Source organism: Dama dama, chromosome 2, assembly GCF_033118175.1.
Source record: "Dama dama isolate Ldn47 chromosome 2, ASM3311817v1, whole genome shotgun sequence".
In the NCBI taxonomy this organism is placed as follows: domain Eukaryota; kingdom Metazoa; phylum Chordata; class Mammalia; order Artiodactyla; family Cervidae; genus Dama; species Dama dama.
Window position 1 is genome coordinate 34,276,996 of NC_083682.1, and position 72,089 is coordinate 34,349,084.

Genomic DNA, 72,089 nt, shown 5'->3' on the forward strand with positions numbered 1-72,089 from the left:
CTTCAGAAGAGCATGTCCAAACTCAGCCAGTAGAAGTGCAAACAAGTCTTGCTCTCTGAATTTTCATCCATTCATTTAGCCAATGTTTATGGAGCGTCTACTGTGTTTCAAGCACTGGGCTGGATTCTGAGAGATACAGGCATGAATAAACCAGACAACAGTCCTCGCCCTGATGAAGCAGACATTATAGTATTGGGCCGGCCGTGTCATCCCGAGTGCCTGCCAAGCCCCAGTGTTCTCTTATTGCTTTTGGAAAAAATTTCTGGATGAGCTTTTCATTTTTACAGTGGGACGGTTGCCTCAGTTTCCGAATTAGCGCTAGTTCCTGGAAGGAGCTGGAAACAGCCTTGGAAAATAACTTTGGCCATGACCTTGACCTTGCCCCATGGGATTATCTCCTGAAGAATCTGGTGACTTGCTGCCCCTTGAAACTTAAGAGCCATGGGGAGTTTGACCTTGAACCAAATGTTAACCAGAACAACCACTCCGTTAGCTGTTCATCCTAATAAATAATAATAATAAATAATCACTCACTCACCATGTACCAGAAATGTGCCAAGATTTTCCTTTCATCAGCTCAGTTTACAGCCACAATGCCTGTGAGGTTTCTGCTTTCAGTATAGCCAAGTAAACTCCTACCAGATCCCACCCTTCTATAGATAACATCTATAAACTGTGAGCTAAAAACAAAGATGGAAATCAAAACAATGATGTGCAGGCACTAGAAAGTGAAAAAATAGCAGGCAGATTCTGGGGGAAATAAAGCATGTAGCCTTGGAAGAAGCGTGTAGCCTGTGGTTGCAGAGTGGGTAAACTATAATACAAAACCCCTAGTCTTCCCAGCGAAGAGCAAAGTAACAGAGTTCAAGGTGACCACAGTCCCTGAAAAGTGAGAGAGGAATCTTGGAAGAGAGACAGAGCCAAAGTGTGTTTATAAACCCTGCACAAATCCCCCTCTTATTCCTACATGTGTGGAGCAAGTTGAAAGTAGCTTGTACTTAAGGCTTAAAGAATGCACATCTACTACAAGCGTGCAGCTTTGCAGTGTGAGCCTAACCAACTGTGATGGTTGGTCTAATGCATCAGCTAGGCAGTCTGCAGTTACAGACGGCAGTTTGCAGTTACTGTGTTGTTGTTATTCAGTCGCAAAGTCGTGTCTGACTCTTTGCCACCCCATGAACTGCAGCACACCAGGCTCCCCTGTCCTTCACTGTCTCCTGGAATATGCTCAGATCATGTCCATTGAGTCAGTGATGCCATCTAACCATCTCATCCATCCACCTTCTCCTTTTGCCTTCAGTCTTTCCCAGCATCAGGGTCTTTTCCAAGGAGTCAGCTCTTCGCATCAGGTGGCCAAAGTACTGGAGTTTCAGCTTCAACATCAGTCCTTCCAATGCTATTCAGGGTTGATTTCTTTTAGGATTGACTGGTTTGATCTCCTTGAGGTCCAGTTACTCAATCTAATACTAATCTAGGTATTGTAGTCAAGGTTTGCTGACATGGTTAATATCTACAATAGGTGAGCATTAGCTAAAGGGGATTACCCTTGACAGTGCAGGTGGGCCTCATCCAGTGCGCTGAAGGCCTTCAGAGCAAAAACCAGGGTTTTCTGGAGACGTATTCTGTCTCAAGACTGCACATCAAATCCCACCTGAGTTTCTAGCCTGACAGATTCCAGGTTTGCCAGCTCCATAATTTTGTGACCTAATTCCCTGAAAAACACCCCTTTTATCATAATCATACGTATTGGTTCTGTTTCTTGGGAGAATCCTGACTCAGACACCACATTAATTGCCATAACAAAAAGATCAACACTCTTCAGAACCGTAACTGAATCTAGAGGTTCCACAACATGATCACAATGATCAGGATAAAATCCAAAATAACTTAATGTACCAAGAACCATAAAATTGTAACCCTGTTGCAAGAAGAAAGACAACATGCTAAAATTGACTCTAAAATGACCGAAGGGTTGAAATTAGCAGACATGGGTCTTAAAGAAGCCGTTTTAGCTATGGTCAGTGAAGTGAAGGCAGATATGTTTGTGGTGCATGAAAAAACACACAATCTCAACAAAGAAGGAAATAAATCTAATAATCAAATGGAAATGATCAAACTGTAAAATAGAATATGGTGAAATAAAAATTCTCTGGGTGGACATAATAGGATGGAAATGATGAGGGAAAGAGTCTAGATATTAATCTAAACTGAGAGTAGTAAGAAAAAAAAGTAATAAAAATGAAAGGAGACTCAAAGGAGCTAGGGCAGGAACAAAAGGTTTCCTTCTGAATATCCAGAAGGAGGAGAAAGAAAGAGTGGGGCAGAAAAATTACTTCAAGATACAGTGTTTGTTGGGATGGTTAGTACTATGTGTCAACTAGACTGAGTCAACAGATCACTGTAAAACAGGGGTCCCCGAACTCCAAGATCTAATACTTGATGATCTGAGATGGAACTGATATAAAAATATTAGAAATAAAGTGTACAATAAATAAAATGTGCTTGAATCATCCCCAAACCATCCCTCCCATCTTCCAGTCCATGGAAAAATTGTTTTCCTTGAACCCAGCACCTGGTGTCAAAATATTATTTCTGGATGTGTCTGTATATCGATGTGAGAGTTGGACTATAAAGAAAGCTGAGTGCCGAAGAATTGATGCTTTTGAACTGTGGTGTTGGAGAAGACTCTTGAGAGTCCCTTGGACTGCAAGGAGATCCAACCAGTCCATCCTAAAGGAGATCAGTCCTGGGTGTTCATTGGAAGGACTGATGCTGAAGCTGAAGCTCCAATACTTTGGCCACCTGATGTGAAGAGCTGACTCATTTGACCCTGATGCTGGGAGGGATTGAGGGCAGGGGAGAAGGGGATGACAGAGGATGAGATGGTTGGATGGTGTCACCAACTCAATGGACATGAGTTTGAGCACACTCTGGGAGTTGGTGATGGACAGGGAGGCCTGGTGTGCTGCAGTCCATGGGGTCACAAAGAGTCGGACATGACTGAACAGCTGAACTGAACTGAACTGATGTGTCTGTGAAAGCATTTTCAGAAGTAATTAGCATCTGAATGAGTGATCACAGAAAGAAGATCACCCTCCACAATGTGGGTGGGTATCATTCAATCCTATGAGAACTTGAATCAAAATGAACAGTGTAGGAAGGGTGAATGTGCATGCTTCCCTCAGCTGAGACATCCCTCTTTTCTTGCCCTTAGCCATCCTGATACATGAGAATCAAGTACCATCATTCAGGACTGGATCCTCATGTACTGAATTATACCACCGGATTTCCTGGTTCTCTTACTTACAGATGACATATCATGGGACTTCTCAGTCTCTGTAAGGATATGAGCCAATTCCTATAATAAATCTTTTTTTTAATACCTCTTTTTATGTATTCTATTGGTTCTGTTATTCTGGAGAACTCTAAGACAGCTGAAAATTTCCAAACTTTGGGAAAGACATAAATGTACACATTTAAGAATTCAGAGAACTCTAAGGATGATAGACATAAAGAAAACCACAGCCAGGAAAATCAAAGTCAAATTGCTGAAAACCAAAGATGAAGAGAAGCCTTTAAAGCACCCTAAGGAAAATGACACATTAAATAAAGGGCAATAACCATTAAGAATCTTGCTGACTTTTCATCAGTAACCACGGAGTCCAGAACCAGGTGAAAGTATCTTTGAAGTGCTAAAAGAAAAACGACCCAGAATAAGAATGTCCATTAATATTTTCCTTCAAGAATAAAGCTGAAATAAAGATTTTTTAAAAAAAAATAAAAGTAAATGGAAAAAAAAGACAGTATCAAAAAACAAACAAACAAACAAAAAAACTAAGAGAACTTTTTGTCTGAAGATCTGTGCTACATGAAATAATAAAAGGAGGTGCTTCAGGCGGAAGAGAAGTTATACCAGATGGAGACTTGAATCTTTGGGAGGGATGAAAATGTGCTGGAAATTGCAAATAACTGGGTAAATGTAATAGACTAGCTTTTTTCTTTTTTTCTGTGAAAGCTCTTGTTTAAAATATACAGGACTTGTTAAAGCAAAACCTGTAACATTGTCTTGAGGGGATTATAATGTATGTTGTTGTAATAATAGGGCAATTATAACCCAAAGGAAGATGAGAAGAGATAAATAGACCTACAGGGTTGTAAGAGTTCTACATTTTATGACAAGTGTTGCAAGATTAACTGTAAGTAGAGAGAAAATATAAGAATGTATATTGTAATCAATAGAGTGGTCACTTTTAAAATGCAAAGAGATATACTAAAAAGTCAAGAGAGAAAGTAAAAATTGAACCCTAAAAACATTCCAAAGCATGCTGTAAAGAAGAAAGAAGAAAAACAGAGGACACAAACTTAAAAAAAAAAAAAATTAATAAACTAGTAGAACTAAAACCAACCGTATCAATAGTTACAGTACAATACATGTGTATGAAGTAAACACTCCAATTAAAAATCAGAAACTTGAAAGAATTAAAAAAAGAGAAGCACCGCCTACAGATGCTACCTAAAAGAAATGTATTTTAAATACAAAAATGCAGTTTGGTCACAATTAAGTGTACAGAAGAAGATAAATCATGCAAACCGTAAGTATAAAGTGACTTGACTTGCTTGATCTCATAGCAAACAAATTGCACCTTTTGCCAGTAAACAATTTTTTTGTTTCTTATCGCCAATCCATCCTCCTTGGCCTGCTTTGTGTTGTTAGAGGTGGACCCTGCAAACATTTCACCTTTGCCGGCTCTCTTACGTTTTGCCAGTAGAGGGCGCTGTAGGGTCACTGCAGGAGGTAAAGGCTTCTCTCCCACATGGCTGTGTTCTCACCTTCTCCCCGGGGCCCGTGGTGGGTCCACAGTGGGTGCAGGACCTCCATGGTGCTCACTTCGCAAGGACTCCCAGTGGCATCCCTGTGGGTGGCTTCTCAGCAAGTTGACACCAGCATCCGAGCTGGTAATCCAAGGTCCCCTGCAGGTGCCTCATAGGTACCTTCGCAGTGAGTTTCAGAAGCACGCTATCGGGTATCCTCCTGGACAGTTTATTTGGTGTCTCAGAAAGTAGCTTTCAGCGAGTCTCAGTGACGCCTCATTAGGTAGCTTCCTAGTGCATTTCATCAACTTGCTGGTATGTTCTTTCCTACATGAGAGCTCTGGTCTCTGGCACCTCGCTGACCTCTGTCACCAATGTGCCAAATCGCACATTTTCCAACAAGATCTGAGTCCCAAGCGTAGGTTTCTCTTACTTGTGTACTATTCCTCTGCCCCAGAGGTAGTGGCTTCTCCCTGTATCAGCTATTATTGTGCTCTGTAGAGGTCTCTTTTTCCCTTAGTAGTTAATCCTCTATTATTAGTTAAAAATTCTTTACATTAAACTTGCTGCTCAAATGCTGTGTGATCTCTAGACCCTGCCTGATACAGACTTCAAGACAAAGAGCTTTGGCAAGGACAGAACGACCTTTTGTAATGATAAAAGGACACTGGACAGAATTAAAGAGATACACAGTGATCGTAGTCATAGATGGAGACTTTAATACCCTTCCCTCAGGAACTAGGGGAAAAAAAAGATAAATTTTCTGAACAGCACTGTCAACCATCTTAACCTAATTGATATCTATAGAACATTATACAATGATATAATGCTATTTTTTCGAGTGTATGTGACCATTAAGAAAGGCCATAATTGAAAAGGATTGAAATCACCTAGAACATGTTCTCTGACCTCACTGTAACTAAACTGAGGTCTGTAACAATACAATATCTAGGAATATCTAAAAGATTTGATAATCAATATACTTCTAAATAAAATATGCACCAAAGAAGAAATTGGGAGGGAAATCAAAATATATTTTGATCTGAATGCTAACAAAGACACATAAAAAAATTTAGGATGGGACTAAAGCAGTGTTTAGAGGGAACTGGTGATTTAACGCTTGTGTTTTAAAAAAAAGAAAACTTATAAAAACAATGACCTCTTATTTCACCTTGAAAAGTGAAAGTGAGTCATTCAGTCTTGTCCGACTCTTGTGACCCCATGGGGTGCAGCCCATCAGGCTCCTCTGTCCGTGGGATTCTCCAGGCAAGAATACTGGAGTGGGTTGCCATTTCCTTCTCCAGGGGATATTCCCAACCCAGGAATCAAACCCAGGTCTCCCACATTGCAGGCAGACTCTTTACTGAGTGAGACACCAGGGAAATCACACTGTAAGAAACTTTATTTCACCTTAAGAAACCACAAATAGAATAGCAAAGTAAATGCAAAAATAGACAAAAAATACAAAAGAAGTGTAGCAATCAAGGAAATACAAAATTGGTAAGCAATAAACAAAGTTAACAAAATCAAAAGTCCATTCCTTGAAAGTCTGAGAAACTTAGTAAAACTCTAGCAAGATGGATCAAGAATAAAGGAGAAAACAGAAATTACCAATATTAGATATAAACAAGGGATAGTTATTACAGATGCTACAGACATTTAAAGGACATTTGAAGGATATTATGAATAACTTACCACAAATTGAATAATTTAAGAATTCAATATATTTCTTGAAAAATACAACTTTTTAAAACTGACTTGAGAAGAAACAGGACATTTGAATAGTCTCATATCTAATAAATTTGAATCATCAAACACACCCACAGAAAAAAAATTCTAGACTTTGAAGTTTTGATTGGTGAATCCTATCAAACACCAAAGGAAGAAATAATATCCTATCAGAAATTAAAGAAAGAAGATAAACCAATTTTACATAAATTCAGAAAATAGAGAGGAAAAATTTTCCACTTGTTTTATGAAGCCAGCATAACCACAATACCAAACCTTGACAAAATATTTCTAAAAATTAGACTAACCATGCTTGCACATAGATGCAAAAATACTTAAAGGGAGATTAGCAAATTGAATCATGGAAGGCTGCTTTACCATTTAAAAATCAATTAATATTGTTTCCCACATTAACACAGTACAGGAGATAAAACACAATCACTTTAATAGGCGTAGAAAAAGAAATTTACCAATTTCAAGACTCACTCATTATAAAGAAAAACTCTTAAAAAACTAGGAATAGTTGAGAACTTCTGTAACCTGATGGAGAACTCCTATAGAAATCCTATAGCAAACTTCACACCTAACAGAATAATAGAGAAATATTGGTAAGGAACAAGTCAAAAAAAAAAAAAAAAGGAAGGAAGGAAAGAAGGAAGACTGATTGCAGTAGAGTACAACTGATTATACAACTGATTCTATTTTCATGCAATACAATCATTTACATAGAAAATTCAAAGGAAACTCTACTACATATATCAGCCCTAATAAATGTATTTAATAAGATAGTAGGGTACAATATTAATATGCCTAAATTACTTGTAATTATATATTCTCATATTTAATATGTAAAGTATTTCATTTAAAAGTGTTTATAAAGCATAAAACATTTTGGACTACATTTAATAAAACATGTAGAAAATCTCTATGCTGAAAATGATAAAACAGTGCTGAGAGAAATTAAAGTAAATCTAAATAAATGGAGGAATGTGCCCTATTCAGTTATGCAAGATGTAAACTCATCCTAAGCTGGTCTATAGACTCAGCACAATCCCAGTCATAGTCCCAAAGAGGATTTATTCATTTATTTATTTTGCGGGGAGGGGGGGAAGACGGTCACAAGCTGATTCTAAAATTTATATGGAAATGCTAAGATATGCAAGGCAGTTTTGAAGGAACAAAGTTGGAGAGCTAGCTAGCATCACCTCATTTTAAAACTTACTATAAAGCTACAGTATTTAGGATAATATGGTCTTGATATAAAGATCAAGGAATAGATCAATAGAACAGCATAGAGAGATGGAAATAGGCTCCTATTTATACTGCCATTTTATTTTTTCAACAAAGATGTCAACTCAGTTCGATAGGGAAAAGACTTTTCCCCAAGTTTTAAAAATCTATGGTAAAATACATAAAACATTTACTATCTGAAGCATTTTAAAGTGACAGTTCAGTGGCATTAAGGACATTCATGTTGTTCTGCAACCATCACTGCTGTTCATTTCCAGAACTCTTTTCATCTTGCAAAATTTAAACTCAGTACTCATTAAACGCTAACTTCTCTCTTCCTCCCAGCACTTGGCAACCACCATTCTACTTTCTGTTTCTCTGAATTTGACCACTCTAAGTACCTCATTGAAAGGACTGATGTTGAAGCTGAAACTCCAATACTTTGGCCACCTGATGCCAAGAATTGACTCACTTGAAAAGACCCTGATGCTGGGAAAGAATGAAGGTGGGAGGAGAAGGGGCAACAGAAGATGAGATGGTTGGATTGCATCACCCACTCAGTGCCCATGAGTTTGAATAAACTCTGGGAGTTGGTGATGAACAGGGAGGCCTGGCATGCTGCAGTCCATGGGGTCGCAAAGAGTCGGACACGACTGAGCGACTGAACTGAACTGAACTGAAGTACCTCATATAAATGGAATCATAGTGTATTTTTTTATGCATGTGCCTTATTATATCACTTAGCATAATGCCCTCAAGGTTCATCCATGTTGTAGCATGTGTCACAACGCCCTTTCTTTTGGAGGCTGAATAATGTTCCACTGCATATATATACCACATTTTGCTTATCCATCTGTCAATGAAAGCTTGGGCTACTTCCACATTCTGGACATTGTGAATTATGCTGCTATAAACACAGGTATACATATATCCCTTTAAGATGCTACTCTCAATTCTCTTGAGCATATATCAAGAGGTAAAATTGCTGGATTATATGGTAAACCGATTTTTAACTTTTTGAAGAATAACCATACCATTTCCCACAGCGCACGAATTTACATTCCCACCAACAGTGCGTCATCAAGGGTTCTCATCTCTCCACATCCTCACCAGTTAGTCATCAGAAAGATACATGCTTATTTTTATTTTCTGGTTGTACCCATGGCTAAGAGGTAATAGTGACATAGTAAAGGATACGCAGCTACACTGTAAGGGAAAAGGCAGGCGGGGTCTGGAGGAAGCCACGTGTGTTTCCCCGTGTTCTCTCCCTTCCATAAGGGACACACAGAACACACCTCCCCCAGCACTAAAAATGCAGAAGCTTACGTGCAACATTTTTGCCTATAAAAGCCCATTAGAGACGCGGCACCCAAGATTTTTTTTTTGGCCGGGGGGAACTGGTCACATAGGCACCAGCAGTGAAACATTTTTAACAAATGTGCTAGAAAAACTAGAGGCCTGTAACAAAACAAAAAACCCACTGTGACCCTCCATCCCTACCTCTCATAATATACAAAATGGTTTCAAATGAATCATTTAACTCTCTTGAGTAGCCACATGCTTCCCCAGGAGGAAAGCAGGGGATCAGAGCAATGAAACCAACTAAGACAACAAAAGTAAATGAGAGTCAGGCTTTGAAGGCAGAGCTCTCTGTCTTCCACACCTGTGCAGTTCATTGATCTTTAAGCTCCATCCTAGAGTTCTGCCTAATCATCTTTTTCTTCATGGAGCTCCCAGGGCCCAGGGGCATCTGGTTGCCAGTAGACACCTTGTAAATATTTGTCGAAGAGGTGACTGACTGATCTCTAGAACACCCTGCTGCCCACCCGAGCACAACCCTTCCCACAATCTGCAGCCCACGCCGAGTAGCCAAGATCTTCCCTGGCTACCTCCTCTGGAAGGAGCTTGGTTTTCAAGCTTCACGTTTACTGACTGCAGCCAAATTATGAGAGAGCAATCGCTAAAGGTCTATATGCCAGAACAAAAAGTAGTTTTTACACAGAGAGTGAGTGACATGTGAATCTAAAGTAAAATATATTAAAAAGATTTGAGCTCAAAAATCAACATCATTTTCCCTCTGATTCCATTTAGAGACAGTTTCAAATACTCAGAAGTCCCTGGTGCTGGGAAAGATAGGGGGCAGGAGGAGAAGGGGAAGGCAGAGGATGAAATGGTTGGATGGCATCACTGACTCAGTGGGCATGAGTTTGAGCAAAATCTGGGAGATGGTGATGGACAGGGAAGCCTGGCGTGCTGCAGTCCGTGGGGTCGCAAAGAGTCTGACACGACTGAGCCAAGGAACAACAAAAACTAGGAGAGAGAGAAGTCACTCCGTCGTGTCCGACTCTTTGCGACCCCATGGACTGCAGCTGACCAGGCTCCTCTGTCCATGGGATTTTCCAGACAAGAATACTGGAGTAGGTTGCCATTTCCTTCTCCAAAAAAAACTAAGAGGGGACCATCAAATTCTATCTAGGGTGTATTTGAATTAATAGAGAGAGAAGGCTTTTAGGAGGATGGCTGAGACTGGAAGACAAAATAGAGAAAACATGGAAGGGTGAGTAGGGGGAGGGGTCAGTGAGGGGATGCTCTGCTCATTAAACAAAGGAGGGAATCGGGCTCAGTTCTAAAGCATCTAAATGGCCAGGACTATGTCCTGCTGAGTTTTGCCTGCCCTGTGGGTCCTGATTCCCGATGTTCTCGGGGGTGACCCTGGGTTCCCACAAGTATATTCTGCTTTTGAAAGCTAGCCTCAGGGTAGAGAAAAGCCTGTGTGTACTTGTGTAGTGGAGCACAGGACATCTCTCAAATTAACATGACCAGCCCTCCTGGAAAACTCGAAGCAAAAGAAGATGGAAAATATAGGCACCAGAGCCACCGTCCCTGCCACTGCAGGAGCGAAGTCCAGGGACTCGGGCCTGGCTTCCTGCCTTCTCCGCTCCAGGCCTGCCTCTCCTGGGACCACCTCTTCACCTCTTGCCCCTCTGCGCTGTCTGCAAGAGTCTGCTGTGTCACTCTCCCAAGCAAGACCTCCAAACCCCTTTTGTTCCTTCCCTTGGATAACATGTACCCCAGTTTCCTTTTGCTGTCATCAAGAAAACGATGCTTCCGGAGTCCCCAGCCACCGTGCTGATGGCATATGGACTTTCCAGGCTCTTGCTGAGAAGCCGCATTTTATGATTTGATTGGGGCTCCCGTGTAACTGAGCTGGACCCCATGGGGCCTTCTCTGGACAGGCCTTCCCCCATATCCTCTGCTTTAGCTGCGCTTTGAAGCACCTAGATGATAGTATTTGATGCATATTTCCTGAGTTGTTTTGCAGATGTAAAAAACCTCACCCTCTCCAACAAAAGGAAGATGTTAGTTACGTGATGACCGAGAGCACAGAAGGCCTTCCCAGGTGTCTCAGTGGCAGAGTCCACCTGCCCATGCAGGAGGAGCAGGAGATACGTGTGACCCCGCGGTCAGGAAGACCCCCTGGAGAAGGCAATGGCAACCCACTCCAGTATTCTTGCCTGGGAAATCCTATAAAGAGAGGATCCTGGTGGCTCTAGTCCACGAGGTCACTCACAAAAGAGTCGGACACGACTTAGTGACTAAACAACAACTGTCTCGCTGTCTGTGAGCACGTGGCCACAGGCCTCCTGGAGCCCAGGGACTGATGCTGTTAGTCCCCGTGAAGCCATCCTGCTGCCTCACCATCAGCCAATCAGAGAACTGTGCACAGACTAATCACAGACTCTGCAACCTGCTCCCTCCCCTCAACCTGGCTTTATAAAAAAGTTATTTATTTTTAATTGATCAATAATTGTTTCACAATATTGTGTTGGTTTCTGCCTTATATCACCATGAATCAGCTGTAGGTATACCTATGTGCCTCCCTTTTGAAACTCCCTACACTGGCTTTTAAAAGTGCTTTGCTGAAACCCTTGGAGGAGTGTGGGGGCTTTGTAGGGCATGAACCACCAGCCTCCGCGCATGGACCTGCAATGAACGTTTCCCTGCTCCAAATTCCAGTGCTTCAGTTTGTTTGGTCTCGCTGTGTGTCGCGCACACAAACTTGTGTTAACACTTAGCCATTCATACAATTTATCAGTCAAATCTGGACACTTCTTTGAACACAACAGAGAGAGCCCTGTTAATAATTACATGGGGACAAGAGCCACATTTGTGTGGTTTGGGGCTGGGTGTATGGGCATCCTACCCAATCCGTCCTATTACAGTTTATAACACAAATCCTCACCCAAACAACAGCGAGTTGGTTTTCTTCCAGAGAGAAAGATAAACAGAGGGAGATAGTCATGCACCTAAAACTATACAGGAGGGTGAATGGAAAAGAGAGGAGGAGAAAGATCAGAAGAGAGACAATGTGGTTAATATCCTCTGTAAATACTGCAGTGAATGCTCACAGCTTAGGTCTTTTTCCATGTTTTTATAGGAGATACTTGTCCTTTGAAATGTTAAATGCTCGGATTCTTTCACGTGAGAGGGAATTCTTATCATATCTTAAGACGTCTTTTCATTTCTTAAAGATTTTGAAATCTGAATGTGTATTACAAGGAATGCCAGAAAGAACTTCCTCCCTGCTCCCAGGGAGAGAAATAATTTGTGACAGAGTTTTTATTGCCTGTATATGTATGGACTTGGCCATGTGTAGAAGACAGATCTACTCAGACTGACTTCTCAGGTGAGGTATTTGCAGTAGTAGCCCCCTCTTTTGAATTTTACATTGAATTTTGATATACATAAATTGCTCCAAATGTCCCCAGAAAGCTTGTACTAGGATGTCATACTACAGCAAGAAGTTACAGCTTCTGGAGAATGACCTGTACTTTCCAGGCAGTGCAATGAAAGGCAGTGGAAATCACCTAATCTCTTCGAGGGATTCATATAATTTTCAAGTCTAATAGAGGTAGATGTTGACAAGTCATGTTTCAAGAAGACCTAACACTTAGGTGCCTGTGCTCTATCTGTCAAAGGCTAAGGCTGACTTTTAAGAGAAATCTCTAGAGATAATTTGCTTAAGCAAAAAGGTGGGGGGAAGCTATGAATTTAACCATACAGCTGATGTAGATCAAACAGTGGTCTCCCTCCATGTGTCATTAAATTACACTTAAAAAATTAATTTACTTATTTTAATTGGAGGCTAATTACTTTACCATATTGCAGTGGTTTTTGCCATACATTGACATGAATCAGCCATGGGTGTACATGTGTCCCCCATCCTGAAACCCCCTCCCACCTCCCTCCCCATCCCATCACTCAGGGTCATCCCAGTGCACCAGCCCTGAGCACCCTGTCTCATGCATCGAGCCTGGAGTGGAGATCTATTTAACATATGATAATATACATGTTTCAATGCTAAATTACACTGTCTTTTGCAGAGGTGTCAAAAAGGATGAAGACTAAGCTTACCCCATAATGCAACGCAGGACTGCAGGAAGCCAAAAGATTCCAAGTGCTAAGCAGGTTCAGACTCAAATTTTCACGACACTTAAAATAAGTGGTGTGCATGTGGGTTGATATATTGGTGCTGATGATTATGTTTTCTAAAGTTAATTTGCACATAAATAAGTGTGCTTTCCATGTATATCAATAACTACCCCCAAACACTATACCTGAATTAATGGTCCATTTCCTCGTTGACTCTTCCTCTCAAAGTTAAAAAAAATAAAGTATGATACTTGCCACCTCCACACCTGCCTTGATCCTGGTCTCCAGAGAATCCGTAATCAAATGGCTAAACCCAAGTTGCCTACTCCGGCAGGAGTCATTGAAGACGCAAGAGTAATAATTAGAACTCTATGTCTTCCAGAGCTGAGAGAAATATATCTCTGAAGTGAAAAATTTGTATTGCTGATACTGATAAATATTTTAGAGATAGATGCCCAAACTGCCAAACTAAGAAAAATACAGTAAGTATGTGACAGCAACACCACTGCAGAATATTATAGGATAATTTAACTTTGATAGCATTCATTTCACATCAGTACATAAAATAGTAGCCCCATTGAGTGGCTACTGGAACATTCAGCATTAAAGGTAAATGCCAGATATGAAAGGAATTATTGGTCCTTAATCCCAAACTAGTAAACTTGAGCCTTAAAATGAAACAAGATATTCACTGATGGTGCTTCTTAGATTATTTCTTTCAGATTTTGAGTCTTGTGTGCAGAGTTAGGATCTAGCAGAGCACTGAGAAGCCTGAGGAAAAAGGCCTAAAATCACCATCAAAAAGGGTAATTATCCTTGTTGTACTAACACTATTATCTATCTATTGTTTCATAGAATATTTACAGAAATATTTTTGTTGAGTTTCTGGTAAGTCATTCTATCCAATTTGCCCTAGAAGTAAAAACTGACTCCAAATGAGGTTAATGTACTATTTCCCTGTTACATAAATAATTACACTAAGACATGCGATGCTCTGTCACATATTAATGTTAGCAACTGAACTGGATTAAACAGCATTGTAGAGATGAAAATAATTCCCTCTAGGTGTGCTGAGGGACATACCAGAAAAATTCCTTGCAATTTACTTCCAGGGGCATTTTGGGATTTGAAGATGCACGTGATATATTTTTCAAATGTAATTGAAATTTGGATTTTGTTTTCTTATGATGTTAAAAAATGAAAAAAATTTCAAGTCCATCAATGTTTTCCACAATGTACCAACCATCCAAGGGTGATTTCGTTGTACTGGATGGGAAAATAGAAATGAAATTGGCTTAGAACCAAAAGTAAAAATACAAAGGTATTTGTGATGTGTGGTGATGGGAAGATGGGAATGGAGGAAGAAATGGAGAAATATGTGATCAGGTTGGTAGAAGGAATACAATCACTCCACTTTTTGAGCCCAAAATTAAAATGCAAGATCTAAGACTCCAAATATATCAGTGGGATAAAGGAGAGAAAATTACTGCTGCCCCAGAAAAATTCAAATATCATTGCTTTAGTAGTGCATGAAGAGGTAGTGAAACACTGACAAAGTGTTAATACGAGGAAAGAAAACTACAAAAAGAAACCAATTATTGTAAAGTGAATTAGATTCTTCAAATATGCTTCTGTTTTCCCCAAATTATTGCTAGTAGCACAGGCAAAATGTGTGGGTACGAAAAAAATGTGTTATGTTAACTGTGTCTTCTGAGTACACTTATTATTCCCAATTTATGCATCAAGGAATATTTTGCGCTGAAAGCAGGAAACAGCTTAGTCTCCAGAATGAACTTTTCTTTATAGAAACAAGACAAGCTTCTTATCACACACCTCTAGGTGCCTCCCAGTAAACAAAACTCCAAATCAGACTCCCTCAAAAAAACAAAACAAAACACTAGAACAATATCCCAGTCCATCACTCAAAAACTATAAAACACACTGAAGAAGAGACCAAAACAGACAACATGTCTGGAAATACATTCCTACTCTTCCATGGGAATACAGCTAATGTGAAGGTCAGAACTCTTTTCAAGACATTGCAAATGATCTCATTTTAATATCTCCCCTTTGATTTTTCTCAATCTGGGGCAAACACTGTATCTTGTCATCAATATTTCAACAACATCTCAAAACCAAAGTAGTTATGACAGCAACGTTTCATTGGTGAACAGAAGGTACACTTCCAGAGTGAACTGATGATCACTTGTTAAAGGAGGAAAAAAAAGGAGTGATGATTAATTTTTCAGCTATATTTGTCATATTTTAACAGGACTCCTTTAAACATAAATTTCTCTAGAGGATGTGAATTTTATATTTGCTTCACAAATATTTGGTTTATACACAACTCTTCAGCAATGCACTGGTGACCTAAAGAAAGTTGACCTCTGAAGGTATGCTGAATACCTATGCGCCTAGCAGAATATCCAAGCTACCAGACTGGGAGGTTCGAGACTCATGAATACAATAGGACTCAAGAATAAAAAGCACCATTCAAATCAAGCCCCGACCACAACTCTGCTCACGACCAAAGTGACAAATGAGAAGTAAACAACCAAATAACTTACCAGTATCACCGTTATCTGGGTAGAAGTTCCCCGTGACAAATCCAAGCTCAATCAACGGCTGTTCTGTAAAGAGAATGAGGAAGAGTGTTATCACTTCTGTAGAAGTGGAGGCATCTGTGAGCAAGGAATTCAGCTGACAACAATTTGATGGAACCATACTGCAAGGCAGACTTGGGTACGTGGCGGGAAGGAAAGGAAGACCGAGTATTAGAATAAATGCCTTGTTTCTACTTCTTTAGCATAAACCCCATATGTCTCCTGTGCAGATAGAAGCCAGTTCCAGCCCTCAGCAAGAAGTAACTAGCCAGGTTTTGATGAATACCTTTTAATATACCATTAATTGCCCTTTCATTGGGCTTTCAAAAATGCAGATACCATCAAGGTACTTCTCTGCTTAAAAGAGCTTCCCACTTTGAAGGTCAAGACAAACTCCTTACCAGGATTGATGGGGTCTTGCAGGACCTGATTTTAGCCTCCTTGCCTTTCCAACTTCCTATCTCCTTCACAGCCTCACTAACTCATATGTATCTTTAGAAAACCAAGCAATCACCCTCATCCATCCATGAGTATGAGGACCCTTCTGCCTTGAAGAACATGCCTCCCTAGTACTCATAAGCCCTCTTCCAGCCTGATCTCATTCATGCTCAGAACCTACTCAGTTATCATCTCTAGAAAGCCTCTCCTGACCACCCAAGGCTGATTCAAGGGCATGCATATCACATTCCTACAGCACCTTATTTCTAATTCTGCCTTAGTGTTTAACAGCCTATATTGTGATAATTTATCAAAGGATCTGGTCTTTATATATTGTTTTGTTTTGTTATGTATCTTATTTATTGTCATATGGTCAGTACCTAGCCAAGTTCCAGGCATACAATAAATGCTTAATGCATGTCTGATGCATAATTTACATAGACAGTGAATAAGCATGTGACAGAATAAGCAAATCATTTAGTTACTATTTATTAAGCACTTATATACTGGGTACTGTGCTAAATTCATTACATGTATTCACTCTCTGTTCTTGCCTAGATTCTGTCATCAAATGGTATAAATGATTTGTCTTGATTCTCTAAACCTATTCTATTCTCAAGACGATTCATTATTCAGTTTTCTAGCTGGAGGTTCCTGGCTTAATTTCCACATCTGGAGTTTGTCTGAGGAGACCTATCTTAGTGGACTTTCTTGAACTTGACCTGATTTGTGTGACCACAGGAGTCTGCCAGAACTGTTCTCAGTTTTTTTTTTTAATTAATTAATTTATTTTAATTGGAGGCTAATTACTTTACAATATTGTAGTAGTTTTTGCCATACATTGACATGAAGCTCTTAGCTTTAAATGGAGCTTTTGGGTTTTTTCTTATGATAAGAGCTTTGAAGCTATTAAAGGCCAATAGGCTATTTGGTTTAGTTAGGCCATTTGGTTTAACTTAAGAGGTTGACAAACTCTAGCCCATGGGTAAATCCAGCTCATTGCCTCTTTCAATAAATAAGGTTTTATTGGCTCATAGCCATACCCATTTGTTTACAGATGGTCCATGGTGGCATTTCCACTACAACAGCAGAGGTGGGTAACTGTAGAAGAGACTCTTTGACTTGGAAAGTCTAAAATATTTACTATCTGACCATTGACATGAAAAGTCTGTCAACTCGTGATCTAGATCATCTTCTCTTCTAAAGATGGCACCTTCCTCAGCCTTTTCACTGAAGAGAAGTTTTTAACTTGCTAATTTATTGGAAGAGCTGACACAGAAAGACCACTTTGATGTTAAATTGAATCTATATACTACAAAGGAAAAGAACAAGAAGGAAAATCCAGAATGTTAACTTTCTTTGGTTACTTGTATATTTGAATTATAGATTAAAAAAGAAAAACCTTACTTCTTTAGATTTTTTTAATGGTTTTCTTTAGTGAATCAACACTGCTTCTATAAGTGGAAAAACAATGAAACATATAAACTCTTCTACCCATTTGTCCTAGATGTATCTACTTATTTGAGCTCATTATGGTGGCAATAGACTCATTAATTTCTCTGTAAAGGCAGATGATAAACACAATACGAGGATGAAAAGAAACTGTGGTAATACAAATAAAATTATGGGGGAAACAGATAGCTTCTGGCTTGTGTTAGTGGGTTTAGTAGGTCTAGAATAAGAAGGCAATGGTTTAGATGATCTCATTTGCAAAGCAGAAAAAGAGATGCAGATGTAGAGAATAAACTTATGGATAACAAGGGGGAAAGGAGGGGTGGGAAGAATTGAGAGATTGGGATCGACATATATACACCATTGACACTACCTATAAACTAGGCAACTAATGAGAACCTACCATATGGCACAGGGAGCTCTACTTAATGCACTGTGGTGACCTGGATGGGGGGAAGGCCCAAAGAGAGGGGACGTATGTATATGTATGGCTCATTCATTTTGCTGTAAAGTAGAAACTAGCTCAACATTGTAAAGCAACCGTACTCCTATAAAAAATAATTTTAAAAAAGGCCATTGAGAGTTACCCTATGGAAAGAGTCATGTGAGTTCTTCTCCTTGGACTTCCTGCCTTCGCTCTGCTTTTCCAAGAGTTCTGGAGACCACCAAGCCTCACAGCTACAAGCTGAAATTTCTTTCGTCCCTCCTTGATCTCCCCTGTCCAGTCCTTTAGATTTGTCTCCATCTCCATCTCTGCAGGCTCTTAACCACTCATCTCTAATGATGGGGCACTTGCTTTCTCCAGAGGCAACACATTCTGCTCTTGAGTTATAAAAGCATTCTTTGATCTTTCTTGTTAAGATTGATCTGGCATCTTCCATTCACTGGTCCTAATTCTTTCCATGTGACCTTACACCCCAGTCTATTCCCTTTTTCATGGCGACTCTGAAGTGCAGATCCCTGAGCTTCTTCCTCTTCCACCTGGACATCCCCAGTTCTTCCAGATTTTCCTCATGGGACACTCTTTCTGGTTCCCTCACCATCCTTTGGGCCTTCTCTGATACTCCAATTGGTTCCTGTTTCAAGTGTGATTTACCCCCAGACAGAGTGGTCCCACTCCTTCTACTTTCAAATACTGTGTTTTACTAAAGCACAGGAGTCAAATGTTACATTATGCCTGATGTCATGCCCTTGCTCACAACCATGCAATGTATGGTTATGTATAAACTCCAGGTTTCTACATGGTTCCAACATCAACATTTTAGATCACTTTACTTCATCCTCTTTGGGAAAGACCATGAATTTCTGTGGTCAGTTTTCTGGTATCAGATATTTAGGTTATCTCTATAATTTCTCCTATTATAAACAACTCCACAATAAGATGACTTTTCCCCAAAAACACTTTTTCTAATTCTTAGAACTATCTTAAAGATTTTCTTCCCAGATAATTATTTTCATCAATAAATAATTTTTTGTTGAAAAACTGTAAGACAATAGAATATAAGCACATTTTCGAGATCACTGAGTCCAATTTCTCATTATAGGTAAAGTTGCTTGAATGAGAACAAATAGCAACTTTGCAAGAGAGCTCAGGCACCAGACTCATGTCTTGATGACTTTCCTTTTCTCACCCCCATCCCATCCTAGAACTACTATCTCTTTTCCACTTAACTAGGTACATAAAGTCCAGGTGAGTATAACACCTTCCAAATAAACACAGTTATTAACACACATAACAGAAAATAAAACAAATTAAGAACTTCTATGATATATTAGATATATAGATATATATTATATAATATCTATATTATATTATATTTAATATATATTTAATTATATCTATATTATAGATATATAATATCTATATATCTATATATTATATATATTATCTATATATATAATATCTATGTATCTATAATATATATAGATGTATATCTACCCCAAGTAGATATATTTTGAAAATATTTCCATTTCAAAGATTCAGGCAATTAGAGGAAACAAAAGGGTGTAGATTTCTGGAATATGTAGATTTCTATATAGAGAAGAGTCTTTAATCATTTAAAACTCATGAAATTGCTCACCCTTTCAAGCTTGTCTATATGAAAAAGGCTCTTCCATTGCAAACACATATATTTTAAAATACATACAACTTCTTGGATTATACGCAGGACTGGCCTCAAAATCCTTAAAAAGATGTCTCCAAGCACTAGCAGCACTTACACGATCCTAGACACTGAAAACACATATAGAATCCTCACTTGGAGCAGGACAAATGCTATGGGCCAATATGGCAGAGAATACCCTCCGGTGCTACATATGCTAACTTGGGAAATAACTTCCCTCATCTCCTTTCCTTCATTTGTTACTCTTCTTTTAGCAGCAGGTAGGGGGTAATGAATAATACCTTCCCCTTGAGTTTTATGAATGATTTGATTAGCAGACCTCCCATTTTTGTTGAGTGCCAGGCACCAGGTTGGACAGTAAGAACAAAGCTATGAACAGATGGGTGTGGCTCCTGCCTGTGTGGTAGTTCCTGCCAACTTCTCTTAGAAGCAAACAATCACTGTGATCTTTAAGGCTCCGATTCTGGCTTCCTCTCCCTCGTTGTCAGCAGACTTCTGAGAAAAAGAATAATTTAATAAGGGGAAAATGCCAGACATTTCAGGATCTGGCCAGGTTACAGTTCTCTCTTTTTAAGCCCACCTCCACACCCACTCACTTTCATAAAGTAGACCTGAAGCAGTCACTCTGAACAAAAATAAAACCTTCCTGGCCACTACTGCTTGCACCAAGTGCTATCATCTTGCTACTCAGAGTTCTTTCTCCAGCTGCTTGAAAGTTTGTTGCTGTTGTGGTTCACTTGCTCAGTCTTATCCGACTCTTTGCAACCCCAGGGACTGCAGCACGCCAGGCTTCCCTGTCCATCACCGTCTCCCGCAGTTTACTCAAACTCATGTCCATTGAGTTGGTGATGCCATCCAACCGTCTCATCCTCTGTTGTCCCCTTCTCCTCCTGCCTTCAATCTTTCCCAGCATCAGGTCTTTTCCAATGGGTTGGCTCTTTACATCGGGTGGCCAAAGTATTGGAACTTCAGCATAAATCCTTCCAATGAATAGTCAGGGTTGATTTCCTTTAGGATTGACTGGTTTGATCTCCAGTTTGAAAGTTGGACCCAGAGAATTAGATTTTTTTAGGTGGCTGGATTGAAATATACACATTTGGAAACTCAAAATGACTATGTCTTTTTCACCTGTAAAAAAGAGACCAAAGAAAGCCAGTCCTTGAGGGAGAAGAATAAGGTGACCGTGCAGACAGAGGCAGAGATGAGTGATGGAGGAAGTCAGACAGCATTGTGAGCTTTGCCTCTAATCCTGACCTTGTTTACTTTTCTTTTCTTTTCTTTTTTTAACTGATTGATTGATTTTAAGCTGTGCTGGATCTTTGTTGCTGTGTGTTGGCTTTCTCTAGTTGCATGAGCAGGGGCTACTCTCTAGCTGTGGTGCCTGGGTCTCCCATTGTGGTGGCCTCTTTTGTTGTGGACCATGGGCTCTAGGGACGCTTGTTCAGTAGCTGAGTCTCACAGGCTCTAGAGCACGGGTTCAGTAGTTGTGGTTCAGTTCAGTTCAGTTCAGTTCAGTCGCTCAATCATGTCCTACTCTTTGCGACCCCATGAATTGCAGCATGCTGGGCCTCCCTGTCCATCACAAGCTCCCGGAGTTTACTCAAACTCATGCTCATCGAGTCGGTGATGCCATCCAGCCATCTCATCCTCTGTCGTCCCCTTCTCCTCCTGCCCCCAATCCCTCCGAGCATCAGGGTCTTTTCCAATGAGTCAACTCTTCGCATGAGGTGGCCAAAGTATTGGAGTTTCAGCTTCCACATCAGTCCTTCCAATGAATACCCAGGACTGATTTCCTTTAGGATGGACTGGTTGGATCTCCTTGCAGTGCAGGGGACTCTCAAGAGTCTTCTCCAACACCACAGTTCAAAAGTATCAATTTTTCGGCGCTCAGCTTTCTTCACAGTCCAACTCTCACATCCATACATGACCACTGGAAAAACCATAGCCTTGACCAGACGGACCTTTGTTGGCAAAGTAATGTCTCTGCTTTTTGCATGGGCTTAATTCTTTCATGGCATGTGGGATCTTCCTGGACCAGGAATCGAACCCGTGTTCCCTAGTTGACAGGTGGATTTTTAACCACTGGACCACCAGCGAAGTCCCTGAGCTTTTTCATGAGAGAAATTCTTTTTTCTTATAATGAATCCCACTTTTTGCTTAAGCTACCACAGGCTGATTTCTGTAATCCAAAACCAAGTGACCTAACTAATATGCTGGGGTGGGGATGGAGACTAGGGTTGCTTCCTCAACAAACCCCAATATAATGGTCTCACAGCAAGGGTGACTCAAGTGACTGTGGGAGACCCTTCTGGGCAGTAGTTACAAGATGAATGGGGAGTCATGTGCCAAAACACGATGTAAGTGAAAAGGAAACATCAAAATGAGAGATGATCAAAACTCAGCGCTGCCAGAATTTGAGAGCTGACACAAAGAGCCTTCTTAACCAGAGAGAAAAAGAGCCTTGGAGATGTAAATTTAAACAATAAAACAGAGGTGAGTTTTAAGTATAGTTATTCAAAAAACCAGGTTGAACCCTGGTCTTGCATTTAAAGTAATGAGATTGATTGTTTTAACAGAAAGACCAGAATTTAAGCATAAAAATCAACCCTGACTCCTTTAAGTGGTCACCTAAAAAGGTGGAATTCTTATTCCCATAAAGCTGTGAAAGCCAATTCCAGAATGCAGGTTGTTTAGGTCCCGTGGTACACAGCAAGAGAGTGCTTTAGATGGACCCCAGCTGGCTTCACAATTACCAGCTGTGTGACATCAGGGAAGGCACAGAATCTCTATGGGCCTTAAGTTCTCTCATCTGAAAAATAGGGCAATGTATATGCAATGTAGAGGCTATAGCTGAGAATAAATGACGTACAGTAAGCAGCATAAGGCCTGGTGTAATATCTGTCACTTAGTAAGTTTGCTCTCTTTCTTTTCAGCTCTTGATGTTGCACTTCTGTTTTTGGTCAAGCCAGAAGACATTTGGAAGAAAGACTAGTAAATAGAGACAAGGTGAGAAATGGTGTTGGAAACGAGGTGAGATTGTCTCACAGTTATTTATTTAATATCTACTGTTTGCTGGACCCACTGCCAAACTATCAAGCAATGAAGCATATTAACTTCTCTCATATTAACTTTACTGAACATAAATTTTGATTTTCTTAGTCTTAACTGACATTCCAAATGAGGACAAATCTTTCAGTAGAACACAATTGCTTCACAAAAATGGAGGCCCATGACTTTCTCTGTCTGTGTTGCACGTCCTGAAACAGCTAAACAAATGAATAAACCCACAGTTCCTCACCCAGCACACAGTGTCATTATGGTCTGGCTACTTGCTGGAAGGCCTGGATGCACTATAAGCTTACTGATGTTTTCTGCCTGATTAAATTCCCAATTCTGAGAGAACTGCCTGATCCACAATAGGTAGTGTAGGAAGGAAGGGAAAAATAGAAGGAGGGAATGAGGGAGGAAAAGAAAGAAGAAAGCAAGGAATATATATATATATATATATAAAATATCTCAAATATAATAAATATATATATATATATCTCAAATAAAATAAAAGGGCATGAGCTTGGATAATCTTCAGAGGCTTTCTACCATGACTACTTTATGATTTTGCAAGTCTATTTCTGGAAGATACACAGTAGCAGAGGACTGCTTAGACTTCTACCCTGATACCCCTACCAGGAAAATAACACAGAGAGCCTTGGGCTTTTTATAACTCATCAAGAAAGAGTCAAAACATTCTCCCAGGGAGCAAAATTCACATAGAAGCCCTAGTTGTGAGTTGGAGCAGAAAGGACAAGGGATCATCTGCAGAGGCCCAGCTCTACTGACTGAAACATAGAGATACAATCCCTGGATAGGAATAAACTTCTGGGAGGGAAAAGGCCATGGGCTGCACAGTGCTCAGGGCAAAGGCACCATCCAACCACCCCCAAATGTGAGCAAGCACACTCACTTCTTGGGCAGATCTAAGTCTGCAGTGAATAGGAGAGAGATGAGTGACAGACGTTCTAGGATTCTACTTTGCCACTGAGTCTTTGGGAGACAGTCTGATTCATTTACATATGTATATTCAATTACTTATTCAGATAATGTTTACTGATCAGGAAAGCCAAGTTATATGAAAGTACTTGGGAGAAACCACCAACCTAGCCTTAGAATTTAGGGAGGTAATGCTAAATGTTAGGAGGTAGCATTTCAGATGAGAGGATGAATGAGTATAAGCTGGCTAGCTGAAGAGTTGTTGGTATCCAGTTGCCCAGTCATGTCTGACTCTTTGTGACCCCATGAGCTGAAGCACACCAGGCTTTCTTGTCCTTTACTATCTCCTGGAGTTTTCTCAAACTCATGTCCACTGAATTGATGATGCCATCCAATCATCTCATTCTCTGTTGCCCCCTTCTCCTCCTGCCCTCAATATTTCCCAGCATCAGGGTCTCTTCCAAAGAGTTGACTCTGCATCAGGCGGCCGAAGTATTGGAACTTCAGCTTTAGCATCAGTCCTTCCAATGAATATTCAGGGTTGATTTCCTTTAGGATTGACTGGTTTGATCTTCTTGCAGTCCAAGGGACTCTCAAGAGTCCTCTCCAGCACCATAGTTCAAAAGCATCAGTTCTTCAGCATTCAGCCTTCTTGATGGTCCAACTTTCACATCCATACATGACCACTGGGAAAACCATAGCTTTGACTAGACGGACCTTTGTTGACAAAGTTATGTCTCTGCTTTTTAATACACTGGCTAGGTTTGTCATGACTTTTCCTTCAAGGAGCAAGCATCTTTTAATTTCATGGCTGCAGTCACCACAGTCATCCACAATGATTTTGTAGCCCAAGAAAATAAAATCTGTCACTGTTTCCATTTTTCCCCCATCTATTTGCCATGAAGTGATGAGACTGGATGTCATGATCTCAGTTTTTTTGATGTTGAGTTTTAAGTCAGTTTTTTCACTCTCCTCTCTCACACTCATCAAGAGGCTCTTTAGTTCCTCTTCACTTTCTGCAATTAGAGTGGTATTTCTGCATATCTGAGGTTATTGATGTTAAGAGATAATTAGGAGGTAAGAATGTTATGTCTGTCTTTGGTTTACAGATGGTTCAGCTCATGTTTCCTCTGTGGCTTGCATCCCTCATTACAGGCCTGGGTGTAGACTAACGCTTCACAAAGCAGTCATCATCACGACATCAGTGCTGACATACGGTCACTGATTTTCAGTGTTGGCCAGGATCAGGCCTTTAGCTATGCTGTGATGTTTACTAGATACCACATGCAGCCTGGGGCATATTTTTTATTCTTTAGCTTGTCAACACCCAAGGTCAGGGACTCTATCTGCTTCACTTCCTTGAAGCTATAAAACCACAGCACAACTAATGTGACACAGTAGAGCAAAGAGTGACCTCAATTTTCCCACTGGTCTGAAGGCCCTGAGGTCAGCTCTTCTCAGGGATCAGGCTTTAACGGAGCAAGGGACCTCTGCACTTTGGCATCACCCCTGCCACATGCATGCCACAGTTAAATGTGCAATTTTAAGAGAAATGAAATTGAGTTCAGAAAGTGGTTGCTGAGGCTGTGGGTATTTGATCCTGTTACTTGGGCATCCGTGGGTGGTAGAGGTGCGCAGTCTTAGACTCCAGGGCAGTCAAGGTGATCTTGCAGCATCAGGGCTTTTCATGACTGCCCTTGTCCGAGTTCTTCAAGGTAAAAAGTATGTACACTAATTGTTCTGCCTACAGAGGAGAATGTAAGCTCCATGTGGGGAGGAGTTTTTTTTTTTAATCTGTTTTCATACTGTATCCTCAGGGGTTGAACAGTACCTGGCACAGAGTTGGTGCTCAATTAGTAGTAGTTGGATAATCAAATTAGCTGAATGAGCTTGGGGAAGATTATTTGAAATCCAGCTTCAGGTTGATTCATATTTCAAATGGGACTAAAAATATATATCTTATACCTCTTTCAGGGCTCTTTTAAAGGTATAATGAAAATGGAAAAACCCTTAGTTGAATGTTCAGTTGCCATCCTTTGTATTTTACGAAGTTTACGGTATTGTAGCTGACTATCTACCCATCCATTCATCCATCATTTTAGTTTAGGACCTACTATGCGCCTTTGTAGAGCATCGACTGTGATTCCAAACCAAGGATTGTTCTAGACGTGATGGTTAACTATCTGGAATGTTTGCATCAGGACTGCAGTACGATGACCTATATCTTCTTTTTGTAAATGAGGAAGTTGAGGCTCAGCAAGTTCACATGTGTGGAAAGTGCCAGAGCAGAGACCCACACTCCATGTCTGTCAAACTGGCTTGTGACTCCTGATTCTTCTATTTCCTCTCTTTGAGTTTTCTCTTCTGCCTGCTTCGCAGGACACTGTGTATGTGCCTGGCATAGACACAGAAAATGATATAAAGCACTTACATGGCACCCCACCAACTGCTGCACTTCCAGGGATTCCCCCGGGGCTCCCCTAATGATGATCCTCATGGCAAATCACGTTCCGCGTTCTTTTTTGATTACCCTCCCATCAGTCATCATTTAAGGCCATTCCAGCAGGAAAACTGCATGATGTTGCAGACTCCTGCAGATCGCTGGTGTGTGTTGGCACCTAGGTGTCCTCTGAGCTTCAGAGACTCCTCCTCAGCTCCATATCCCCTCCAGTCCTGGGTGAACTCTCACTCCTGAATTCAGATGCAGGCTGTCTCTGGGGAAAACTCCAGATGTTTCCTTATGGCCTCTCATCCAGCCCTTCCTATTTTAATTCCCTGAAAGAGCCTTCTCTTCAAGAATCCATTCAGTAAACAAAACAACATTTGATAAGAATACTAAAAGTAGTGTCCTGCGTATTGTGTTATAGAAAGCTTAGAAAGCAGTATTAAACACAACAAAGAATACGGGGATTTCATCGGCCCCTATTAAATGTGGCATTTGGGGGTAGCTTCATACAGTATCAGGTATGAACCTTGTTTGTTAGGTAGAAAGGCCTTTTGGTAAACACAGGCCCCAATCCAACTCAGCTCTTGGGAAGAAATTACCCAGCTGTGGGACTGTGCCTTGGACACAGAGTCATGGCCCCCTGGAAACTGGTTTTTCTCTTGTTTGGTTTCTGTTTCACCATGGCAAGGAGGAGAAGACTGCTATCTGAACATCGCAGCAGCTGGTTCCACACTCACATCCCAGGGGAGCAGAGGGTTGAGAAATCAGTTCCTGGATACCTACAGCGAGCCAAAGAAAGGAAAAGGTGCTTCATCTGTATCACACATGATTCATTTTTCATGGCTCTGCGAGACACATGATCCCCTTTTGTAGGCGTGTCACCTGAAGCTCAGAGACCTAACATCATTTGTCCCCATCACACAGGATGACAACAGGAAACTGAACCCAAGTCTCTCTGATGCTAAAAGTGGCACTCTTTCCACCCCATCCACCCCCATACTTAGAACTGCTCGTTTTCACTTCAGGGCCTTATATTATTTGTGTGTATGGCTTTTAGCCTCCTTTGACAGTGAAGAGTATCTTCCTTTTTCTCTTTATTTTACTCTTGTCCTCTATCTCCTAGTGTATTACAAATGCTTAATACATCCTGCTTTTAAAACATATATGGACACGCTTTGCTTTCATTATTTACTATTAACTCAATGCCCCAGACATGAGAATCAGACTTATTCATCTTACATCTTTTCTGTTGGCTTTATTTGTGGCCATCCATGCTTAGAACTGTCTGGGAGATTTTGCCCTTGAAAAAAAGTGGAGCTTTTTATTCTTTTAGTTATGAGGGTACAATAACAATCACCAAACTAATAATGTTTTGATTTTTTTTTCATAGTTGCCTTTTTTTAACTTCTATTACTTATATAAAAATGGCAAACTGCCTTCTTTATTGCTTCAAATTACTTTTGTGAAAATATTTCTCCGCTGCCAAGTTTCAACCTGAAACCAATGTTTGTATCCAAGTCACAAATAGGAATGAAGGATATGTTTGGGTACCTTTCCCTGGCTTTCATTTTTAGCACTTCAATCCGAAGTTTCCACTGTGGTAAAACTATATGTCTGTTAACATTTAAAGACACTGAGATAAGAGTACTTCTTTCCAATGATTACATTTGAAAGAGCTTGATCCTGCCTCCTTTGGTTGAATTCCAGTGGAAGCTAAAGAAAAAGAGAAGCAAGACTGTGCTATACTCATTAGGAACAAGAGGTCTGTTGACATCCAGGGCTCTGAGGAGATCAATGGTGTTGCTCACAATGCAATGCTCTGGTCACTCAAAGCTCCCTCCTCAAGACAGAACTCATCCTCAAGAAACAGAAATATGCATTAGAGACAAAATGGTGACCTCAAAGAGATAACTGAGCTATCATATTTGCCAGCAGAAATAAAACAATTCTTAGCTTATAATGGTTCCTTCTTTCTATTTCTATGCTGGGAGGGTACATGTCTGAGGGGGAACCAATTTCTTGGCGCATGCTACCCGCTTCCAACTTTGGGAAGCAACAGGGAATCATGCTGGGATCCAAAGAAGGAAACTAGAGCATTTGGTTCTGCTTCTAGGTTGAATATTGAAGAAGCATTCATGCTTAGTCGTTCGGTTGTGTTCAACATTTTGTGACCCCCATGGACTACAGCCCACTTGGCTCCTCTGTCCATGGAACTATCCAGGCAAGAATACTGGAGTGAGTTGCCATTTCCTCCTCCAGAGGATCTTCCCAACCCAGAGTTCAAATCCATGTCTCCTGTTTCTCTCCTGCATTGGCAGGCAGGTTCTCTACCACTGAGCCAGCTGGGAAGCCCAAACAAGCTTTAGATTTCCTATCATTCCCTCCTTCAGAAGATCTTACCAAGATGGCATGTGGGATAGAGCCTGGGGCAAAGATCTCAGGGGAAGATGTACTTTCTTCAGGCGTATTCAGAAACCAAGCATGGCCGCAGACAGCGGCTAGATGGGAATGCTATCTCAGCTACCTCTCCTTTGGACCCCACAGTAACAACTTGATTTCTTTGACCCTCATTTCTCCATCTATAACAAAGGGGTACGTGTTTCCTGATAAATGAATTGGGACAGATGACAGCTGTGAAGTTGCTTTGATAAGGCTGCACCGATCTGGAGTCAAACTGCTGGGGTTTGAATCCTACCTCCACTGTTTACTCGCTTCACCACTTACCAGCGTGGCCTTGGGAAACTTACTCAACCACTCTGTGCTCTGCTTTCCTCGCTTGTCAAGGGGATATGGAGTTCTTGTGAGAATTAGATGAGCTCATAAATATAAAGCACTCAGACGTCTGTGTGGCATGCAGTAAACATCCATTATTGCTAGCTCCATCCTTGTATAAGTCCAGGGTAGTTCAATAGCATATCCTAAGCTAGCACTGTCTGTGACCCAGGGATATGCAAGACTTAAATGGGACAATAATGTGTTTTCTATTCTTATTAGAAACATGAATTATGGATTGATGTACTCTATCAACAAACATTTTTATAAGCATCAACTATGCCAGGCATTGAGTTGAATACAGAGACATCCGGGGCACATGTCCTCTGCCCACAAGAAATTCTGAGTCCAGAGGGAGAGACCAATGGACAAACCAGAATCATGATAGCCTGGGAGTTCCTGGCTATAGGAAAATAGTGGAGAAAGCACTGAACTCAGCCTGTTCAGTCTGGAAAGATTTCAGAGAAGGCACAATGTTTGTTGAATAGTGGCCTGGAGCTCCTGGAAAACAGCACTGCAGGCAAGAAGGAGAGCAGGTACAGAGGCCTAGAAGTGGAATAAAGCATGGTGTATGTGTGCATGTGCGTGTGTGTGTGTGTGTGTGTGTGTGTGTGTGTGTGTGTGTGTGACAGAGAGAGCACGTGAATGAGAACGGGGAAGACAAGGAAAAGGAGATAGGATGGGAAAAGGACCCCTGTGGTCACTCCATCCCCAGACAGGTTCTCTTTGGGGATCCCAGGCTCCCCAAGCTCCGGGAAGGTGGGGTGGGGAAAAGAGGTGATTCTCTGCCTCGTCCCCCACCTTCCTTAAGACACACCTCTGATCCTCACTTTCCATCTCTTCCCGTCCTCCTCTGTATTATCCACACTGAGCTTCATCCAGTCTCTGGGGCATCGTGGAGCTACCTGGCCCAAGGTCTTTATACCCTGTCTGTACTACTCTCTGTTTTCTATCTTTTCAGCTAGTTTGTTTCCACTCATCCCTCAGATGTCTCTTGGATATCGTGTCCTTTTAGGAGCAGGAACCCTTCCTCTGGGCTTCCATGGCCCCCTCCCTTACCTGTCCTAGCCTGTGTCTTTGAGCTTTCCTGCTCTATTCTTAGCCTCCAGCAGGTGGCTTGCCACATAATACGTAACTTAGTGAATATCTGTTCAATGACTACAATGAAGGAGCAAGGGGTTCTCCTTATAGACCTCCTCTACTATTTCTCCTTCTTTCCTGGCCAAATGCAATTGATCACCAAGCTTTGTTCTTCTGGATGTTGCCTCCCCTGTCTCCCCACTTGTCTTCTCTTGCCTGGATCACTGCTAGAATCTCCTCATGTCTCAGGAGGGATCCCTGCTACTTGAGCCTATAATTCCCCACTTAGAATCCATCTGTGGCTCCTACTGCTCTATATTTAACATTCAGCATCCTTGGTTAGCAGTTGAAGCCTTTCTAGTTACATTACACAGGTCTCCAGATTTGTCTAAAATAGCCTCTGAGGTCTTCAAGGGCTTGTCCTAGATCTCCTGATAGCCAATGCTCAGCAGAGTATCTGTAACACAATTTAAGTTCAGTAAAAATTTGTCTAAAGAGTAAGTCAGACTCATGTGAATCTAGTGTGGGAAAAGATGATTTTGTATTAGGCTAAAAAGCTCTTCAGCAGGGCACTTCGTTTCAAGGGAAATGTCCCAACCAGGAAATGAGAGTTAAATTCAGCACAGCTGACTGCTTAACAATGCCATTCGAGGACATAAATGAAATTAACTTCTCTCGTCACATTTACTAACAGGGCTGGTGAGCAGGTGCTCGGGAGGCCGTCTGCCATGGTTACAGAGAAAGAGCCCACAATGGAAACCACCCACAGTAAACCCAAGGTATGCGGAACTCCTAAGTTTTATTCATTGCCAATTAGCTGGCGTTAATGACTTTTTCTTTGGGAGTGCAAATTTTCTCTCCTTTACCTTTCTTCTATCCCTTTTTCCCGCACTACCTCCCCCTCAGTCCTTTTGCAGAAGATGTGGTCTGCGACTTAACACAATCCGTTACTTCTTTTGAAAATCACCCCCTTCCTCAGATTTTTCTTGTAACAAGTAGCCATGCCATTGTTATCAGTGGTGGTGGTAGTGAGACTATGAGCAGCTAACATCTATCTGTTGCATAACTCCATGCCAAGCGCTGGGCTGAGTACTTCTGCTGAGAATTTTTAGAGATCCCCACTCAAATGAAAGAAGCAACCCCAAGCCCCTTAATTCTTAGCATGGTGCTTAGCACAGAATAAATTCTCAAGAAATGTTAGTCATTGCTATAAAGTTATCATATAATCTTAACAGCTAATTTCTGAGGTCAGTATAACTTTTATATTTTCTACTGTGATTTAATAGATGAGCGGTCTGAGGCTTTCAGAAGGCAGTAATATTTAAGCGTGAACTTGGGATCCACACCCAAGATGACTGTCTCCAAAGGCCATGCAACATCACAGATGTCAAGCACTCTGTGAGACACAGGACTGTGTACACACTAGCTGCTATCATACAACAAGGAGGTTAAGTAGGTAAGAGGTCAGCGTCCATAAAGAGGCAGGGGAAATAAATGGGGACACAGGTATCATAGCTCAGAGGAATTGTGTGTGTGTGTGCGGATGCGTGCACACAAGTCTAGAGAATTTTTTGAAGATTATTTAAGGACCCAAAAGGCTCCTTTTTTTTTTAAATTTTTATTTATTTATTTATTTAGGCTCCTTTCTTTAGGATAGGTAGCTTCTGAAATGATTGACTAAGTTTTCAGGCTTCCATCTGGGCTCATGAGGCTACTCCAGAGAAACGGTGTGGGAGAGAGACAAGCAAGGCAGGTTTCCTCTAGCATCTCCATCCAACTTGAGCATCCCATGAGGCTCAGGAAGCAGGAATTCTCCTCATTTTACAAATGCACAGACTGATAGGCAAGAGAGTATGAGACCCACCCGAGGCCTTCCTGTTTACACATCAGAGTTTCTGGCCCAGAGTTTAATAGCTTCAAGAACCATACCCTTTCTTGAATAAAGCACTGAAACACTGGAACTGTCAACCAGTTAAACATTAAGTCCATTACACCTGGCTCCTCACTCTAGTATCTGGGGGCGTCAGGGCACAGAAGAGGTTCTTGGGAAACCCAGGTCTCGGCTCTGGCGTGCCGTCACCTTCTCCATGACCTCAGTCAACCCCCTCTCTGGTTCTGTTTCCTCATTTGTGCAATGGGCCAGGTGGCTTAGAGGACTATAGTTTCCAGCTTGAAAAGAATGGAATTCTTCTGAATTCAAAGCATGCTGTTAGACACATGTCATTACCTGTATTTTAACTTATAAAGAGTAGAATTTAGAAATCAAGATTGGGGAATAAAAGGACACTAGGCTCACCCTCTGCCCCCATGGACACATCAAAATTACAACTATGGGGCTTCCCTGGCAGTCCAGTGGTTAAGAATATGCCTTTAAATGCAGGGGATGAGGGTTCGGTCCCTGGTCAGGGAAATAAGATGCCACATGCTGCGTGGCCACTAAGCTTGTGTGCTGCTACTACTGACCCTGCATGCTGTAACCAGACAGAAGACCACACACTGCAACAAGAGCCTGCACTCCACAGCCAAAGATCCCACATGCCGTAACTAAGACCCAAGGCAGACAAAAATAAATAAATGCATTTATTAAAAACATCCAAAACTACAACTCCACATAGAACAACTCTCCCTGGAATTACCTGACGACTAGCAGAACAGCTCTTCTACAGCCAGTGCTATAAAGAAAGATCCACACGGAATCTGGTAGAACGGGAAGAGAAGCAATCTGATGAGGACCCGTACCTCTAGTGAGGGATACAGAAGAGGAGGAGGATGTCACAGGCCCAGGGCTCCTCCCTGGGGAGTGATGGGCGGAAGGTCCATATTGGGCACTCCAGCTCTGAGGTGTGATACTGGAAGAGGAGTCCCTTTAGCTGGTTTGAAAACCAGCAGGGCTTTCCAGAGGGCTGTAAGAAGCCAAGACTCTGCTCTCAGAGGGCCAGTCACAGACTTGCTTACTCCCAGTCGCAATGCAGGAGGCAGCGGATTGCAAACTGCCTGGGGCTCCGGCTGCCCTGCCAGGACCACCCCAGTGCACGCCCCAGCCCTCGCCTGGGTTCCCGCTCCAGCCCCTCTTACTCCAGCGCTCCTCCTAGGTGGAGGCGGCTGTTGCCAACAGGAGCATGTGCACTTGGAAGGCATGGAGCTGGCTCCGAGCCTGGCCTGGTGCCTGACCAGGGCAGAGGTTGCCGTTGCCAGCCCACACTGTGGTACACACGCTCAGCAGGGAGTGGGGCTAGCTCCAAGATGGAGACTGCAACTTTCAGAGCAAGTATCACGGCGCACGCTTGGGAGGAGGGGGGCCAGCTCAGTGATGTAGCCTCTAGTCAAAGTGCACCTACCGGGGAAAAAATGACCTGGCACAGAAACGCAGCCCCAAGCCCTGAGGCCACACCCACATCCTAAAGCAATGCAGAAACTGCCATAACACCCGGGAGGAACCCAGCTCCCCTGGGCACCTGCTCCAGACTGTTGGGTCTTGTTCTATGATAACGTAATGATGGCCACAGATCACAGGCTTGCACCCAGCAACAGGAGAAACAGGCTTGCACCCAGCTGTGGCTCTAGCCCCTTCAATTCCAGCCCCCCACCACCAAGGTGGCAGCTGCCAGCACACACCCGGGGAGACACAGCCTGTGTTCACTTCACATCCAGCTCTCCCATCAAAGCCACTGTGTACATGCAGACCACATAGGAATGCTTCCTTTTGCACAGCAAAGGAAACCATCCACAAATGAAAAGACAACCTACTGAATGGGAAAAAATTATGTCAAACACGTCTGATAAGGGGTAGTTTCTAAAGTATATAAAGAACTCATAAGAGTCAATTTAATTAAAAAAAAAAACTGATCTAAAAGTAGGCAGAAAACCGGAATAGACATTTTTCCAAAGAATATATGAAAAGATGTTTAGCATCACTAATCAGCAGGGAAATGAAATCTAAATCACAATGAGATATCACCTCACATCTGTCAGAACAGCTGTCATCAAAAAGACAACAAATAATAAGTGTTGGCAGGGATGTGGAGAAAAGTGACACTGTTGTTGGGAATGTAAATTGGTGCAGCTACTATAAAAAACAGTATGGAGGTTTTACGAAAAACTAAAAATATAGCTACCATATGATCTAGCAATTCTACTCCTGGATATATATCCAAAGAGAACAAAACCAAGAATTCAAAAACGTACATGCACCCCAATGAAACTGCATTATTTATAATAGTTGAGATATAGAAACACCCTAATTGTCCATCAGGGGCTTTCCAGGTGGCTCAGGGGTAAAGAATCCTCCTTTAATGCAGGAGATGTGGATTCAATCCCTGTGTCAGGAATATTGCCTGGAGAAGGAAAAGGCAACCCAGTCTAATATTCTTGCTTGGGAAATCCCACAGACACAGGAGCCTGAAGTGCTACAGTCCATGGGATCTCAAAAGAGTCAGATGTGATTGAGTGATTAACCAAAAACAACACGTCCACCAACAGATGAATGGATAAAGAAGATGTGGCATTGTGGTATATATATATATATACATATACATATATATATGTATATATATATATATATACACAATGGAATATTACTCAGCCATAACTGAGAAGGAAAATTTGTCATTTGAAACAACATGGATGACCTGGAGGATAATATATTTAGGGAAATAAATCAGACAGAAAAGGACAAATACTGCAAGCTTTCACTCACTGAAATCTAAAACATAAAACAAACTAATGAATACAGCAAACCAGAAACAGATTTATAGATACATAGAACAAACTAGTGGTTATCAGTGAGAGAGGGATTGGAGGAAGGGCAAGATAGGGGAAGGGGATTAAAAGGTACAAACTAATAGGTATGTAAAAAACAAGATACAGAAATGTCATGTGGAGCACAGGAAACATAACCATAGTTTTATCATATCTTTAGTGAAAGTGAAAGTTGCTCAGTTGTGTCCGACTCTTGGTGACCCCATGGACTATACAGTTCCTGGAATTCTCCAGGCCAGAATATTGGAGTGGGTAGCCTTTCCCTTCTCCAGGGGATCTTCCCAATCCAGGGATCAAACCCAGATCTCCCTCATTGCAGGTAGATTCTTTACCAGCTGAGCCACAAGGGAAGCCCAAGAATACTGGAGTGGGTAGCCTATCCCTTCTCCAGTGGATCTTCCTGACCCAGGAATTGAACCTGGGTCTCCTGCATTACAGGCAGATTCTTTACCAGCTGAGCTACCAGGAAAGCCCCATCATATCTTTAAGTGAAGTATCATCTGTAAAAATATTGAATTGCTATGTGCATACCTGAAACTGATATAACACTGTGAATCTACTACAGTTCAAAGAACAAGAAATAAATAAATTCATATATATATATGTATATATAGTGAATAAAAACAAAGAGTTCAAATAAATAATTTTTTGTTGTTGCTGCTCAGCGCTGCTGCTGCTTCCCTTTTTTCTCCTTCTCCTCCTCCTTTTAAAATAAGTCACATTCCTCTATAGTCATCTCTCTTCCAAACGGTGTTTGGGTGTTGCTCCATCCTACAATCTGCCCTTGGAGGGCTCCTGATGGCTGGCTACCTGGTTAGCTGACGGGCTTCTTGGCAGGGAACTCCCTGCTCTGTTCTGGAGCTGCGGGAAGGGGCGGGCGGGCAGGCAGGGGTGTGAGGGAGGAAAGGGGTGCTCTTCAGGCCCCCCACTAATGTTGGAGTGCTACAAGTGCTTGGCGACCCTCCGTCTTGCTCCCTTCACTCAGCGACTCGCTCAACAGGCTCATCACTTTTATAGGGTCCACTGCAAGCTTTTCCTACCAGACTGAAGAGATACTCAGAAGCTTGAACAACAGTTCAAAGCAGCACTTACCACATAGTGGATCAAGCCCAGTGGATGCCTTTGGCCCCTGTGACGCCGGACTGTGGTTTCCACATGGTTTGTTGCTTGCTGCTTCCTCCAGGCTAGGGCACAAGAGTTCATGATGGTGGCCTCTGCAGGCTTGAAAACATATACTCAGAGGGCCTTTCCTACTTTCTGCTCTGCCTTCCTGGACTGGTAAAACTAGTCTGGAAAATGGACCAGACATTTCTGGTCTTTGAGTGTTGCCTTTTAAGTTTCTCTGAATCGATGGAAGGAGTCTTAGTGGCAACAGCAGATGTAACTGGCCCAGAGAGAGAGGCAACAGAGGGAATCCTCAGAATTTCTCCTTCTTTTAATTTGTGCCACTGGATCTTCATCATGCCATTCTCCTTTCCCCAGTCCCTGGTAACTACCATTCTAGTATCCTTTTCTATGAGATCAACTTTTTCTTTTCTTTTTATCCCTCATATACGTGATACCATCCAATACTGGTTTTTCACTTTCTGGCTTATTTCACTTAGCATAGTGCTCTCCAGATTCATCCATGTTGTCTCCAACGGCAGGGCTTCCTTCTTTCCTGTGGCTGAGTAATATTCTTTCGTGTGTATATATGTTTTATTTGCCCAATTATTCACTGAATGGCGTTTCAGTTGTTTCCGTATCTTGGCTATCGTGAATAGTACTAAATGGAGCTACAGGGTACATGAGTGTACCAGTACCTCTTCATATACTGACGTAATTCTCCTGTGTACACACCCAGGAGAGGGATCGCTTGCTCAAACAATAGTTAAATTTTTAATTTTTTGAGAAACCATCATACTATTTTCCATAATGGTGGCATCGTTTTATAATCCCACCAATAATATAAGGATCCCCTTTTCTCCACATCCTTGCCCACGTTTGTTTTCTCTTGTCTTTTGATAATAGCCATCTGTAGTCCATGGGTCACAAAGAGTTGGATATGACTTAGTGACTGACCAACATCAGTCCTAACAGGGGTGAGATGATATCTCACTGTGGTTTTGACTTGTATGTCCTTGATGGCTAGTGATGTTTAGCCCCTTTTCATTAGAATTTATGTCTTTTTTTGGGAATATCTATTGGCCACTTGTACATGTTTTTTGTAAAAGTATGTTTTAACTTCCAGTTTTAAAAAATGAACCACTCCCTCTACTTTTTTACAGATTGTCCTATGCCTACTTTATTACTGATTTCCCAGACTTCATAAAAGCAATGTGTATCCTTTATTTTAGAAGCTCCATACCAGGAAGCAAGGGGCTATGATTTTGAGACCCATCCTTGCCATTTCCTGGCTGCATCATCTTGGTAATAATAATGCTGATAACAACCGCTTCCTTTTACTGAGCACTTACTATGTGCAAGAAATTGTATATACATTATTTTTAATACCTACCTGTTAGTTTTCAACCAGGGATAATTTTGCCATGCAAGGAATTTGGGACAATGTCTGGAGATATTTGGTTTTCACAGTTTGGGGCTACTGGTATCTAGTGAGTAGAGACCACAGATGTTGCTAAACATCCTACAATGCCCGGGACAGCTGCCACAACAAAGAATTATCTGGACCCAGAAGTCTACAGTGCTGGTGTTGAGTAGCCCTGCAATAATTGTCAGGTAGACACTAGCCTCATTTTACAGAGGGGAACCTAGATGTTCAAAGAGGTGCAGTGACCTTCCCTGCATGTACAGCGAGGAAGTAGTAAGCCAAGATTTAATCGTAGATCAGTCTTGGCTCCAAAGTCCATGCTGGGAGAGATGCAGATACAGTAGAGATTTGCAGAATACCTCCAAGTATCTGAACTCCTTCTGTAGTCATGCAGAACCCAGGCTGGGATCTTGAGAGTCAGAGTTCAGTGCAGGGGTGATCTGGATGTCTTTGTAGGACAGAAAGTCTGAATGTAAGTTCAGGGTCTTACTAAAGTTCAGACTAAACAAACAGCTCTGCTGAAGGGCCAGTCCAAGTAGAAATATCTGGACATAAACTGGAGTCTCAGAAAGGTTTAGAATAGAACACACCAGACCCCACAGAGGGAATCTGTATGACCCTAGGAGTGGAACCATGGGGGTGTTTGATAGTAGGTGTGAGGTTCTGTGCTGCAAGGGGAAGGAATTATGTACCAGAGGACAAGATGGATAAGACCTAGAACAAGTCACTTACTGTCATTAAAATTCAGTTTCTTTTTCTGTGCAATCAGGAAAATCCCTACCTATGTTGTGAGGCTCTAGAGAGAGGATGAATGTGAAAGAGATCTGAAAATGACCACTGTAACTTAGATCACAAGTATTCTGTTAATAACTGTGATGTTCACAGGCTCTTCGTGTCCTCCTTCCCAAATTGTACCACATACTTGGCTCCCTGTTCTTCAGTTGGTGCTTGCTCTGCGTATAATGAAAACAACCTGAATTTGTTCAGGTTTTCCCAATACACTGTCCCTGGCGCTCTGCAATTTGTCTATTTACCTCCATCACCATCTTTGTTCTACAATATCTCTGTGCTGTTAACATTATTTGTCAATAAATCATTGCCTTTTCCTGTGTTTGAGTGCCCAGAGGCCTTTGAATTTGGGTTCATCTTGCAAATCCAAATAACGTAAGTAAAAAGCATAAATAATACATCAGCTGCTTATTCCCTGAGGATCTCTGCAGGTCTGTTCACAAGCGCAGTTTCTCTAGTCTCTGTCTAGCTCAATTTGAAGGTCTGTAGGAGCAGTGTATAGACCTGAATAAGAAAACATTAGTGGGGTAGATTCTGCTCCCTATCAATGATCTTCTAAGCTAGATGTGCAGAACAGTAAGTGTGAAGATACATGTGATCTGAAATAGACAGAATTTAGCAAATATCAGAATTCTAGCTTTTTTTCCCTCTCACATTTTCAAGATGAGAGGAGGAAGATGAGATGATAACCTTTGTGAAATTGCCACTATACTTCAAAATAATAAAATAATAAAAAATCTTCATTAAAAAAGGAACAATTATCCCACTGTGAATTTAATACATCATAGCCTCAGGCCTATTTCTACTAATTTGCTTTCTTTTTTTTTTTCTTTTCATACTCTTTCATGCAAAAGCAAGGCGATCAGTGAAGGCACTTAACACAGTTCTTTCCTCCTCACTGTATACAAGGGAAGTTTAACATGTGCAAGTTCTTATTCCCTAGATTTGCACAGAAAGCTTAGAATCTGCCATATATATCCATTGTGACCCTAACCTCTCCCCCTTTAAAACTGTCTTCCTCGTAATTATCCAGGGTCATTTCTTAAAATAGAACATTTTCTGAAAAGTGTTCAGTTGCTCTCCATTGCCTGTATTAAAAAGTTAAAGGATGAAATGTAAACCCCTCATCTAGTAAATATTAAGTTAACCTTAAAAATGCATTCTGATATACAGTAGGCGCAGACAAATACTGTTTGATTCCACTTATACAAGGTACCTAGAATCCTAGTCAAATGTGTAGAGTTAAAAAGTACACTGGTAGATGCTGTGGGGCTGGGGAAGGAGGAGTGAAGATGGGGACTTAGTGTTTAACGGGGATAGAATTTCACTTTAGGAAGACAAAAAATTCAGGAGATGCATGACAGTGAAAATTGCACAACAGTGTAAATATTCTTAGTGCCATTGAACTATATGTTTAAATATGGTTAAAATGGTATGTTTTATTTTACGTGACTTTTACCACTATATATATATATATTTTTTAAGACTATCAAATTAAAATCTGTGGATTCTGACCAAACTGGATTAACTGAGACCAGATATAACATTTTTCTTAAAATAACTTAAAAATAAAAAACAAAAACTGGAGGAAATATGTGAAACAATAGTTTCAGACACTGAACCTAATGTAGTGCAGAAGAGTAACCCCTGATAGACAGAAACCCAAAAAAGGACGCTTACAATCACCCGACTTGGTCTGGAGGGCAGTTCTAGGCTACAGAGCAGGGAGAGGACTTAAGCAAAGGACCAAGAACACACTGAATTGGTAGAGAGTTTATAGGGCAGGATATCAGAATAAAACTTCTCAGAGAGAAAATACCAGATCTTTATAGAAGGTCCTTGAATCTTTAACTGTGTACTGACCAGGACATGCGTGTGGGAAAACTCCCAAGCACAGCGGAAGTACTACCCCAGAAACAGCAATATTATAGGAAATAATCACTTTAGCTCACATAGGTCTGGGAAGAGCTCTGTTTCCCATTAGCTAAAATAAAAATTCCTAATAATTGGTAAAATAGCAGGTAGAGTATTAGGAAGAATTTTGCCTTGGTAGTAAGATAAAATTAACATTAAACTAAAACCTCCTCTGGTCCTTCTTGTTAGGCAAACTAGAAAGAAACATACTGTTCTCAAGTAATCTAACTTTATTCTACATCCCAGAATAAAGTTTAGGAATATTTATTGGAATACTAAACGTTTAGGACCAAACCAGATAAAAATTCACACTAACTGGTAGCAACTAACAAAAATTAACATGCATGTGAAGAAGCAGAAAAATAGGACTGATGATAAAAGTCAATGAAAACTAGCACGCATGACAGGAGAATTACAGAAACTTCAGAAATAACACTACAGAATTAGTAGAGAAGATGTTAAAATCGTATACTGATATTCTGTAAGTTCAAAAAGGTAGAATAAAGCATAAGAATATTAATAAGAGAAGCAGATGATATTAAAAAGCTCAAGTTTAATTTTTAGACACAAAACAATGTCTGAGATTTTAAACACACACACACTCTGAATGGGAATAACAGAAAAATTGGCAGTTTCAGAAAAAAAGAAAATTAGTAAACTCGGAAACACAGCAATAGAAACTGTCTGAAGTGAAATACAAAAAGAAAGAGATACTGAAATTAATATAAACAAAGTATCAGTGCTGTGAAACCGTTTCAAGTGGCCTGATATATGTATAACTGTAATCCTTGAAAGGGAGCAGGGCAGAAAGTAAAGAAATGATGCCCCCACATTTTCCAACTTTGATGAAAACTATAGACCATTGATCCAAGAATTTCAATGATCCCCAAACCAATTAACTAGAAGAAAACTATACCAAAATATAGCCCAATTAATTTGCTGGAAATAAAAGATAAAGAGAGAATCTTAAAAGGAGTTGGGTTGAGGACCATTAAGTATAGATGAACACTGACATGAATGATCTCAGAGGAAAGTAGAACATCTTTATATTACTGAAAGGAAACAATCTGAAATTCTATACCCAGTCAAAATACTTTTCTAAAATGAAGGCAAATTTTTCTCCTATGTAAGGAAGGTGAAATAATTTGCTATCAACTTAACTATAAGAAATGCTAAACTTTTGCAGACAAAAGGAAAAAAAAACTAAGCAATGAAGAACACTGGAAAAGGTGCTCTGCTCTTTTTTCTCTTTTTAAAAAAATTTTTTAAAAATAATTGAAAGCATAAAATAAATAATAAATACATAAATAAATTGTGTATAATATACTACATAGGTAAATCAGTATATTACTTCAAGAAAGATTGTGATAACGTGATGATGTATACTATAAAACCCAAAGCAATCACTAAAATAACAGAAGAGAGTTATGGTTAAGTGAACAAATAAAATAGAATAACAAAATATTCAAGTAATCTAAAAGAAGGCAGAAAAATGGAGTAAGAACAGATTAGACAAATATCAACAGCAAGTTACTAGATTTAAGCCTAGCCAGGTCAATAATCATATTAAATGTCAATTAAATGGCAGAGATTATCAAGCTGGATAAAAAAGGGAGGACTGACTGCATTTTCCTTATAAGAAATACACTTTAAATTTAGAAACACAAATAAGTTACAAGTTAAGGCGTAGAAAAAATACAATGCTAACAATAATATAGCATCAAAAAGATGTTGTAGTGAAAGTATAGTATATACTAATATCAGAAGAAGTAGATTACTTGAGATAGACTGAGATTTTTTATGATAAAGGGGCTGTTTCATCAAGACAACATAAGAATCTTATTTATGCACCTAAGAAACAAAACTTTAAAATATTTGAGGGAAAAAACTACTAGAACTTCAAGGAGAAATAAACAGATCTGAAATTATTGTCAGCTATTCTAACACTCACCTACTAAGTACAAGACCCCCTTCTAAGTACAGGGCTAATACGTTGCAGAATCAGGACTTAACTTCAGATCTGCATGGTTTCCAAACCTATTCTCTTAGCCATCTTGTTTTGTTGCCATTTGTATATGCCCTGATTCTCTGTAAACTTTCACTTACAACTCCAGGGGCCCGGTACAATGTTGGGAACGTAGGTAGGACACAGGAATTGAGGAAGAAAATTTCATAATTCATTAAATGATTAAATGATGCTACGATTGCCTTTTACATATATCATCCCTTTATTTTTCAACAGGCCCATGTGAACTTGATATATTATCTGCATTCCAGCTTCCAGATAAAGTTGATTATTTCCTCTTTTCTACATCTTCCCCACTAGCACTGTGGCCCAGGACACCATTATTTCTTGTCCAAATCACTATATAGTTTCCTAATTGGTTTCTCAAATTCCATTTTTACCACTTCAAAATCTGTTTTCCACAAAGAAGCAATAATACTTTAAAAATAATATTAAAAAATTATACATCAGACCATGTATTTCATGTACTATTCCACTACTGGGGTTACCCTGAGAAAATAATAACTCAAAAAGACACATGAACACCAATGTTCATTGCAGCACTATTTACAATTGCCAGAGCAAGGAAGCAACCTAGATGTACTTTGACAGATGAATAGATAAAGAAGATGTGGGCTGAGGAACCCAGATCTGAAAGAGACACGTGCACCCCAATGTTCATCGCAGCACTGTTTATAATAGCCAGGACATGGAAGCAAGCTAGATGCCCATCAGCAGACGAATGGATAAGGAAGCTGTGGTACATATACACCATGGAATATTACTCAGCCATTAAAAAAGAATTCATTTGAATCAGTTCTAATGACATGGATGAAAGTGGAGCCCATTATACAAAGTGAAGTAAGCCAGAAAGATAAAGATCAATACAATATACTAATGCATATATATGGAATTTAGAAAGATGGTAACGATAACCCTATATGCAAAACATAAAGAGAGACACAGATATACAGAACAGAATTTTGGACTCTGTGGGAGAAGGCAAGGGTGGGATGTTTCAAGAGAAGAGCATCGAAACATACATGTTATCTAGGATGAAACAGATCACCAGCCCAGGTTGGATGCATGAGACAAGTGCTTGGGCCTGGTGCACTGGGAAAACCCAGAGGGATCGGGTAGAGAGGGAGGTGGGAGGGGATCGGGATGGTGAATACATGTAACTCCATGGCTGATTCATGTCAATGTATGAAAAAAAAACACTACAATATTGTAAAGTAATTAGCCTCCAACTAATAAAAATAAATGGAAAAAAAAAAGAAGATGTGGTACATATATACAATGGAATATTACTCAGCCATAAAAAGGATTGGAATTGCATCATTTGTGGTAATGCGGATGAACCTGGAGCCTGTCATACAGAGTGAAGTAAGTCAGAAAGAGAAAAATATTGTATATTAATGCAAATATATGGATTCTAGAAATACAGTACTGATGAACCCATTTGCAGAGCAGGAACACAGACGTAGAGAATGGACCTGTGGCCATAGGAAGGGAAGGAGACAGTAAGATGAATTGAGGATATAGCACTGGTGTACATACACGTACTACCATGTGCAAAATAGCTCTCTAGGGGGAAGCTGTGGTATAGCCCAGGGGGCTCAGCTTGGCGGTCCGTGATGACCTGGGGTGTGGGGTGGGGCTGGGAGGGAGGCTCAAGAGGGAGGGGGTGTATTTATGCATATAGGTGTTTCAGGTTGCTATGCAGCAAAAACTTAAGCAACTTTATAAAGCAAATATACCCCTTCCCCCCCAAATCAAGTGCATTTAGATGAAAGACAAACTCTTTAAGATGGCAAAGAAGGATTGACATGATCTGGTTCTTTTTCTTCCTCTCAATCTCATCTCTTTCTACTTTGCTTCCAGCTGCAAATAGCCTGGCCATACTGGGCTTTTAGTTTTGGAATATACCCATCCCTTTCCCATTTCACGCTTTCACACGTGCTTTTCCTCGTACCTGTGTATGCTCTTGGATAATTCTATTCATGCTTCATATCCCACTTCGTATATTACTTCCTATAATTTTCTGACCCTCTTCCAATATCAATTTGCCTCAATAATGCCTCTCATAGAGTGCTGTTCTTGTCCTCTGTTGCCCTTATCACAATGCCAGATCATGTTTTTATTTATGGCACTGAGATTCAGCAGAGATCTAAATCTTACACAGTCAAGAGTCAATCCTCTCACTCTCTTTTGCAGCAGCATTTTCCTCCCATGGTTGCCCTTTTGCTGTTTTAGAAAAAAATTTCTTCTTTGGCTCCCGTGATACCACACTCCTGTTTTTTTATCCTCCTCCATAGGCCCTGCCTCTCATCTTTTTTTGGTAGAGCCCCTTTCTCTTCCAGAATCTAAATGTTGGCAGGCCTTGGGCTCAGTTGTAGATAATGTTCTTTTCTCTGTCTTATCTTTCTCTCATATCTCATCTTTATACATGGCTTAAAATCCCAATCATTCACTGATTACCACTTGCTGACTTGATAGCTTCACCTGGATGTCAAACAGGCATCTCAGATAACATGAGTGAAGCAGATTCTTCACACCCCCAAACACAAAAAACAGATTCTCTCAAGCATTCTCTATCTGAGCAAATTGCTACACATCATCCATTAAATTGCTCAGAAGAAAACATTTAGAATTTACTTATGACTGCACTTTTTTCAGACTTAATTACTATGTGCATGCTCAGTTACTCAGTTGCATCTGACTCTCTGTGACCCTATGGACTGTACCCGACCCCCCCGCCCCCCCCCCCCCCCCCCGCCCCAGGCTCTTCTGTCCATGGAATTTCCCAGGCAAGAATACTGGAACGGGTTGCCATTTTCTCCTCTAGGACCCTATTATTCAGTTCAGTTCAGTTCAGTTCAGTCGCTCAATTGTGTCCAACTCTGCAACCCCATGAATCACAGCACGCCAGGCTTCCCTGTCCATCACCAACTCCCGGAATTGACTCAAACTCATGTCCATCGAGTCGGTGATGCCATCCAGCCATGTCATCCTCTATCGTTCCCTTCTCCTCCTGTCCCCAATCCCTCCCAGCATCAGGGTCTTTCCCAATGAGTCAGCTCTTTGCATCAGGTGGCCAAAGTATTGGAGTTTCAGCTTCCGCATCAGTCCTTCCAAAGAACACCCAGGACTGATCTCCTTTAGGATGGACTGATTGGATCTCCTTGCAGTCCGAGGGACTCTCAAGAGTCTTCTCCAACACCACAGTTCAAAAGCATCAATTTTTCGGTGCTCAGCTTTCTTCACAGTCCAACTCTCACATCCATACATGACCACTGGAAAAACCATAGCCTTGACCAGACGGACCTTTGTTGGCAAAGTAATGTCTCTGCTTTTTATGAACTATCCGTAAATCCTGTTGACTCAAACTCAAAAAACACAGCTGAAATGTTATCTTTCTCACCATCTCCACTGCCACAGTCCTGGTCTAAGAGTCACCTCCTTGCCTCAACTGGACACTGGCATTAGCCATATAACTGGTCTCTCTCTTTCCCTGTGCTCTTGAAGCTCCTCCTCCCATCTATTTTCCAGTAGTCAGAGGGAGAGGACATACGACAGTTTAAAGCAGATCAGACCACTTTCTTAAAAGCCTCTAATACAGGCGTTCCCAACCTCCAGATTCTAATGCCTGATGATCTGAGGTGGAGCTGGTGTATTAATAATAGAAATAAAGTACACAATATATGCAATGCACTTGAATCACCCCGAAACCATCCCCCTACCCTAGTTCATGGAAAAATTATCTTCCCTGAAGCTGGTCCTTGGTGCCAAAAGGGTTGGGGACCACTGCTCTACTATTTTCAGTTTCACCCAGAATGAAATCTGGACTGCGATGGTCTACTGAGTCCTGCATGTGTGGACCTGCCTATCTCCTAACTCACACCCTCACTCTTATACTTTTCACTGTGTTCCTGTCATAGTGGCTTTTCTGTTCCAAGAGACTGCCAACTTCATCCCTATTTCAGCACCTGTAATATTATATCTTCCACTTGGAGTATTTTCCTCCAAGATCGTGCCATAACTGAATACTCATTATAAAGGTTTCAAATATCATCTCTTCAGACAAGCCTTTCCTCTGTCCTCTAGTTAATCAGTTAGCTTCTCCACCATTATCCTACAGTAGCGCTTCCATCACAGCATGTCTCAGAATCTAATATTATAGCGTTCTTCATTTACCTATAAATTTATTGCCTGTCTCAACCAAAATGGAAGTTTCTTGAAAATGTGGACTGCCTCTGTTACTCTGTAGCTTTGAAGCTTAGTGGAAAACTTGGTTTGTAATAATCAAATACTCGTTGACTAAATGCCTAAATTTTCTTTGATAAAATTATTTGGGAACACCTCAATAATCTTCTAATCGGATGCCAAAGATTTGAAAGTATTTTTCATGCAAATATACATGCTTTTTCAAAGTTGACTTGAGCAACTAAACCCCAATTAACACAAAGGGTACTCCAAGAGGGAAGAAATGTAATTTGGGTGCAATTTTGTTTCACCTAATATATAGATTAGCCTTTTCCTAACCTGGGAGCCCCCCCTCTTAAATCTTAAAGTCCTCTCAGTGAAACTAAAGGATAATCTAGAGAGGGGAAGAGCCGACATATTGGAAAAGACTCTGATGCTGGGAAAGACTGAAGGCAGGATGGAAAGGAGGCGGCAGAGGATGAGATGGTTGGACGACATCACTGACTCAATGGACGTGAGTTTGAGCAAGCTCTGGGAAATAGAGGAGGACAGGGAAGGCTGGCATTCAGGCTTCCAGTTCACGGGGTCGCAAAGTGTTGGACACGACTTAGTGACTGAACAACAACAACAGAGAAAGGAAGAGGGATCCATTTTGGATCAGGAAGCTAGGATCAGCTTAGGTTGGCATCAGTTAGTTTTATTCAATCTCCAATGCTTTCCAAAATTTAAACATGGCTGCAACACCTTTGCAATGGAGTTGAGGAGTTGAAACTCACTGGAAATTTGACAGTGAGCTTGAATTTGCATACTGACTATGTCCCGTGGTTTGTACAAGCCTCTGGGAATACAAAGAGAGAAAGACGGGGGAAGAGATGGATATATTACAGGTGATCCCAGTGCAGCATCATCAGCAGTACAGTGGGAGTAGAGAAGAATGGGTGTCTACACATGGAGTCAGTAAGGTAGATCCCCACTGAATTACAGAAGGACTGCAGAAGGAGATGCTGGAAGATCAAGCAAACATTCACCTGGCAGATGAGATAGGAAGGGCATTCTACACAAGGCTTAGTGAAGAGAGCCCAAGTCTGGTTCAAGAAAATGCAAATCAGGAAGAGCTGGGTGGCTGCATGTTTAGGCGAGTGTGGCAGAACATGAGGCAGGTGAAGTCACCTCCCAGAAGGCCTTGAGTAGGCTAAGCGGTATGGATTTGATCTTGAAAAATAGTAAGCTGGGTCAGGATGATTCTGAAGCTAAGACAGAGGGAAGGTGATGATGGCCTTCAGGAGATTCAAGGTTGGACTTGCTCGGTTTAGAGGTAGGGTGGGGGCTCCTTCATTCTTTTTTTCACCCTAAAAATGTTCAGGGAGATGCAATAAAATAATGTTCAGGCCCATTCTCAATGTAGGTAGGGACAATTCTGAAGTAGAAAAGGCCAGTACTTGTTGTAGGTATGGAATGTGAGAAGGAGGAGGTTTTAATTACTCTGTGTACATACACACAGATGTGCACACAGGCAGGCAGGCATACACATACACACTCACACACTTACATACATGGTCACTTTCTTTTTAACGTGAATGTTCATGGAAACTCTATTTGAAATAGTCCCCAAATGGAAGCAACCCAGATGCCCACCAATATGGGAATGGATAAACAAACCCTGGCACAAATCTGTACAATGGAATACCATTCCCACCAAAAAGCAATGATGGTTGATAATGTACAGATAAGAATAAATCTCAGAACAACCAGGTTGAGAGAAAGAAGCCAGATTGATAAAAGGACACATTCTACGTGAGTCCATCTATAAACATCTTTAAAATGTAAACTATTTTTTAGTGAAAGAAAGTGTACCTGTACCTATCTGGGGTATGTCTCTGTTTTGAACCTTACAAGAACCTTACAAGAACTGCTTGGACTATCATACTAAGTGACGTAAGTCAGACAAAGAAAAATGTATCGCTTATATGTGGAATCAAAAATATGATATAAATGGACTTATTTGCAAAACAGACTCACAGACTTAGAAAACAAACTTATGGTTCCCAAAGGGGAAAGAGAAGACAGAGGAATAAATTCGGAGTCTTGGTTAACATATACATACTACTATATATAAAATATTTTAACAATAAGGGACTACTGTATAGCAAAGGGAACTCTATTCTTTATCTCTTAATAACCTATAACGGAAAAAGATCTGGAAAAGAATATTTATATGTGTGTGTGTGTGTGTACAGCAAACTGAGTCACTTTGCTACACATCTGAAACTAACACAACACCGTAAATCAAGTATGCTTTAATTAAAATAAATGAATAAAGTAAAATAATAAAGTAAAATCTGAACAAAAAAACTGTATGGGATAGGTCCTATTATTTCCATTATATAAATAAAGAGACAAGTCTGCAGTGGTACATTGATTTTCTGGTAGTCTTTCTCTGATGCCAGACTTTAATATTGTTTTTACCCTTAATAAGCTGTTAGTATTCTAATGACATCATTATAATTTTTACTCTTAACTACAATAACAGTTAGGCTTCCATTTTGTGTGTGTGTGGTTTATGTCTGTAAATAAACCAATCCGGAAGCATATAAATACTACCTGGAGAACTAATAGAAACAGATATTCTTATTTCTTATCCTAGACAAGTAGTTTTCAAATGTTAGAGGGTATTAGAAATGCCTGGAACACTTGATAAAAATATAAAGGTAGGGTCTTTGTTTTCTTATTTTTATTAAAATAGCTCTTCAGGTGATTCTGATTACTACTGATTTTGATAAGTACTCTCCAAATAAATTAGTATGTCCTGGGTTGTGGCTTGATATTTTTAAAAAGGTCTATCAGATGGTTCTGCAACCAACCCCAAGGAGAAATTCTGGCTGCAGGATAAAATGTAAATTCATTGTCATCTTGTAAAGAATCTTTCAAAATCTGGCCCCAAACCGCTTCCAGTTTGGGGCTATTTCAAATAAAGTTTTCATGAACATTCATGTAAAAAAAGAAAATGATCATAAGTGTGTGCATGTGTCCAGGCAAACAGCATTCTTTCCTGCCAGCCTGGACACTCACAGGTCCTTCCAGTGTCATCCAAGGCAACATCCACCATGCAGAAGGCATTGTTCTTTCACAACTTCAGCTCTTCCCACATCTTTTCTCAAAATGCTCATCCCTTTTTCTCATTTTACAGACTCATTTACCAGGTAAAATTCTTAAACACCTTCCGCTCATCAAAGTTTTCTCTGGTACCCCAGGCTCCCTCTTCTATGATTTCCTGGCATTTCGGGATGATCATTTATTACTTGGACTTGTATATTCTCTATTTACACTCTATTTACAATCTCTGCTTATGGATTTTATTTATTGTCTGCATCTGAAGTCAGGAAATCCAATGAAAATAGCACACAGAAGTTTGATTCCTACAGATTTATATAGATTCCCAGCTCTGACACTCAGAAACTGTGTGAACTTGGTCAAATTATTGAGCTTCTCTATACCCTAGCTTCCTTCTATGAAATTAAGGTAATGAGTAGATCTCTTTCCTAGAGCTTTTCTGAGGATTGAAGAGGGAAAAATTAGAAGGCACCTCCTAGAGTAAGTGGCAAATGGTAAGCCCTCAATGTATGGTAGTCATCAATGTTACAGTGGAGTTATAGGATAATGTATTGGTCTTATTTACCTTCCTAATTCTAGTACATGGGAGGCACCAACAGGTCGGCTGCCTGAACTTATCTTTCATATAACCTGACTACACAGAAAACCTCTGTCCTAGGAAAGACTACTGGAGATAACTTTTGCTGAACTACAAATCCCTTCCTGGCACAGAAAGGTCCTGATGCAACGCAGTATCTACACCACCCAAGACAGATATACTAACTCTGGGCCTTGTTCAAGGCTTGCCATATAGGCCCAATTGCAACGCTCATGCTCACGAAGTTTGGAACTCAAACATGACTTGTATGCCTTATGTAGATTACCACTTTTTCCAGAAATGTCCTGAAAGAAGCCATTCTTGGCTTTGGAAGTTTGTGGCCATGGAAACAACTCTCACACTCCCACACTTTATTCCAGGGAAACGAGCTGGGGAGACTTCCATGAACACAGACACAGAAGTTGGGTTGAAAGAGACAGCACACAATCTGGTGGGGTGTTTTAACAATGAAGCCAAGGCTAATTACCAGGAATCTCCAGCAGTCTTTACAGGGAAAAGAGCAAGTGTTGTAGAAGAGGCAGAGGAGAAAATGGGCAAGAGTGTTATTCACTGATTTCTGGGGTCTGGATTCTATTTATCTTTGGGGACTGCCAAAGTAGCAATGAAAAAAAAAAAACCAAACAAACAAACAAAGAAACAAAATGCAGCAATTATCTCTCCAGGCATTTTGATGACTTTTGAAGTTTTACTGCCAAATGCTTGACACTCCGAATTTCTGCACAGATGACTCAGATATAGTAAGAGAAAGAAGGAGGTAAAGTAACAGAGTCCTAATTAAAGCCCTCTGGTCATTAATTTTGCCCCTGCTTCACTCCATCCTCCACAAAGTCACTAGCAAAGGACTTCTAAAATTCTAATCCAGTGACTCCACTCTTGACCAAAGACCTTCAAGAGCAGCCCATTGTTTACAGGATAAAACACAAATTCTCTAACAGAGAGTGAGTCCCTTCCCATCAGGCCCCATAAGCGTCTGTTACCTGATGTCCTCCGACATTCAATCTTATGAAACTATTCTTCCCAGGATGAATAATATTGTTTCCTTCAACCTCATGCCTTTGCAACATTCTCTTATTTTTAAAGAATGCTCTTCCTTGTTTGATCTGCTTAGCCAACACCAATTCGTTTTTTAAGACCCTGTGTTATGCTTTCTTTGATCCCTCCCAACCTTCCCCAGGCTTCCCTCCCATGAGTTGACTATGTTCTTGTGCTACTGTCTCTAACATATATCCTTATCGAATACTGTAATGCAATTACATATTGACATCTTGTCTACCCCATTGTGATACCGAGAAAGGCCTGGTGGGACTCCTGGGCACAAAGCCTTTCTGTGTCCATGACCTTTCCTGAGTTCCAAGGGGGAAGATACAAACAGTTGTTAATTAGGGAAGGGAGAGAATGCGAGACAAGGGAGAAACAACACTGCTGACTTGGGGCAAGGTCCTCGTTCTCCATCAACAGATACATAAAATAATATCTTTGAGCTGTTTTGCAGATATTGAAATCCCCTGCAGGTAGGAGATATTAATGATTAACAATGGTAAGTTGCCCACAGCATGCAGCTGTTGCTGTTGTTCAGTTGCTAAGCTGTGTCCCACTCTGTGACCCCACAGACTGCAACATGCCAGGCTCCCCATCCTTCAGTATCTCTTGAAGTTTGCTCAGATTCCTGTTCATTGAGTCGGTGATGCTATGTAACATCTCACCCTCTGCTGCCTTCTTCTCCTTTTGTCTTCAATCTTTTCTAGCATCAGCGTCTTTTCCAATAAACCCGCTCTTTGCCTCCAGGGGCCAAGATTTTGGAACTTCAGCTTCAGCATTTGTCCTTCCAATGAATATTCAGGGTTGATTTCCTTTAGGACTGACTGGTTGGATCTCCTTGCAGTCCAAGGGACTCTCAAGAGTCTTCTCCAACACCCCAATTCAAAAGCATCAGTTCTTCAGTGCTCAGCCTTTTTTTATGGTCCAACTCTCACATCCATACATGACTACTGGGAAAACCAAAGCTTTGACTGTATGGCTATATGGACCTTTGTCAGCAAAGTGATGTCTCTGCTTTTTAATACACTATCTAGGTTTGTCACAGCTTTTCTTCCAAGGAGGAAGCATCTTTTAATTTCATGGCTGCAGTCACCATCTGCAGTGATTTTGGAGCCCCCCAAAATAAAATCTGTCACTGCTTCCACTTTTTCCCCTTCTATTTGCCATGAAGTGTTGGGACCAGATGCCATGATCTTAGTCTTTTGAGTGTTGAGTTTCAAGCCAGCTTTTCCACTCTCCTCTTTCATTCTCATCAAGAGGCTCTTTAGTTCCTCTTTACTTTTCTGCCATTAGAGTGGTATCACCTGCATATTTAAGACTGTTGATATTTCTCCTAGAAATCTTCATTCCAGCTTGTGATTCATCCAGACCCCATTCACATGATGTACCCTGCACAGAAGTTAAATAAGCAGGGTGACAATATATAGGGTTGATGTACTCCATTCCCAATTTTGAACCAGTCCAATGTTCCATGTCCCACTTTATCTGTTGCTTCTTGACTCTCACACAGGTTTCTCAGAAGACCTGAGAATGTGGTCTGATACTCCCATCTTTTTAAGAATTTTCCACAGTATGTTGTGATCCATAAAGTCAAAGACATCAGTGTGGTCAATGAAGCAGAAGTAGATACTCCCTAGCTTTGTCCATAATCCAACAGATGTTGGCAATTTGATCTCTGGTACCTCCGTCTCTTCGAAACTCAGCTTCCACATCTGGAAGTCCTTGGTTCATGTACTGCTGAACCCTGGCTTGAAGGATTTTGAGCATTACCTTGCTAGCATGTGAAATGAGTGCAATTGAGCAGTAGTTTGATCATTCTTTGGCATTGTCCTTCTTTGGGACTGGAATAAAAACTGACCTTTCCTAGTCCTGTGGACATTGCTGCATTTTCCAAATTTGCTGACATACTGAGTTCAGCACTTTAATAGCATCATCTTTTAGGATTTTAAACAATCAGCTGAAATCCCATTGCCTCCACTAACTTTGTCCATAGTAATGCTTCCTAAGGCCCACTTATTTCACAGTGCAGGATGTCTGGCTCTAGGTGAGTGACCACACCATCGTGGTTATCTGGGTCATTAAGACCTTTCTTGTAAAGTTCTGTGTATTCTTGCCACCTCTTCTTAATCTCTTCTGCTTCTATTAGGTCCTTACTATTTCTGTCCTTTATCTTATCCATTCTTGCATGAAATATTCCCTTTATATCTCTAATTTTGTTGCCAAGACGTTTACTCTTTCTCATTCTATTGTTTTCCTCTGGTTCTTTGCACTGTTCTTTACAATACTGTAAAGTAATTAGCCTCCAGCTAATAAAAATAAATGAAAAAAAAAAAAAGCATGACTTCTCCTCTCTCCTTGCTATTCTCTGGAACTCTGCATTCAGTTGGATATATCTTTCCCTTTCTCTCTTGCCTTTCATTTCTCTTCTTTCCTCAGCTATTTGTGTCCTTTTCTACTTCACCCAAAACTGTCTCCAAGATTCTGCACCAGTGTACAGAGAAGCTGAGCTTTCGCCATCAATGGGACTGGGAAGTCTTGGAGGGCAGGTCCTGGTATTGGAGGGGGGATTTTCCATATGTCTGCCCACTTCTACCTCCACAGGCCCCCTCACCCTGGACTTGCACCCTGTATTCTGGTCATTTGTTCTGCCCGGCAGAAAAAAGAAATGGTTAGTAAAGTTTTGAGCTCGGTATTGGAGAGGGTGTTATAGAAAGTAATAGTTCCTGTGTGCCTGGCATCATGGTGGGAATACGAGACTAAACCTGAATTTTCACTTCTGGAACATCTACCATGTTTAATACACCATGAAAGCTATCTTATCTCAATTAATTAAACAAAACAACTTTAGAGGATAGGTCAAATTGTTACACAATTTTAGAAATGAGAATAAGAAAGTCAAATGGCTCTTCTAAGATCTTACACCTTGTAAAAGGTCCAGAATTAGAACTGAACTACAAGGCAAAGAACATTCTTTAAATAATTATAGTTCTGATTTATTAAGCATCTGCTATTTTAAGAATTAAGTTCCATACTACATTATCACTAATTTATAATAAGCCATCATGATAATTAAGATTACCTCCATTTTGCTGATAAGAAATTCGCTGCTTAGGGAGACAAAGTCATTTTTCTAAGAACATAGAATAGACAAGAATCAAAATCAGTATTTGAACTTGGACACAATTGACACCAAAACACCAAATTTATTATAACCCTGCTTGTTGAAGTTTTTCACTTTGTGGCCACCCAATTCCTTTGTATTATTCAAGAGCTCATAGAAACCCACACAGAAAGCCTCCTAGGACAATGAAGGTTTGTTTAAGCAGTCTCTGCTAGATCATAATAAGGTGGAAGGGAAAGGCCATCCCAGTGAAGAGGCAATTACAGGGGTTGTGGGGATCTCTGCGTCCGTGGAGTCCTAAATTAAAGACTAATTTAGGAAGCAAAAATGGAAGAATCATTTCTCTCCTTTCCTGTTTTCTAGTTCTTACACATCCATCAAGGAATCCATCCAATGGGGCTTTTATAACAACTGGGATAATGCAGATAGTGAATGACCAATGCTGAAGACTCAAAACCACTCTTAGAATGAAATTTGAAAAAGCATGGGCATTCTGGGGCTTGCCTCATGGCTCAGATGGTAAAGAATCTGCCTACAATGTGGGAGACCTAGGTTCAATCCTTGGGTTGGGAAGATCTCCTGAAGGAAGGTGTGACAACCCACTCTAGTATTCTTGCCTGGAGAATCCCCATGGACAGAGGATCCTGGTGGGCTACAGTCCATGGGTCGCAAAGAGTCAGACACAACTGAGCCACGTGGAGATGTGGCAGGAGTACATGGAGATTCTGGGCAGGAGAATGAATGATTCAGGACAAGTAAAAGAGAACTAGAGTATTTGGAGCATTTGTACAAAGAAGAACAGACAAAATGAGGATAGAACCCCCTAGGAAGATTGCATTCCCTCCTAGGGTCCCTATGTAAAAACAACCAAAACCATGTTTCTTTTTAACTGATATAAGCAAAGAATTCCTAAATTACATGGGGGAGGGTGGGAAGCTGCCCATCATGGGAGATGCTCCCATAAAGGTGGTATGACCACTTGGTGGGGATGTTGCAGAGAAAACTCAAAAATTGTTAAGGTCTTAAAATTTCTGCCATTCTGGGCCCCTCTGATTCTGAGAGCTGCGTTGAATTCAAATGAATAACACTAAAACTGTATTTGCCATAGGAAATACCATGTTTCGAGCCATCTGAGGAGATGGATGTTGTCTTTGCTGTTTTGATGGGAGCATCTAGTGGGGAACAGAACCTAATCACGCTAGGTTTCACATGGATGAGTCACTGCGGCATAGCAAGTCACAACCCCTTAGGGGAGAAGAGTCACAGATTACAATCGGAGCTGGTGTTGTTGTAGTCTCCCGGGCCCTGTGCTGCACAGAACTGAAATAGGCTGCGACTATTATCTCCTTCGGGTGATAAAATATTTCTTGGTAAGCACACAGCTTTATTTTCCTAAAACAAATAAATCACTTGTACTTTTCTTCTCCTCAATTTTCTGTTAGCAGGGTAAGAATCGTGTCTGCCAAAATTCTGCCTAAAAGTAAGTGTAGTTTTTGAGAGGGACTGTACAAAGAGTAAGCACATGAAAGGGTCCATCCCAGGGCTCAAACTTGGAGCAAAGCATTTGCTGCTTTGATGGGAGGTGTCTAATCAGAGTTACCAAAATGCACACATTTTAAGAAGATCTCAGGGGTCTAAATTCCCAGTAACTTCTCATGTTCATTGAAGTCACATACTGAAGAACACAAATGGCTTTAGGTATGGAAGGGAAAACTGTTGACCAAACTATAAATCCCATCTAATAATGCAAACTTCTATTGTTTCCCCCTGGAGTTTTAGAATGCTCAGTCTGAAAGTTGAGTACTAAATTTAGAAGACCAAACAGAACTTTCCTAAAGGATTCCCAGTCCTGGGGACTTGAAGATTGTTTTGAAAACACTTGTAATGGGAGCATTTTGAGGGGTAACATGTACTGAATTTATTCTTCGAAAAAATATTTTTTGAGCTCTATCTCTGTGCCAGGTATTCAGCTGGGTATAAAAGTAGGGAATGTGATTAAGATATAGTTCCTTCCCCAAACAAACTCATGATTCAGTGACCAGGAAGATGGATTTACAAGTTTATAATGCACAGTAGGTTAAGTGCTACAAGAGAGGAATTGATAAGGAATAATAGTGACATAGAGAAAGAAATAATTCACTTTGCATCCTGTGTTTGCAGGTTGCGTGGGGGAGTGGTAAAGCTTGTAGGAGAAAGTTTCTCAAAAGAATTAAAATACAACCTGAGAGCCAGATGCTGGTGTTAATCTTTTCTTATGTATGTAAAAGATGAATGGGAATTCCCGAGAGGAGGAAAATAATCTGCAAAGATGCCGAGGTATAGGAAGGCATGGTATATTTAGAAAAACCTGAATATGGCTAATGGTATCATTTTGTCTGTAGGAAGGCGAGACATTTCTAAAGATGAAAGTGAAATGATCAGATTTTATGATTTTTAAATGTATGTGTCCATAACATAAAGATTGGACTGGAGGGGAACAGAATGGAATCTGGAAGTACAATTCAAAGTTGATTACAAAATGTGTAAGTTTGATAAAACCTAGTGGTGAACTTGGGCAAAGTCCAGGAGCTGGTGAGGGACAGGGAAGTCTGGCATGCCGCAGTCCGCAAGATTGCAAACAGTTGGACACAACCTGGCAACTGAACAATAACAACAGTGGTGGTAAACCTACGGGGAAGCATGCATTCTCATACACTCATGGTGGAAATGTAAATTTGGACACTTTTTAAAAAGGCAATTTCATAATATGTAACAATTATATTTCTAGAATTTTTCTTATGGGTATATTTACATGCATGCATGACCAATATTTGCTATGAACAATTGTGAACAACCTATATGTCTATCAGTAGGGAACTGGCTAAATTAAGCAGCACATGCTTAATAGAGGCATATTGCTAAGGGAAAGAGGGTGAGTTGCAGTACAGTCTATAGCTAGCTTGTTAGCTGAGGTAGATAATGATAACCATCCTGTTACCAAATGAACAAGATAGTTTGAAAGAAGTTCAGTTCAGTTGAGTCACTCAGTCATGTCTGACTCTTTGCGACCTCATGAATCGCAGCATGCCAGGCCTCCCTGTCCATCACCAACTCCCAGAGTCCACCCAAACCCATGTCTATTGAGTCGGTGATGCCATCCAACCATCTCATCCTCAGTTGTCCCGTTCTCCTCCTGCCTTCAATCCTTCCCAGCATCAGGGTCTTTTCAATTGAGTCACCTCTTTACATCAGGTGGCCAAAAATATTGGAGTTTCAGCTTCAAAATCAGTCCTACCAATGAATACCCAGGACTGATTTCCTTTAGGATGGACTGGTTGGATCTCCTTGCAGTCTAAGGGACTCTCAAGAGTCTTCTCCAACACCACAGTTCAAAAGTATCAATTTTTCGGTGCTCAGCTTTCTTTATAGTCCAACTCTCGCATCCATACATGACCACTGGAAAAACCATAGCCTTGATTAGATGGACCTTTGTTGACAAAGTAATGTCTCTGCTTTTTAATATGCTGTCTAGGTTGGTCATAACTTTCCTTCCAAGGAGCAAGCGTCTTTTAATTTCACAATTGCACTCATCTCACATGCTAGTAAAGTAATGCTCAAAATTCTCCAAGCCAGGCTTCAACAATATGTGAACCATGAACTTCCAGATGTTCAAGCTGGTTTTAGAAAAGGCAGAGAAACCAGAAATCAAATTGCCAACATCTGCTGGATCATTGAAAAAGCAAGAGAGTTCCAGAAAAACATCTACTTCTGCTTTATTGACTATGTCAAAGCCTTTGACTGTGTGGATAACAATAAACTGTGGAAAATTCTTCAAGAGATGGAAATACCAGACCACCTGACCTGCCTCTTGAGAAACCTGTATGCTGGTCAGGAAGCAACAGTTAGAACTGGACATGGAACAACAGACTGGTTCCAAATAGGAAAAGGAGTACGTCAAGGCTGTATATTGTCACTCTGCTTATTTAACTTATATGCAGAGTACATCATGAGAAATGCTGGGCTGGAGGAAGCACAAGCTGGAATCAAGATTGCTGGGAGAAATATCAATAACCTCAGATATGCAGATGACAGCACCCTAATGGCAGAAAGTGAAGAAGAACTAAAGAGCCTCTTGATGAAAGTGAAAGAGGAGAGTGAAAAAGTTGGCTTAAAGCCCAACATTCAGAAAACTAAGATCATGGCATCTGGTCCCATCACCTCATGGCAAATAGATGGGGAAACAGTGGAAACAGTGGCAGACTTTACTTTTGGGGGCTCCAAAATCACTGCAGATGGTGTTTGCAGCCATGAAATTAAAAGACGCTTACTCCTTGGAAGGAAAGTTATGAAAGAAGTGGAGAGCAACAAAGTCATTGAAGAATGACTAAGATTCATGAAAGAAAAAATGAAATCTGGAGAAATGAACAGCATATGTAGGGTAGTTTTTCTACTAGAACTGTCTGCTGTTTCTGGATCAGGCATCTAAGAAGCTTAGAAGCTGTATATACAGATTCAACAGATTCCTAGAACTAAAGGCAAAAAAAATGAAGTTTCGGTTCCCCAAGCTATGAACTATGATTCTGACAAACAGTTTTATTTCCTGTTGAGAAGTTAAAGGTCTACACCTGGCAGTAATGGTGGAAGTAGAAACACATTTTCCTTCCAAGAGAATGAATTCTAGGTTCAAAACATCTTAATCTCAATCTGAACAGATCCAGGATAACTACTGACACTAACTCTGCCCAAAGCCAATGCACATATTTTATGGAGGAATATACATTATCCTAAGCTTAAATACACAATGTTGTTTTATGTAAAATGACAAGAATTCAGTAAAAAATAACAACAAGGCATAAGAAGAGACAAGAGACAGGACTGAAAATCAGTAGATGTAATAAAAGAAACAAGCTTGTGGGGAATGAAGATAGTGGAGTTGTAAAACAGAAACATTTAAAATAGCTGTGCTAATCCATTCAAGGAAATAAAAAAAAAATAAAAGTAAGAATTTCAGCAGAAAATTGAAAACTATAAAATAGCTAACCGAAAATTCTAGAAATTTATATCCAAATGATACAGAGTTTCACATGCTTATACATTCTCAAAATTTTAAATACTTTTAAAGGGTTATTTAATCCAGTTCTTCCACTGTTCTTCACCCCTTTTCAGTCCCTGAAACTTGTGCTTCTACCATAACTCCATCAAGTGGTTTTTCAGATACTGCTTGAATTCCTCTAGTGATGGGGAAATCATTATACCCCAGGGAAGCAATGCAGTTTTATGGCTGAGTAGTGGAATTTTGATGGGAACCCTGGTGGTTCAGTGGTAAAGAATCTACCTGCAACGCAGAATATGTGGGTTCAATCCCTGGGTTAGGAAGATCCCTGGGAGAAGGAAACGCTTGGAAAATTCCGTGGACAGAGGAACCTGGCAGGCTACTGTCCAAGGATTGGCAAGAATCAGACATAACTTAGTGACTGAACCACCACCAATGGAATTCTGCTAGTTAAGTATTAAGAATTTGATTTAATAATGCTTGAAAATTATTTGATTATAGGACTACATGTTCTTATGTATACGCATATATTTTAGTACTAGAGACACAGTGTAAAGAAATAGATAAACCCTGATAGTTTATGCTCACAAATGTAAAACTTGCACACGTGAAATTATTCAGAGGCTTGTTGATATATTTATACACATCACGTAGCATCACTCACTCACCATTTTGACTATGTCAGAAAATGAGAAGCTTTTGCTCACTCTTTTCAGTGAAGATAAGGCAATTTCTTATGCCTTTATGAGATAGAACAAACCCTTATTTAATGGGTCTCACAAAAAGACATGATGATAAATTCTCAGCATACATGCTTAGGGCTGGTCCATGCTGACCCTCTGATCGTAAGATTTCCCTTCAGTAGGCCACAGAAAGACAGTTGGTATGAGGAGAGGGTTCAGGCGAAATTTGGGATAACCTGCTTTTTCTCCCTGTCAATGAGTCATATCTATTCTTGTCCCTTCATCTGGAACATCATTATTTCAAATCCATACTGTTCATCATGTTTTGGGCTCAAGGGCGGAATAAAAAGGGAAAGGCTGACAAAAATGACGCTTCTCCCTTCCTTCTGTTTGGAGTGCATGCGTGATGTCTGGTGGTACTGCAGCTACCTGTAACACCAGAAACCACAACCATAACAGCAAGAGCTGACGCATTTAAATTAGATATTTCAGATCACTTTTCATAGATAAAGTCATTTAAATCTCCTAACCATTGTGTGGTTAAATGGTTAGATGGCATCACTGACTCAGTGAACTTGGACACAAATTTGAGCAAACTTTGGGAGATAGTGAAGGGCAGGGAAGACTGGCTTGCTGCAGTGCATGGGGTCACAACGAGCTGGATATGACTTAGCAACAACACACATACAACCATTGTATTTAAAGATATGAAACCTGAGGCATAGCAAAATGAAGTATTGTCTAAATTTCCATAGTTAAGTGATAATGGCAGGATTTGAACTCAGGTAGTTGGGTCCAAGGCCCATACAGAGGATGGCAGAGCAGAAAAGGAGAAGAGGCTGGGTCCCTGATAGCATTACCAGACATTAAACCAGCCCCCTGACACCTTGATCTGGTTACAGTCAGAAGCAGATCTCTGACTTGTTTAAGTCACTGTGGCAGGGGTTTTCTTGCAGCTGATTGAAATTCTGGCTCAATTTGGTTTGTTGTGATATTAGGAGAGAGCCCTGGGCTGGGCACCAGTTGACCTTGGTTTGAGTTCAGGTTCTGCCTGAGAACTGTGTAGAAGTCACTTCCACCTATCGGGCACAACTTCCTTGTCTTCGAAAGGCCAGAACTCAATGAGGTTCCTTTCTAAATCTCCTCTGTTGAGATCCTTCCTGTTTCTCATGGCTGCTATGTCATATTTTCTGATGTGTTAACTGTAACATTAAAGGATGGACTAGCCGTGGTGCGGGCACTGAGCCAGTCTTCTGTTTTCAGAGAGCCAGGCAGAGCTGCTCCTGATCTGGTCCTTGTCTCTCACCACCCTGGAGGTTGCAGCTCATGCACGTCACTTGAGAAACTAACACATGTTGAACTTAATACCATCAGAGACCAGCTCACCTTAGAGTCTTAATATCTCCCCATTTCCCTCTATAACTATGCATCAGACACGTGAATTTCCATTTATTCTGTTAAAAAAAGCCTTGCACAGCCCTGCAATCAGCAATAGCAGGTGTTAGTGACAACAGTTTATCCCAGAGAAGACAATTTTGTCAGGCTAACTACACATAGTAACTTAACTTGCCTCTATCTCAGTCATTCCTCAGAGATGCTGGAGTCACTCTAAATTACCATTTTTTTTTTTTCCACTGTGAGTTTGTCTGCTTTAACAAAATCTCAATGAAATAAAACAAAGCAACCAAAATCCTCAACACAAATATAAATAAGTTCTGCTGATAGCACAGCAGAAGGTATCAATATAAACACTAAAGCTGTCTTCTCATCAGCTCTCAAGACTTTATTGTCTGATCATTAAGAAAACCTTACATGAATGCAGTTTTCTGATGGGCTTTAAGGACATACAGGGTCAGGGGCTAAATGAGCAGGACTGGAACTTAAAGGTCATCTTGTCCAGTGATTCTCAATTTTTGCTACATATTAGAATCACCCAGAGGCCTTTTAGAAATTCCAAAGTTCAGGCTTCACCCTCAATCGTTTCAATCGAATTTTCTGTGAATATCACACAGACAGTGTATTTTAAATCTTCCAAGTGGTTCTATGTAGAGCCAAGGTTGAAAACCACTAATTTCAGCCAGTTCAGGCAAGAGGCTGCAGCTCAGCAAGGAGAAACAGCTTGTCTAAAGTCTCATCACCATCTACAAACTGAAGTCTGTGATGGTCTTGGCTCCCTCCCCTGTCTGAGCCACCTCACGTGCTGGAAATCCTGGTCTTAGAAATTCTCAACCACACAGCCCATTCCAAAGCCTGTGTGGAACTGTATTTGCAAAGGTATGAAAAAGAATTTTGACTCAGACATTTTGAGAATTGGCCTGAAACTTTCCTTGTCTACAAAAGTCCATTATAAAGAGACTACACAGCCCAGAGGCTGAGGAATGATGTTATATAGCCTAGGGAGGGCTGGGGGCTGGGAGATGGACAGAGAGAGGGAGGGAGAGAAAAGAAGTAAGCTGTATCTGTTGAGTACCTGCTTCTCTGAGCAGGGGCCAAATGCTAAACACTTTACGCAGATGAGCTTATTTAACCTTCAGACCCAGGCTATTTAGCTGGTGCGTAAGAAATAGCAGTATTGGTTGTTAATATACTCAAATAATTCTATTGAGACTGATAAATAGCTGCTGCTCCAAGATAGCTGATTGCTACCCCTTCTCCTGGCCTCCTGCTTCTTCTTTAGGATCCCCTGAGTGCTCCTTTTTTTTTTTTTTTAAAGTGCTATTTATTTATTTGTGGCTGTGTTGGGTCTTCATGGCTGCGTGCAGGCTTTCACTAGTTGTAGCAAGCGGGGCTACTCTCTAGTCGCGGTGCACAGGCTTCTCACTGCAGCGGCTTCTCTTGTTGCAGAGCACAGGCTCTCAGCATGAGGGTTTCAGTAGTGGAAGCTATAGGACTCTAGAGTGCTGGCTTAGTATTTGGGATGCATGGGCTGAGTTGCCCCATGGCATGTGGCATCTTCCCAGGCCAGGGATTAAATCCATGTTCCCTATGTTGGCAGATGAATTTTTAACCGCTGGACCACCAGGGGAGTCCCCCATGACCGCTGTCTGATTCAGCACCCAAGATATTAACACACTGCACAGTAGATGCCTTAGGACTCTGCTCTAGAGCTAAGGTCTCAATCCTTTTTAATCACTCAGTACTCATTCCTTTTTTTTTCTTTTCTTTTTTTTTCCATTTATTTTTATTAGTTGGAGGCTAATTACTTTACAGTATTGAAGTGGGTTTTGTCATACATTGACATGAATCAGCCACGGAGTTACATGTATTCCCCATCCCAATCCCCCCTCCCACCTCCCTCTCCACCCGATCCCTCTGGGTCTTCCCAGTGCACCAGGCCCGAGCACTTGTCTCATGCATCCAACCTGGGCTGGTGATCTGTTTCACTATAGATAATATACATGTTTCGATGCTGTTCTTTTGAAACATCCCACCCTTGCCTTCTCCCACAGAGTCCAAAAGTCTGTTCTGTATATCTGTGTCTCTTTCTGTTTTGCATATAGGGTTATCATTACCATCTTTATAAATTCCATATATATGTGTTAGTATGCTGTAATGGTCTTTATCTTTCTGGCTTACTTCACTCTGTATAATGGGCTCCAGTTTCATCCATCTCATTAGAACTGATTCAAATGAATTCTTTTTAATGGCTGAGTAGTATTCCATGGTGTATATGTACCACAGCTTCCTTATCCATTCGTCTGCTGATGGGCATCTAGCTTGCTTCCATGTCCTGGCTATTATAAACAGTGCTGTGATGAACATTGGGGTGCACGTGTCTCTTTCAGATCTGGTTTCCTCAGTGTGTATGCCCAGAAGTGGGATTACTGGGTCATATGGCAGTTCGATTTCCAGTTTTTTAAGAAATCTCCACACTGTTCTCCATAGTGGCTGTACTAGTTTGCATTCCCACCAACAGTGTAAGAGGATTCCCTTTTCTCCACACCCTCTCCAGCATTTATTGCTTGTAGACTTTTGGATAGCAGCCGTCCTGACTGGCGTGCAGTGGTACCTCATTGTGGTTTTGATTTGCATTTCTCTGATAATGAGTCATGTTGAGCATCTTTTCATGTGTTTGTTAGCAATCTGTATGTCAGTACTCATTTTATGAGCTGTTAAATCTTTTGAGTCCCACCTCTGTTCATATTCTCCCTGTTCCTATAGCTGGACAGTTCCATAGCTTTACAGATGAAAAAGCAGATGCTCAGAGCGGGTGCAAGACTGGTCCAAAGTCACACAGCAGATAATCAGCAGTCACCCCGGCCACATCCTGCACGTGACTCTTCAGGCATTGCCTATGTTTGAAGAATGATGCCCAGCAGGTACTTTGGGATTCAACTGTGCATTTAGTTCTCCACCTCCTTCTCTTTAAAGCCTTAGCATGGATTTACATGTGGTCAATGTATGGCAAAAACCACTACAATATTGTAAAGTAATTAGCCTCCAACTAATAAAAATAATTGGGGAAAAAAAATAAAGCCTTAGCATGAAAAGCAGAAAATTATAGTGGTTTAGCTTTACATGTTTCAGATAAAACATGTACTAGGATGACTGCAGTGAAGATATCAACATTGCCTGTAGTTATATTTTTTAAATGTATATACATACACATATATTTACTTTTGACTGCTGGGTCCTTGCTGCTGCTTGGGCTTTTCTCTGGTGTGGCAAGCTGGGGCTTCTCTCTAGCTGGGGTGTGTGGGCTTCTCATTGCAGTGGCTTCTCTTGTTGCAGAGCACGGGCTCTAGGGCACGCAGGCTTTAGCATTTGCAGCCGCTGGGCCCCAGAGCACAGGCTTAATAGTTGTGGGACATGGGCTTAGCTGCTCTGCAGCATGTGGGATCTTTCTGGATCTGGAATTGAACCCATGTCTCCTGCATTGGTGGTGGATTCTTTACCGCTGAGCCAACAGGGAAGGCCCACCTCTGGGTATTTGTTTTTTAAAACAACAACAACAACAAAATTGATTTGAGGGGAAAGAATGACAGTTTTAGGCACAGCCTGGGAACCTGTCTCCAGAACTGGAGTCTGCAGTAAATCAGGTAATCACATTGCCTGTACCTACTAACCACCCCATTCCTTCCCTCCCTCATTTCAGAGTCCCCACCCAGAGACTTCAAAATAGTAATTAACACTCTCAGATCCTTCCAGGGCTGTGTGGGCATTACTCTGCCACGTGGGAGAAGCACTTACAAGCAAAGAATGCTCAATAAGTAGCATTTACTGTTCCTTTACCACCATTTTTCCACAACACAAATCTGGAGATCATTTTTTTAATATTGCAGAGCTGGCCTATTTATCCTGCATTGAACTTCTCTTTCTTATCCTCTGAAGATTTATAAAGAATGTTAATAAATTCTGCGAATCGTAGAGTTTCATCAGCAAAAGAGAGAAAGAGATCAAAAACTAGTTCTCATTATTTGAGCAAATGTTTGGATGTAAGACCACAGGTTCAATGCTCACTTCATGGTGGGCATAACATTTAGCACAGAGAAGGTCCTCTATTAAAAGCTGTACATTTAATGTTTAGATTTTTTTTTCCCATAGAAGAGTAAAATAAGCACGATTCAATGTCTCATTTCCAGGTGTAGGTGCAGTGGCCATTTCAGACTGCATTAGGCCCCATTATTTTAGCCACCTCTCCATATTCTAGGGTACTTTCTCCTTTCTGTTATATTAATTTATTAAATTAACTTTAAAGCAGGCAATGATAAGCTAAAATCTAGCATTTATGAAAGAAAAATCTAAATTTTTTATTCAGAGAGTTTTTATCATTGCTATACCTCCATTGCTTAACTGATGCTATAAAATAATCCTTTCATAAAGGAAGATGGGGATTTCACAGAAACTTCTGAGTAGCGATACAGTAAGATATTGGAACCCGTTTTTCACGGCAGACAGAGCTAGATTCCAGTTCTTGCCTGGCCATTCACAGGGGATGTGACTTTGCAGAGAAAGTTTAACCTCTAGAAGCACAGGTTTCATCATCTTTCACAAAGGTTCTAACTCTCTACCTTCCTTCCCCAACTGCTCTGAGGATTAAAGCTGATGGCAAGTATAGCATTTATGGACTGGGACTGAGAACATATTAGGTTTTAGGAAAACATTGGTCTTCTTTCCACTGATATTCAAGGTCTTGGGATACACCAAGAGATGATGACAGGGAAATCTTATCATTTTATAGTTTGTATGTGCTTTATTCACTACACAAAAAAGAGCTTGAAATTGTTAAAATAAGCTTTAAAAATTTTTTTAATAAAGTTAAAAGTCCTACAATTAAATAAAATTAATAATTATTTAATTTTACAATTACAATTACTTTCCTTTTCTCAGCTAATTTACAATGATAAGATCATTCATCATTATACTTTTCTTGGAATATTGTGGTTAATCACTTTAATTTTTCCAAAAAGTATTATAAAATTTGAGAAAAAAACAATTTAAATACAAGCTAAGAAAAATGGACAATGAGTATTCTTTCTTTGGATAAAAAAATGAATAGATTAACAGCATTATAACCCCATTACCTCACTATAGCCAAGAATGATTATCTTTGCTTCACATATAAGGAAGGTGGTTTTGTTCTACAAGATCAAGTCCTTTCTCTAAAACCACACATTCACAGTTGAAGAGTTGGCATGACCCGAACTGATCATATCATATTGATAATTGGACATAAACCTGTAAACTGGACCAGTCAGAGTCTCTTTGAAGAACTTGGAGCTGGAAAGTGTTTGGTACTGAAACAGTAAAAGTGGGGCCCCAGTTGGAACTTCATTAACCCAAAGCCTCATGAAGGCCTATCTTCTAGGGACCAGGCATTGAGTCTTATCAGGGGAGAAGAAGAATGAAGGAAAGGACAGGAGAGATTTTCTATACCTAGACTGCAGGAAATTCCTGTCCATTAAAAACAAATAATGCATATATGTGGAATCTAGAAAAACAGTGCAGATGAACCTACTACAAAGCAGAAACAGAGACACAGACATAGAGAACACATGTTTGAATAACAAGGAGGAAGGAAGGGTGGGATGAACTGGGAGATTGGGATTGACATGTATACTCTACTATGTATAAAATTAATAACTGGTCAGAACTTACTGTACAGCACAGGGAACTCTACTTGGTGACCTGGGAAGGAAATCTAAAAAAGAGGAGATATATGTAAACTTATAGATGATTCACTTCACCGTGCAGCAGAAACTAGCAGTATAGGTGTAAAGCAACTATATGCCAAAGAAATTAAAAACAATAACAAAAAACCAATAAAGGACTTTTAAAACAAGACTTGAATGAATGTTTTTTAAAACCAAAGGTTCTCTAAGACTGGAACACTTGCCACAGAAAAAAAAATATTATATTGAGACTGAATTAGAAAAAATATATATGTATATGTACATGGTTAAAAGGTTAGAAAAAAATAACCTTGACACACCCATACCCTCCCCTCCACATGTAGGTGTAACTGTTTGTATAGACAACTTACTTTCATGACGCATTATAAAGAAACAGAAAAAGCCTGAGGTGGCAGGGACCAATGAGCAGAGCTTGACTTCTCACACCCCAGCCCAGCACTCAAGCTATGGGGAGCAGTATTAGCTGGAGCTGTATTAGCCCAATTGAGAAAGGCTCTGTATTCAAAGAGAAAAATGTGGGCAACTGGAAACAGGAAAGAGACTTAGCTGTGACTGGTTGTAAAACCTGAATGCCAGAATGTGCCCAGTCTACAGAGGCAGGGAAGAGATGTTCACAGGCAAGGACTAGAAAGGAGGATCAGTTATAGTAATGGATCAGGATAACAAAATAGAGAAAAGAGACTAATGACTTGGTTATTCCTGGGTAAGGATTTCCTAGGTCCTTAGTGAGAAGGCATTGGAGTAATGCCAGAGCCACAATATATATTATTTATTTGCTCTTTGTTATACATACTTTGGTTTCTGCAGTTTTTAAAATAAACTTTATGCAGTGCATTTCATATATGATTGCAAGAATAATAGCTATTATTGATAGCTGTCTTGCTTATACCTGATGTGCTACTGGGCACTGCATAGATCCACCTTTCTCTGCTCACATGGCCCCTACTTGGGACAGGTCTCTTTCCCACACCCATCCTTCCTAGAGTGGGAGACGGGCTCTGCTGGTGGATGCTCCCGGGGTTGGAGGAGTGGTCATGGGAGTCTCTTCCCATGAGGTATGGATGAGCTTGGACATGTGGGTGAAGGTGTCCATATGCTTGTGAATTGTGTCCCCTTGCAACATGGATGATATGAGACAGAGTGAGCTGGGTGCTGGGTCTACATGGCCACGCTTCAGCGTGGAACTCTGAGAAGCCCAAGGATTCTAAAGTAGAACCTGGCCATCTGGGTTGTTAAGTTAGATTTGTTACTGGCGGAGGATAGAACATATTTAACAGCTTGATTTTTATAACTTAACAAGTATTTAGCCCTAGGATATGTGGTCCTCCATGGGGGCTAAGCCTCCCACAGAGCCTAAAAATTCAGGGTCAGTATAGAGCTAGGCACACAATAGGCCTTCAATAAACACATTTTGAGTATTTGTTACTATTTTTAAGGCGTAGGAGGGCTTTGGGTTAATACAAAACGATGACTTGTGTGTTAAGTGGGGTTTTGAAATAGCTAATAATTAGATCCTAGAATTAATCATCCAAACAGGACAAATCTGCATCCTGATCAAGAAGGGCCTGGAATAATAACAGCTGGAGAGAGGCTGTTGAGGAGGACCAAGCCTACCATAGCATCGCTGCTCCACTAGTAGGAAGCAATTAGCTGGGGAAAAGGGGGAGAGGGTAGGACCGAGAGGGGAACAGCTGTTCCTGCAGCTGTTGGTAAGAACACTGAGGCTGAATGTGAATTAAAGTTCATCTTCACAATGCATTGTTGCAGCAGCAAAGAGGGTCAGCCATTCCAAGGTTCCAAGGGAAGAATGATCAATTAGACGTGCCCCTGATTGATGAGCTCCTACTGCACATCTGGCTCTGACAACTTAGTGACTGGAAGAACTCTGTCTCTGCAATAATAGAGAACTGGAACTCAACTTGTGCAAGAGATATCAGAGAGGGGTGGTGGAAAGCACTGGGGTAGACTTGGAAGACATGTTTCCGATTTACTGAATGTCTACAGGTAAGTCACCTCACCTCTCTGAGCTTCAAGATGTCATTAAAAACACTAAAGCACTTAGCTTAATCAATATGCAACCATAGGTGAACATTCAATTAATGTTGGGAGATGAGGCTACTACTTCTGTGTAAAGTAGATGTAATAATGTCCTTTCTGCCTGCTTTAGGGATAGTAATGAAGGGGTAGAATTTTCAAAAGAAGTAATGGATGTGAAAGTGGTTGGCAGGCTGAAGATGTTGCTCAAACGTGACAGCCTTGTTATTATTACATATTTCAAAGGAATGATCTAAATGGCTCCCAAAGACCTATCTGACTCCTGATACCTGGTGTATAGAATTCCTCTTATCAACCTGTCTCTTTGGTGTCTGGAATTTTTATATTCTTTCTAATACAAGATTCTCTGATGGTGGATATACTCCATACCTTCCCTGTCCCTACTATCTGATACATGTGGCTAGCAACCACTGTGTTGGATACCACAGCCTTAGGTCAATCTATTCCTAAAAAAGAAATACACATTTATAATATATCTCATTCACAGTTTTATTCCTATGGATAAGACAACTTTGAATTTAAACATTATCAAGAAAGATAATGATAGTCATATGAATGCCTTCATAATCATGCTAACAAATGTAATAGCTGATATCATGCCTAACATATTCACAGTCCTCTGAGCTTGTTGCTGATTCACTTTAGGGAAGAGAATTGGAAGTTCAGAAAGATTAAGAGATGATGTAATGATATAAAAATCAACAATGACAAGCTTTATCAGGTGCTTACTATACAGGCCAGAAATTCTCTAATTCTTTCATAATCATATGTCATTTGATCTTACACTAAACCCATGCATAATTATGACAGCCACTTTGAGGAAACTGAGTCTAATTTAAGTTGTAACTTGTGACTTGTTTAAGATCACAAAGCTAGGAAGTTGCAGACACATAATTTTTACCTAGGATATGTAATTTTTAGGAGAAAAACTTCTCTACTGAAGTAGGTATCCTTTCACATTTACTCTCAAGTACTTCTCCTTGCTGGTTTTGTTCATTTCACTCCTTTCTCCTTATAAACTGCATAAAGCTTTTTTTTTGGTTTGTTTTATACAACATTATTAATCATTCCCATAGTAGGTGCTCAATAAAAATCTGCTGTCAGCTAAGTATCTAGTGCCTTTTGACTGTCATCTGAGTTATCACAATCATCCTTGCTTATATTTAAAACTTTCATTCTATGTTGCAGTTTACTGGTTTATATACATCTCTCCTCTCTTAAACTTGGAAATCGTTGAGGTCAGCAACTATTTATCCTGGTATACCTAACCTGGCATAGAGGAGGGCTTCACAAATATTAGCTGCACTGAACAGAAGGGAATTAAACATTTTCTGAGCAGAAGTGAGGATCTGAGAAATTGAGGCATGGACTTAGAATGACCTTAGGGAGGGAACGACTTAAAGGAAATAGTGAATGAGTTCAAACAGCAGATTGCTGTTGGGAAGGAAGGTGGGTTGGAACAAGACCCCAGAGAAGTTGGGGAGGCAAGTGAGCAAGATGGAAGACTCCTTAATTACAGTCACAGGGGTAACTGGGAATTGGGGTGAATGGATCAGGAAAACGTTCTGTAGAAACACCTTCTGCGATACAAGAGGTAGATGAAAAGAACCACTGTTTGGCCCCTTCCCAGGTGGGAAAATATTGAAATCAAATGTAGATGAATATTCTTCTTGGTTTCTTCTCTTAAATGGTGCCAGAACATGGCTTTTCCTATCCTAATTATAATAAACAATGACATTGGTTTAATGTCATTTCCTAACGGAAACCTTCCCTGACCATCTCTGGACTTGGTCAGTACACCTAGCCTGTGTTCTTGAGAGCACTGTGTGCTTCGCCTTTGCAGCACTGTCATAACTTTAGTTGATTAACTGTCCAACAATAGGTTTATGTCTGCCTCCCTAGTGGATTGTAGCTCATGATTACATGGTGTAGTATCTTATCTCCAACATCTAGTGTGATGTCTAGACATGACAGTAGGTGCTTATTAGTTATTAATTATTCACTGAATTAAAACTGACCATACTAGAGGAAGTGCTATGGCTATATATAAGGATTTTACTCTCTAGGAAAGCCCTCTACATGTCAGGCACTGTCTTGGATATGTCCATGAAGTTTTAATGGTGAGAATTTATGTAAATCACCCAGTTCAATCTCAGATCCATTGTAGACAAAATGTGCATGTTGGGTCCCAACTCTCTTCTGAGCTCTTTTATGTAAGTTCTCAAATATAGGATGTAAATAAAGAATAATTATAAACAAGGTAAAATATAATACATAAAATCGATTAAATAGATATTTGCATCTATAGGTGCTAGGGGCTTTAGGGAAGTTCCTGCCCCATATCCAAGAAGCTTATACTCTGGACCATGGTTTTCAGTAGGAACCACATGGGCAGTTTTAGCATTCACATTTCTGAGCCCCACCTCTAGGAATTCTGATTCTATGTACCTTTGATGTATTTAAGAATGACGCTCATACATGCTATTATAAAATATAAAAAAGAGGTAAACAAGAACCTACTGTATAGCAGGTAACACTTCTCAATATCTTATAGTAACCTATAGTGAAAAATAATCTGAAAAAGGATATATTTATGTATATACACACACACTCATACACAAATACATATATGGATACATATAAAACAATCACTGTACACTTAAAACACAACACTATAAATTAACTATACCTCAAATAAAAAAAGAATACTGTTCAACAAAACTTCATGCAGCTCAGATCATTTCCCTCTTGCAGTATTTTCTGAAAGGAAAATAGCTGGAGGGTTCACTGGCAGAAGTGGAAACAAGCTTGTTGCCCCCTTCTACCTACTAGATAATAGGCAGCAAGGTTGGGCTTTCCCCTCGGGCAGGGACTGCAAACCTGGTTGTTCAGTATCAACTGAAAGGGACATTTTAAAGACCAAGGGACTCAGTGTGGTCATTCTGATCAACTGTATTTGAGAATTGCTGAATGACAAGATATAAGGGTTTTCAGTTCATATCAGCCCTTGAC

At 40.6% G+C, this 72,089-nt stretch overlaps 1 non-coding gene across 1 annotated transcript; it reads right to left on the reverse strand.

Moving 5' to 3' along the window:
* Positions 1-35,258: 35,258 nt before the first annotated feature.
* TRNAY-GUA (transfer RNA tyrosine (anticodon GUA)) lies at positions 35,259-35,331 on the reverse strand. Its single transcript has one exon. It is a non-coding gene; the product is annotated as a tRNA-Tyr (tRNA).
* Between the last annotated feature and the right edge of the window lie 36,758 nt (positions 35,332-72,089).